At 44.3% G+C, this 71,903-nt stretch overlaps 3 protein-coding genes and 3 pseudogenes across 4 annotated transcripts; 2 read left to right on the forward strand and 4 right to left on the reverse strand.

The window, feature by feature from the left end:
* Positions 1-2,781: 2,781 nt before the first annotated feature.
* LOC114496914 lies at positions 2,782-5,643 on the reverse strand (annotated as a pseudogene).
* Positions 5,644-11,102: 5,459 nt separating this feature from the next.
* On the reverse strand, positions 11,103-17,734 carry LOC114497960 (olfactory receptor 2A12-like). Its single transcript, XM_028513974.2, has 4 exons — positions 17,549-17,734; positions 16,418-16,461; positions 14,134-14,190; positions 11,103-12,328 (listed from the first exon to the last, which is right to left on the reverse strand). Exon 4 carries the CDS (start codon positions 12,314-12,316, stop codon positions 11,378-11,380), a length of 939 nt encoding a protein of 312 aa, XP_028369775.1. The 5' UTR covers positions 12,317-12,328; positions 14,134-14,190; positions 16,418-16,461; positions 17,549-17,734; the 3' UTR covers positions 11,103-11,377.
* Positions 17,735-32,415: 14,681 nt separating this feature from the next.
* LOC114498000 (olfactory receptor 2G3-like) lies at positions 32,416-33,383 on the forward strand. The gene is given in 2 exon segments (XM_028514025.2): positions 32,416-32,848; positions 32,851-33,383. Coding segments are annotated over 2 exon segments (951 nt in total). The 5' UTR covers positions 32,416-32,430.
* Positions 33,384-37,623: 4,240 nt separating this feature from the next.
* LOC114496915 lies at positions 37,624-44,082 on the reverse strand (annotated as a pseudogene).
* Positions 44,083-48,575: 4,493 nt separating this feature from the next.
* Positions 48,576-50,287, forward strand: LOC114496916 (annotated as a pseudogene).
* Positions 50,288-52,628: 2,341 nt separating this feature from the next.
* LOC114497961 (olfactory receptor 2G3-like) lies at positions 52,629-58,869 on the reverse strand. Of its 2 annotated transcripts, XM_036025068.1 has the most exons (4): positions 58,795-58,861; positions 57,679-57,722; positions 55,388-55,444; positions 52,629-53,579 (listed from the first exon to the last, which is right to left on the reverse strand). In XM_036025068.1, the coding sequence occupies exon 4, from the start codon at positions 53,565-53,567 to the stop codon at positions 52,629-52,631; it is 939 nt and encodes a 312-aa protein (XP_035880961.1). In that variant the 5' UTR covers positions 53,568-53,579; positions 55,388-55,444; positions 57,679-57,722; positions 58,795-58,861. The 2 variants fall into 2 exon arrangements, with proteins under 2 accessions (XP_035880961.1, XP_028369776.1); XM_028513975.2 differs by lacking the exon at positions 55,388-55,444 and having other exon boundaries at positions 58,795-58,869.
* Positions 58,870-71,903: the final 13,034 nt, after the last annotated feature.

Raw genomic sequence — 71,903 nt, forward strand, 5'->3', positions numbered from 1 at the left:
TGAATGTAACATATTTTCATGAGATTGTTGATACTATTGTGAATTGAGTGTAGGTGGTTCTGAAGTCAAAAGAACACAGGTTCTGTGTTCTTTTTTTTTCAATTCTTGAATTTATTGGGGGTGACACTGGTTAACAAAATTATACAGGTTTCAGGTGTGTGTACAAGTCTATAATACATCACCTGTACACTGTATTGTGTGTTGGTGAACACACAATAGTCAAGTGTCCATCCACCACTATTTATCATCCTTAGACAGACTTCTGTGTTTTTCCCAGCTCTACCTACCCTTTTCTAGCTCAGTGGTGATGAGCAAGTTACATCACTTCTCAGTGTTTCAGTTTCCTCATCTGGTAATGGAGAGAAAATACTATACACTGCAGAGTTGTTGGATAGATTAAATAAGATAATAATGTAAAGCATTGATCATGGTGAATAACAAATAATGTGCTCAATAATATAAGACATTGTTTGCCTTTTCTTGATTTGTAGTTTGTTATATGTATTTTGGGTATTAATTCTTTGTCTGTTACATGCATTGAATATGTTATATCTTCTTTTAGTTTATTATTTGCTTTCTTTATTGCAAAAGTCAGAGGCAAACAAAAAGAAGAAAATGACAATCATTCATTACCATAGACCTGGAGATAAGTACTGTTAACATTTTAGTGTTTATATTTCAGGCTTCATAATTTTTCATTGCTTTAATTAAAATTTTTGAAGATATACTTCTTAAATAATTTATTGTTTATTTTCATAATTTTTAAAAAGATTTTATTTATTTATCTTTAGAGAGGAAAGAGAGAGGGGGAGAGAGAGAGAAACATCAATGTGCAGTTGCTGGGGGCCATGGCCTGTGACCTAGGCATGTGCCCTGACTGGCAATGGAACCTGCGATGCCTGGTTCACAGCCCCCGCTCAATCCACTGAGCTATGTTAGTCAGGGCAATTTTCATAATTTTTAAAATTGAATTATTCAGTATGTATTCTTCTGTAACTTCATTTAATAACTCAAGAATAGATTTTGACATGTATCTATGTTGATTTGGTTTTACTGCTGAAGAATATTCTTTCCACTTTCTTGTGATGAACAGACTAGAATAACAACTTAATAAATGGAATTCAAATGAATTTATGAATTTTTTCTTTACAATTTTTCCTAAGTGAACATAGGTCAAAATTTCACTGAACTCATTAACTCATGAAGGAACCAGTAAGATATTAGGACTGGTTTAAGAAAGAATTTGACTTACAGAAATTTATGTTTTCTACTGAACATTTGCATTGTAATGAATATGAATCATGCACAGTACTGTGGGCAGGAATCATTTGCATAGCTATCAATTTTCTACACCTTCACAGCTACACCTGCAGAGCTGTAAGACATCCTAGTCCATGAAAGGTCATTTAAAGGAATACACCCCTATAAAGTCAGATAATCCTTGGAGCATCTGCTAGACAATACCAAAAGGACACCAAGAAATCTCTTTTGCCTTTTTGCAAGTCTTAGATGATGTTTTTTGGACAATACCCACCCTTTTGAGCTTCAATAATCTTCAAAGATTATTCCTAATCACAAAACACAACAGCCTGAATAAAAAAGAAATCCACAGATGCATGCCCCATAGAGAATCTTCACAACAGTATAGTTAAAGAGACTATTCTAAATGTAGCAAAGGAGGGGCCAAAGGACAGATTTTCTTTAAAAAGCTAATGACAGTCAGCATTGTTTGAAAAGCAACAATAGAAATGTGCTAAAAGAAAACAGCTAACTCATCCAAATTTTTTTTGCCAAAATAAGATTATTTTGAAAGTCATTTGAAAGTCACTAAGACTCTATGGATGTAGATTTCAAATTCATATTTTGTCCAACCCCCACCAATGGTCTCTGTCATGCCCAAAAGCTGACTTCTTTGGTAATTCCTATTTTTAGCTTCCTGGAGAAAAGATCTTTTTGCATAGCCTCCTTCTTTTCCCCCCCATCCCCTCCCCATCCCTCTCTCCCCTCCTCCTTTTTCCTCCTCCTCCTCTTCCTCCTCCTCCTCCTCTTCCTCCTCCTCCTCCTCTTCCTCCTCCTCCTCCTTCTCCTTCTTCTTCGTCTTCCTCTTTCTATGAGCACAGCTTTATTTTCAGGAAATATGGTGTTTGATGGAGATCAGTATTAAAAAAATCAAGATAGGTCAAAATGTTGAACCAGTGGTGGGGGGGATGCTTGAAGTCTCAACAAAAGGGGAAAGGAGGGAGAGAAATATCAATGTGAAAGAGAAACATCGATCAATTGCCTCTCACACACACCCAAACTGGGACCACACCCACAACCCAGGCATGTGTCCTGATCACAAATCAAACCTTTTGCTTTGAAGGACAAGGACCAACCAAGCCACACTGATCACAACAAGGATTGGATCTTAATGGGCAATTTATTCAGATGCTGGAGATCTGAGAAGACCATAGATTATGTACTCTAAAAACCCACTTAACATTTCATCTCAAGTTGACCTTTTTATAAGGAGAAGAATAGAGGAGGTAAGGGGGCTGGGAAAATGTTAATCAGTTCAGAGTTGCAGTCTGACAGCAATTTTACTAGTATTTCCTTATCTGCTAGTCAACAACTCTTTGTCTGCATCACCAGACTCCCTCCCTGGAACACAATGGCTCAGATACCACCCTGACCCACTTGCAGACACCCTGGAGTACAAAGGCTCAATTGCTTGCTGACCTCCTGGAGTCATGAAGGTCATGTATTCGAGTTCCTGAGACAAATGTTTTCCACATGCATTCATCACTTACACTTATCAACTATAACTGCAGCTAAAATCTTTAACTCCTGACTTCCCTTATCAAAAGTGGCATCCGAGGGTACAGTCTTACATGAGTTTGTTCTGCCTTTGCAGTAAGAATACTAATCACTGGTCCTCCTGTTAACACTTGCACAGGATGCAGCTCTTCTCCTGCACCAGGTTCTTGGAAGGAGGCTCTGTAAACCTGTGCAGTTTTAATGTTGACAGCATGGCCATAAATTATTGAAAGTGGTTTCATCCCTCACAGTCCTTTAATTCTGTCACACAGAATGTCACTAGGTGAATGTCATCATCTTGTCTCTCAAATTCACCAAGAAGTTGATATGTAAGTTTTTGTGACAACTGCCCCTCCTCACTGAAGCCACCACGAGGCACACGTCCATCCTTTCACACCAAGACTGGTTGGAAGAAAGTTTTATGGAGTTCATGATCAAGGGGATCTGAGTTTTGGTGTTGGTTCCATTACCATGTATCAAGCAGCTGGACCCATTCATTACCTGTGTGCCTCAGGAACACAATGTGACAAGGGGTGGCATCACCACACCCCAAAATGGAGATGAAGCCATCCTCTGGGGAAGTCCCTGCAGCTGTCTTTGCTGAACATACAGAAGGTCCTGGGGTCCCACTTGTTGAACAGACTGACCTCTGAGAAGTCTGCACCTTTCTTCCAGAAGCAGGTGCACTCAGATATGGTCCCCTGTGGGCTATGCCCCAGGGAGGGAGTCCTCCATGTAATTCTGTACTCAGAAAAATATCAGTAAAGAATGAAGATAAATCAAGACATTTACAGAATAAGAAAATTATGAAAACTTATCACCAGCAGGACAAGACACTTCTGAAGTGAGGACTTTGGAGGAAGGAAAGTAAATACAGATGGAAGGTCTGAAAGGCAAAGAAAGCCAATATGGACCTGGGCAAGGGCAAAGGAGCACTGCCTCTGAAAATCAATTTGAATAATGTTTTATGGAGTTGAATGATATGTTAAAATATTTAAAATGAGAACATTGATATCAGGTGGGTATCAATGGAAAATTATTCTAAAGTTCTTATATATTATCTTAGAGACCCTTCTCCACTTTCTTCACCTTAAATGAAAACTCATGTTTCAGGAGCCACCTCAAATATTGCCTCCTCTGTGAACTCTTTCCCACATCCCTCAGAGAAAAGAAGGAGTGAGGGGGACCCTCCTCCAGGTGGCTACATAGTTGTGTGTGTACCCTGCCCCATGCACTAGCCACAACTACATCCATCTCCATCCCTCCCAGTCCCCCACCAGCATGGGCATTGGAAGGGGCAGGACCAAGTTTTGTTCATCCTTTTGTCTCCAGTGATTACTGACCTTGATACACCACTGATACGTTTGAAAATATGTAGAATCATACAGTAGGTTAGAGAAACCATGGCCCACACAGAGAGGAACAGAGGAGCAATTCTGGAGGGCTCTCATGAAGGGGGAGATGACTGGCAGGCATGGGTGTGCCAGGGAGGAGTTGCTGAGGGTGGGACAGCAAGAGTCTTCCAGACAGCAGACTGTGACAGGGCATCCTGGCCATGTGGAGTCAGGGCTGTCTAGGGATATACAGGTGTCTGGGCTGCAGGAGAGTGCAGGGGTGAGACAGGAGAGGAAGCTGGAGACATGGGCAGAGTCAGCTCAGGGGGCTTTGATGGCAGGACAGAAAAGCTGCAAGTGAACTGTGCAGACAGGAACCAAAATGAAGGTTGTGGAGCAGGGGAGGAACGAGGTCAGAGCTGCAGGTTAGGGTGATGATTCTACCACCTGTGGGAACCCTTGTTGCCTACAGAGCCTAGTTGTTGGACTTGGGCCCTGGCACTTGAGAAGAGAGGTGGATCTCAGACCAGGAGGCCCTGAGTTCTCAGGCTGGGCAGCCAGGGGGAGTGGGTTCCAGGCCGGGCCAAGGGAAGGCTGGGAAAGGAACAGCCCTCCAGAGCTGTGAGGAGACCCTCAAGGTAGGAGGTTCCCTGTGGGGCAGGGAAAGGCCTCCAGCTCTGAGGGTCTCAGAGGGGACCTCCATCAGATGTAGCTGCACTGGACCCCACCAAGTCCTGAGCACCCACTTAGTGAAGAAAGAGGCCTGTGTAGCCAGCCCAGTGAGTGCTGCAGGGGACTCCCTGCTGGGTCAGGATCAGGAGAGGAGGACAGGGACCCAGAGAGAGACCAGTCATCATGGAGAAAGTACTGAGCCTTCACTGTGGCCACAGGAGCAGCCAGTAAAAAGGAGATAGGAGGGACTTTATCTGGGGAGTGTGGGGTACAGTAAGGCTCCAGAACTCTGGCTGTGACTTCTTGCCATTCTTCTGTACCCAAGAGGAGGGTAGTATGAGCAGGGGCAGCCTCCTGTCTCAGAAGCCAGGCTCTTGGGCTCAGCTCTCAGAGGCCTCTCCCTACTGTGGCTCTCTCCTTCTTGGCCAAGCCCCAGCCTGGGTCCTGCAGGGACACACTGGGACAAGTTCCAAGTGTAACTCCAGTCCCCTGGGCCAGCTGTACCGCCTCCTCACAAAGGATGGAGCCTGAAGTTTCTTCTGCCCTCCAGGCTGGGCTGAAGTCCTCCCTGCCCTTTGGCCAGAAACATCATGAGAGGGGAATGCAAAGTTTCTGCTGCTGCCTCACTGTCTCAGAATGGCAGAATGCAAGTTCTTCCTATTAACTCTCAGGTCCTCAGAGCTACAGTCCTTGGAGAGTGAAGTGACACAGCAGGAGCCTGGCCCCTTCTCTCCTGCTTTAGAAGAGCTTCTCACCAAGTGACCTGAAATGCCAGACAGAACACACCCTCCAGGGCTGACACCAGAGATGCCACTGGGCAGTTAAAGGCCACCATGGGCATCGTGCTTTATAAGATACATATTAAAATATCCCGACATCCCACATCCAACATAATTACTCTATCACTATATGACTGTACAGTAGGTTGTATAATCATATACCTTATATATGAGTTTAATGAGTTGCCATTGACTGATAGAATGTTATATTAATAGTCATTTAAACATTTAATATGGGGGGGTGGTCTGCCCACAGGGCTCCCCCAGCTGCCACAGATGAGAATAAGTCTACCAAGACATGGTCTGCTTGGGGAGGAAAGGTGGTGGATGTCTTAAAGGAGAAGGACCAAGAGCCTTTTCCTCAATGAGCTTTTATTAGGTTCATTTTGCAGAGGAATACAGGTAAAGCTCAGTAATCATTGTCAGGCAGTAAGGATCAAACAATAGATAACATACAAAGAACTCCGAGGGCCTATTTTGAGTCAGGGTCAGATAGCTAAAGAGCCACAAAACTTTGAGGAATAAACTCACTTCTTGCTTGGACCCTTATCATTTAATTGAGAGCATTCTACACAAAGCAGGTTTCACAGGATTTTACATATTCTTTCTTAGGCCTGATTGCCCTAGAGAACCCGTCCTTTCCAGCACAGGGCAGGACCCACCACCAGCATTGTTTCAGGCTTCAGGCATTGTCTCGGGCTTTTGTCTGGCAGGGGTAGTAAGGCAGCCAAGAGATTAGAAGAGATCTTGCAGCCAGGAGGAGGACTCAGGCTATGTCCTAGCCAAAGGGCGAGGGTCCATCACCCCTTTTGCTATAGCCCCCCAAGTCCTTCCCTGGAGCCTCCACATGACTGTGCCTGTCTTAGGTTGTTTCCCCCTTGGGGAATCTTAACCATTATTGGCTAACTGATCAAGCATTGGGGGTCAGGCAGGGTGACAAAAAAGGAGCTGAAGCAGCACCCCTGCCAGAGAGATAAACCTTGTCTCCTTAGTGGCTTACAGTCCAAAGGTCACTCACTCAGCCTTAGCCATGGGGGCTTACAGCTTCTGAAACCAGGCAGGGCGGTTCCCAACAATTTATTAGATTTTAATTTGAAGAATTAATATTTTTGAGCCCACAATCTTTTCTTTATGTCTCCAACATGTCTGTCAACCAAGAAAGCTCAAGACCCAAAATATTTTGCCTAGAATTTCTAACTATTGAAAGAGCCCTGGGCACGCCACCTGGCAAGGGGGGAGGACAATTTCATGGCTTTCAATACCCTACGCCTCCCAGGGTGCTTCATTTTCTTCCTGGAGAATGAACAGCAGATGAGGAAAAAACCTGCCCTCAAGGCCCAGTTATAGCCCCAGCAACACCTTCCCCCCAAGATTGGCACTCCACCCCCAGCTGAATCTTCCAGCCCAACCCTGCCTGGGCTGTCACAAGGGCATGGCCTGAGCATCCTTGGAGAATCAGCTGCCACAGTGGGAGCCTGCTGTTTCCTCCCTGGGCCAGAGGTGACTTGAGGAGCTTTTTCTGGCTAGGGCCTTGGGACCGGCCTCCTGCATCTGTGGGAGCCTGCCCAAAACCCCCTTCCCTGCAGGGTTATAAGTTCAGGACACAAACAGCCCCCATTCTGGGGAGAAAGTGAGGCCACTGGCTGCCTTCCATGTAGGGTCTTGCAGGAGCTCTGGGTGGAGCCCTGCTGGCTTTGCAGTTCCCACTACTGGTCAGCATATGTGTCTCTCTTTCTCTCTGTGTCTCTCTCTTTCTCATCCTCTCTCTCCCGATCTTCTTCCCTCCCTCCCTTCCTCCTCCCCATCTCTCTCTGCCTCTGTCTCTTTCCCCATGTCTATGTGACTGTGTACAGGGCTGCCTGTCTCTGCCTCTCTTTGTCTGTGTCCCTCCATTCCTTTCTCTTCCTCTGGGTTTGTTCCCTCTCTGTCTGTCTCCCCTTTGTCTTGCTTTCTATTCATCTCCATTTGTCTCTTTCTGCTTCTGTTTCTCTGCCTCCAAGTTTGGGTCCCACACCTCCGCTCCTTTTTCAGTCTCTGCTTCCTCTGAGTGAGTCTCAGCTCACTCTTTGCCTTTCTCCCACTTGCCTTCTGTTTATTGCTCCTTTTGCCTCTGGATTCGCCTGTGGCAGGTTCCTGTCTAACCATCCCCACTTCTCTCTCCTCAGCCCATTGCCATTTCTTTGATCCACAAGGCTTTTCCTCTTGCTGTGTTTCTCTGGGGCTCTCCTTGAACCTGGTTCCCTACCTATCCCTCCTCACCTTCCCACTCCCTCTGCCTCCACCAGAGCTCTCTGACTACCTGCCCTTGTCTGCCATCACCTGTCTTCTTGCTCTTGGCCTCTCTTCCAGCTCTTTGCTGGCCCAGGACACTGGACTTCCACCCGACCACCTCCTCACACCACACTCCCAGCCTGATGGCCTCTGTCTCTCTGTCTGGTCTCTGCCAGTTCCTTACTGGTCCATTTGCCCTTCTCAGCCCTCCCATGTCTCCCTCCCACAGCCCTGGCTCAGAACCCACGACTCCATGCCTCCCTCCTATTCTTCCATGAGGAGAGGAATAAACATTATTCCACCTTTTCCCTCTGTCTGAGTTCCCCCCTTCTCCTGTCCATGTCTGTTGAGCTCCCAGCCTCTGTCTTTCCCTCTTTCTTACGTGTGCCCACAGATTCTGCCTCTCTCTGCCTCCTGTGGCTTCTGTTTGTGAGTGTCTCTCTCCCTTATCAGGCCTGCCTTTTGTCGTCATTCTTCCTGCTTTTGTTGCTTTCTAGTTTTACCTGTTTCTCTGAGTCACTCTTAGCCCCTGCAGGTCTGTGCAGGTACTGCCTGGGGAGGGTGGGTGTGTCTAAGGAACAGAGAGGAAAAGGGCTGGAGAAACAGGGAGGAGAAGGCACGATCTTCAGAACCTGATAATCAGATATTATTCCAAGCAGCCTCCCCACTCCTCCACCTGCTTTTTTCACATGCAAAAAAAAAAAACCAACAACAACAAAAAAACACAAAAAACCCAAAACCAAAAACAAACAAACAAACAATTTCCTGCTCAGAGTCATGGCAGTAAATGATAAAAGAAAAATTTAAGAGTGTCTTGAGTCTCTTATCTCCTAGCCTGAAGGAGAGTAGAAATGAGAAGAGAAGATAAACACAAGGATCCAAGTGAAACAGCAGATGATTTTTCTCTGGTTTACATTACATGCTGCCAGGGCACCAGCTGACACCCGCAGTCCCAAGCCTGGCCAGCTTTGGGGCTAGAGGCTCACCCCTACCAGGACCTTGGCTTCACAAAATCCATTTCTGTCCTCTCCTTGGTTACAGGTCATAATCAAACCTGGTTGTGACAGAGTTGAAACCTAAGACTCAGAGAGGACAAGTAACTGACCTAAGACACTCAGCAAGGTGGCCAAGGAAAGCAAGAGTGCCAACCAGTCCCAAGGCTCCTCTCTGGACAAAGCACAGACTCATCAGAGTCCAAGGAGTCCTGGGGCCAGAGACCTGCCACTCACATCTTCCCTGCCTCCTCTGCCTCAGCCTGGGGGCACAAGCTGGAGATGAGGACTGGGCAGCCTCTCACACCAGGTCCTTGTTTAAGGATCTCCACCTCGGGAGCTGAGGAAGGATGTAGTTTGCAGCACAAGGTTCTCTCTGTCCCCAAGTCCCATCTTCTGACTCGTAACTCATCTTTGAGTGCCATGCTAAGTAGTGCCAGAGCCTGGACTAGGAGTTCAAGTCACTTGAAAATTCACCCTACTTCAGACACTCCTGCTGTGTGACCTTAAGCCAGTTGTCTCCCCTCTCTGGGCTTGGATAAAATGAGAGACTTGTACTAGTGGTTACCAAAGTAAGTTTCAAGGAGAATTCTACTAGTTTGAGGAACCACAGGGAGTGATGTGTGTCTGGGTAAGACGGGGTTGAGCAAAATGGTTCTGAGTTCCTTCAGATGTCTGTCTTTGACAGAGAGGTTCCAGGATATTTAAAAATTTGACAATGTATAGCTCCAAATTTTTAAGACTCCAAGTTCTGTTTCCAAAACCCATGCAGTCATCCTGTGTCTACCCATCTCTAAACTGTGCCAGTTAGAGCATCTGTGCTCAAGTGAAATTATCTTAGAAAGGGAAAAATACTATTTTAGTACTACTTGTTTCTGTTTGTTTGCATTTTTATTTCCCTTTCCTTCTTGTTTCTAATAAAATCCACTTTGGAAAACTACAGGCTGTCTTGGGTGATCTCAAGGAAAAGGGACTCTGTCCACTTAAGAGTGAGGGAAATTAGACAGGGGAGTGGCCGTATCATTACCCCCAGAGGCAAAAGTTAGCTTGGTGGGACCTGTCATGAAACTGTGCTTATTTCTCATAGAACATTTACAAGTGTAGAATGTGTTCTTCCAGGCCTTACCAATCTCAGGGTCATGTTACTGGATCACCCATCTTTACTGGCTTTTACCTTTGCTTGTTGTTGCAGGAACTTCAGCATCCAACAAAGCAATCCCCACGATGCTCTGGGACATATCCCATAAGCTAACATGCAGCCCCCTCAGGTTCTTCTTTCCTGGCCCCTTGCTGATGCACAGACCTGTAAAACTCCTTGCACAAAAATAATAAGCTGTGCTGGCCAGAACTATTGAATGTGAAGGCCTGTGCCCTCCATGAGAGCCCATGGCTACAGGTGCACAATGTCCTCAAAGACACTATTCTACTCCACTGCCCAGGAGCTGTTGTGCCGTATGAATAATGGAGCCAAAGTGAAAAGCAGATAATAAAACAGGGTCTATAACTTCAACATGCTTATAAGCATCCAAAAAAATATAATCAACATAGAAAGCTCTCATGAATAGGTAAGGAAAATACAAACACCCCAGAATAATGGGAACAGATATGAACAGTTCACAGAAGAAATGCAAGTTATCAGCAAGCATATGGGAAATCCCACCACAGCAGGCACCAAAGAAATGCAAAGAAGAACACCAGTGAGATACCACATCTCCCCTTTGAAACTGGATAGTTTTCACACAAGGAAATCAGGGTTGACTGGAAGACAATAAAACACAGACTTTCACACATTGCTGGTGGGAGCATAAATTGATCTTTTTTTTCTGCAAAAAAATCTGGCTTTATGTATTAAGAACCTTAAATACTTTGGCCTAATACTTCCAGTTTTAGGGCATTTACCAAATTTACACTCATATTCCAACACCCAGCAGAAATATGGACTCATCTGTGAAGCCTGGCCAACCACCCCATCATTCCTTCAGTGTGCTTCCAGCAGCATGCTTAGTATCTTAGGCATCCCTGTCTTAGAACTTATTTCTCACCCACTACACTGGACTTGGGTTATCCATGCCTGCATCCACCGGAACTAGCATTTGATCTGACATACAGTAAGCATCAATGAACATTTGCCATTGGTGATTCCTAATAGCATGTATACCATTATAAGATGGTAATGAATCTTTCTCAAGATTCAGACACAGAGCATACCCCAAAGCCCATTCCCTGTGCCTCAGCAAATGATTTTAATGGCTCTTCTGTTAACTACTAAGTTGACAAAAATGTCCCTTCTTTCGTTAACTACAAAGATTCTAGAACAAAAGGGTACTGGAAGACTGATGTGCCTAGAAGACATTTCATGGTATTCATCTGTCAGCCAAATCATGGGCTGTCTCCCAAGGACCAGTATCGTGTCAAGATTAGAGCTGAGCAAGGGAGGTATGTACTGGTGCTACTGAGTATGTGAATGAGTGTTGGTGCACTGAGTGTGCATCATGAGTCTTGTTTCTCTGTCCCCCACTATCCTTCCAGGGCCTCATTCTGGGGCTCTGCCCCAGCCTGTCACCTTGAGGAATGCCCCCTTCACATCTTTATTTCGGAGGCTATAGATGATGGGGTTGAGGAAAGCAGAGATGACATTGTAGAACAGGGCCAACTTTTTGTCTTCCTCTGGGCTGGCCTCAGAGCCAGGCCTCATGTACATGAGCAATACGGGCACACAAAACATGGTGACCACAGTGATATGGGAGGCACATGTGGAGAAGGCCTTCAGCCGCCCCTGGGCTGAACGGATCCTCAAGATGGCAACTAAGATGTTGACATAAATGACAAGGATAACGAAAAGTGGAACCAGGGTGGAACTAAAGCCTAGAATGAAGTCTACTCGGTCATTGACTGAGGTGTCTGCACAAGCCAGTTTTAAGATTGCTGGGACTTCACAGAAGAAGTGGTTGATCTTGTTGGGGCCACAGTAGGGCAGACGCATGGCAAACACAGTGTAGAGAAGAGCAGAGATGACACCCCAGAGTCCACAGCAAAAGACCATTAAACCACACAACAGAGGGCTCATGATGACCTTGTACCTAAGTGGGTGGCAAATGGCCACATACCTGTCTATAGACATGATGGCAAAAAGCCAGGACTCAGTGATGCCTAGCAACAAGAATATGTACATTTGGGCTACACAGCGGGCAAAAGAGATGGTCTTCTTCTGGTTGGTCATATGTGCCAACATCTGGGGCACAGTTGTAGTGGTGTAGCACAGATCCAACAGGGAAAGGATGCCAATAAAGAAGTACATGGGTGTGTGGAGGCGCGAATCCAGGCAGATGAGGATACTGATAGTGCTGTTGCCCAGAATAGTCAACAGATAGATCATCAGGAAGGCTGAGAAGAGCAGAGGCATGATCCTGGGACTGAAGGAGAAGCCCAGAAGGATGAATTCAGTCACATGGGACTGGTTAATCTCTTGCATTGTGTTCCACTACTAAATGAAAAAGAAAGACACCAATTCTGACAGAGGACTAGCTAAACTATGCAACAGAGTGAGGGTTACTGATGGGATTGTGGTGATGGTCAGTGTCCAGTTATGATGAAACACCATGCTCCCCCTCAACATGACAGCCCATTTCACCTGCTCTTGTGTACTGCCACCACTCCCAGGGATTTTAGGAGGAGGAAGGAGCTTTCACATGTGGTCCAGGCTCTGCCTCTGACCCACCAGTAATTACCCATCTCGGCCTCAGTTTCCCCAGCTGTGAAATAAAAGCACTGGACTAGCTGATCTCCACTTTGCCTTAGCATCTTCCTCTGAGTCAAACCACCAAGTGTTTAGAGGTAAATATTGGTGTACATACTTCATAAGGTTCAGCATATTTTAGTGAGAGAAGCTCCTTGTTCCTGTTGAAGACATCAGTTTATGTTCCACTCTAATTTTACCCTCAATGTGCCCCAGCTCAGGACAGCTCTCTGACCACCCACCCACCCCATCACACATCATGGTGTGTTAGAAGGAATGCTGAGTTCTGAGTCTTGGCTCTATAATTGACTGAGTAAATGACCTTGAGCAAGCCCTTTACCTGGCTGTCTAACCCTTGGAGACTACTTCCTCAAATACAAAATGAGAATAATTGTCACTTTGTTACAAGTTTGCTGCAAAGATTGGGTGATGTTTTGGCATAAAAAGCATGACACAGAAGGTCTAACATGTGGCAGATGCCTAAAAAATATTCATTGCATTTCTGGGTGGTTCTCTATACACAGGACTGGGATTCGGGTCCAAGGTATGCCAGTTAAGATCCTGGGAAATACCACATTGTATATGATGCTCAAGTTTTCACACTTTCAGATGCCCACGTTCTGTTGCGCATCCCAGCAATTCATTTACACTTTTGACCTCTTACTGACCTTTGGCTCTTTCTCAACTGAAGCTCCCTGAGGCTTCTTTCTTCCTGAAAAATAAGGAGAAGACAGCCTTACTGGAGAGATGCCATGTGCATCATGGGTACTTAGGGAATGGGAGTGATCTTGATGCTGTCCGTATTATTTCTCCTCCTGGCACCAATTTTTCTGACCCAACCTACTTGTTCTGCAGTCTGCATGTTCTCCTTTGGAACAGCACGAATGAATCTTCATAAGAATCCATGCCTATATTTACTTATAATATTTAATACTCACGTGAGGATATATTTATTCATTTCAGAGAGAGAGAGAAACACTGAGGTGAAGAACATTCATTGGTTGCCTCCCATACATGCCCTGAACTGGGGATGAAACCTACAACCTAGGTATGTGCCCTGACTGCGAACAGAACCATGACTTTTTGTGCATGGGACAATGCTCCAACCAAGAGAGTCATTTGGCCAGGCAAACATGTGTTTACATTTAATATATCAGATGATTTCTTGACTTTGGCCAAAGGACTAAACATACTTTCAACCTCCTCTGTGCCAGGTATTTTTCTAAGACCTTCTCAGAGATTACCCCACAACTTTCAGCTAGCTGGCAGATAACTGTTTTTTATTAAATTCCTACCTTTCACCAAAGGGCCTTTGTAGGTTGCATTGTCTCCATAGGCTGGCCTTCATTTCTGCATAAAATACAGTGGTGTTTGGGCCAGGTGGTCTCAAAGGGAAAGGAAGCACACGGCAGCATGGAAGGGCATGGGGTTTGTAGACAGTGGGCTCTGCTGGAGTCCTGCCTCTGGTTTCACCTACTATGTCATCTTGTGTCGTTAGCACCCTTTTTAGACCTCAGTTTTCTCACCCATAAAACAGAAATACAATCACCCACCTTGTAAGCCACATTCTTCTTGAGAAGAGTAATTTCAAAGATGTAAGAATCTCCTACCTGGGGGTCAAGAGTCAGAAAACATGCTGCCACTTGTAACTTTTCATTTTTTTTACATACAGCCAATGAATGGGCTTGCTCTTTAAGAGTCTGGTGTTAATGGATATTTAACCTGACTGAACCACATGTGAAGGCTAAGGGCAAGTGGAACAAACTCTCTATAAAGCAGAAACATGTGCCCAAGGATGCTGTTCTGCAACCAAGACCTCTGGTGAGAAACTTGGGCTTCTTGAACTCCTGGGTCCCCATCATCATTCCTCCAACACTCCTGTGAGTAAAACACTCTTCACTAGGAAAAAATTTCCTGAAACTCAGGGCTAGGAACCAGAGACCACATGTGAGGGAAAACAATGGGCAACCTCATTACCCACCATGGTGAGCCTGGCCTCTGTGCCTCCATTTGGGTTAAAAATATGGAAATCAACTTTTGGCCTGTACCCTACAATGTACCTTGACATTCCTTCTCTCACTGAGTCTCATGAGGGCTCTGTGAGAAGTACGGGGTGTGGATCATTCTCTCCATCTCACAGATGGAGAAGCTGAGGCTCAAGGAATATGTGGGATAAATCGAATCTGACTCATTCTGCAGCTGCAGTAAGGTTTCCCATGAGCAGCAAAACAATATCTAACCAGAACTCCACCAATATGAATCCAAAATTTACTGAAATGGTTTTTGGCCTGGATTCTTAAAAATGAAAGAGAAATCACAAAGGCAAAGAATCTCGGGTTGGCAGAAACTGATGGCATCTCTAAGATCAGGCAGTCATGCCAGTCAGAAAATTGGGAAAATTTCCTCATTTCCTTTCTCATTTCCCTACATCCTATCTGTCCCCAGGTTCCATTGCCACCACCCCCACAGTGCCTCTCATACTCTTCTCCATCCCCTTCCAATTCCACTGCCATTATCTAGTTCAGACACTGGTAGTTTTTCCTCACTTCAATTTCATCTCAGTTCTCCAGCTGGATCTTTGATCACCCCTTGTTATCTGACGGTTTGCAGAGCACCCTTTCTAAAACAAAAATTGGATGGGGCCACTGCTTCAATCCTGCAATGTCTCCCTTGCCTAAAGGGAAAAGGCTAAGAGTGTTAGACCAAATCCCTGGCTTTGCTCCTTAAAGCCAGACCCAGTTTTGGTCATCAGACTCCAGGGCAGGTCAGACACTTTAGAGAAATCTTTGGCTGCTGTAAGGGCTGACACAGAAAGCATTATAGTGACCCAAGGGGCCGTGTACAGAGAAGAGATGTAGGAAGAAGATGGATCCCAGGTCACCATGGGAGTTCATCCCAGTGTTAAGACTGGAACCAAGATTCTACGCTACCAGCTGGTCAGCTCCTTGGACTCTCTCTTAGCTCAAGACAGCAGGTCCATGTTAACTTGGAAATTCCACAGGTCCAACACATCCCCACTGAGCAGCTTGGCTTCAGCATACATAATGTTATTGTTTCCCATTGCTTAATACAGAGCCTGGCACACAGTAAGACCCAATAATGCTTACTGAATGAGCTATAGGCCAGGAGAAAGGAGAAAGAAAAGAGTATAGAGATTGTCTCTATCCCTACACTTTTCCCTCATGTTACTCAAATATCTGGAGAAAATTATGTGTGTCTGGGGGTCTCAAGGCCCCTGGAGAAATCAGGCACAAGCCGGTTGAAGGAGGAGGATTCAGAGAGTTGGCACCAAGTACAGTGAGTCTCTAGCATTTCTTTCCACTCCTATGCAAGCTGATAAGTAATAATATAAAATATTATTTTCAATAATACAGAAATTCATCAATTTCATAATAATATTATATAACTCTACCTAATAATATAATTACTTTAGCAATTTAATATATTATATTGTTGTAACAGCTTACTCTGGCCAAGCACAATGACATGTGCTTTACATGCATTATTTTATTTTATCCCCATAATTGGGGTGATAGTTGAAAGATTGAACAGTAATTGTGGGCACCTTCCAATCAGAACAGACACCTGTCACAGGAGACAGGGGGAGCTGTACCTGAATGCCTGCATGCTGAACATGCGCCCTGCACAGAGCCCCCATAGCTGCTGTACCCATTTTACAGATAAGGAAAGCAGTGACACAACCTGCCCACGGACACACCCACATCCAACTACAGAGCCTGTACTCATAACCACCAGGTGCCACTGAGCATCCATGACAAGAATGTGGTTGGACTGGCCTGCCTGAAAACAGGTCCTCCTTCTTCCCCCACCACTTACTTGATCACTTGCTCTCTCATTTCCTGCCTTCTCCAGGGTAGAATCTGAAATGAAAAAGCAGGAAAAGGAGAAGCAGAAATCATGGCCAAAATCCAATGTGAATGGAGCTGAGGCAGGCAACTTGACCAAGCAGGTGCAAGGGGGCAGTGATGCCAGTCTGCTGGTGCACATTCTATGCAGAGAGACACTGTCATATGCCTACCCTCTCTGAGGCCTCATGTTCCCACTTGCCCTCTGCACTATGGCCTCCTTGTTCCCAGGAAGCTGCATGAAGGGAGGGTCAGAGGCCAGGCAGGTGCTGCCAGAGCTGCCTCTTCTCCATGTCCCCCTATGCCTTGTCCCACAACCCCTAGAACCCTCAGTGCTGCCAAAGAAGAGGAGAGAGCTCTGGCTCTGGGCATGAGGATACCCAGGAGTACCCTCCTCTGAGGCCCTTTGGTGATGGGCTGGGGAGCTGAGGGAGTGAGCCACAAAAATCCAGAGGATCTGGAGATCCTGAGAGAGGAAGACAGAGCAGGTGTAACCAGGGTCTGAGGTGGCAGAACCCATCTATGAGCAGCAAAGATGCACTAGAGTTCAGACCAGAGAAACAGACTGGGCAGAATAGAGACAGAGTCACAGCAGGAAGAATCAACATACACAGATGGGCAGACAAGGAGACACAGAGGACCAGAGAGGCAGGAAACAGTGCCACTAGCCTGGAAAGGGCTGGAAACTGAAGACAGAATCCTCAGGTCAGAGAGGAGCCTGGACCCTGGCCAGAGGGAGCAGGTGTTGGTCCTCAGGGGTCCCTGGTGGGTGGGCTGCAGCAGCTGCCACCTTCACTCACCCACTACTTCCACAGCACACTTTACATGGATGCTTGAAAGTGCAAGCTCCCTAGCGCCACAGACAGAGGCTGCTTCAGAGTAGGAGCCTGCCCCAGCCCTGTACCCACAACTCTGGTCTTCCCCTTCCACCCTTTCTTGTACTAAACTAAAAAAAGCAAATATTTGTCCCTTCTGACACCAGTGGTGTGCCCTCTAAAGCAATCTTCTGCCCCATATCTGCCTCTTTACCCTTCCATCTCTAACCACACTCTCTTCTCTCCCCCAGAACCCACAGGCTGTATTACAAGGCAGTAGCCCTCACCTGCCCTACTTTTCCTCATGAGGGTATGTGGGGTTATCTGAGTCACCAAGTCTCCTCCTGATAAGCCCTCATGCCCTGCTCCCATCCATCTTGCCCAGGCTGAACCTCCCTCATCCAGTATCTTTAATGCCAGGCTGCAGCCCCAGCAGGCACCTTCCCCTGGCAGCACAGGGACAGCCCCGCCCTTTGCTCAGCAAGAGCAACCTCTGGGGAAGCAACTGTGCACAGGGGACCCAGAGATGTTTCATCAGACAGACACAGAGTCACTGAAACCTGGTGAAGTCACAGCTTCCCAGAGCCTCAGCTTCCTCACTGTAAAAGGGGGCTGGTTTTCCCATGTCATAACAATACTTACCATTGGGCTTGTTTGTTTTATTCTGAGTAGTCATTATAGATCAGATATTTATACTAAATCCTTATATTATTATTTTCCCTGTTTTATTTTATTTTTATAATTGTTTTTATTGTTCAATTACAGTTGTCTATATTTACTCCCTCCCCACCACTCCACCTGCCATCCCAGCTAAACCCACCTCCTTCTTTTGCTTCCATCCCTCTTGGTTTGGACTAGGTGTCCTTTATAGATGTTCCTGAAAACCCTTCCTCTCTTCCCACCATTATCCCCTCCCACCTCCTCTCTGGTTACTGTCAGATTGTCCTTAATTTCAATGTCTCTGGTTATATTCTGCTTGCTTTTTCTTTTCTTGATTAGGTTCCAGTTAAAGGTGAGATCATATGGTATTTGTTCTTCACCGCCTGGCTTATTTCACTTAGCATCATGCTCTCAAGTTCCATCCATGCTGTCACAAAGGGTAGGAGCTCCTTCTTTCTCTCTGCTGCAGAGAATTCCATTGTATAAAATTCCCTGTAGTTTTTTGATGCATTACATTACTGATGGGCACTTTGGTTGCTTCCAGCACTTGGCTATCATGGATTGTGCTGCTATGAACATTGGGGTGCATAGGTTCTTTTGGATTGGTGTTTCAGTGCCCTTAGGATATAATCCCAGCAGTGCAATTGCTGGGTCAAAAGGCAGTTCCATTTTTAGTTTTCTGAGGAAATTCCATACTGTTTCCACAGTGGCTACACCAGTCTGCATTCCCACCAACTGTGCACTAGGGTTCTATTTTCTCCACATCTTCTCTAACTCTTGTGTGTTGATTTGTTTATGATGGCCATTTTCACTGATATGAAGTGGTGTCTTTTTTGTGGTTTTAAACTGCATCTTTCAGATGGCTAGTGATGCTGAACACCTTTTCATATATCTCTGGGCCCTCTGTATGTCCTCCTTGGAGAAGTGTCTGTTCAAGTCTTTTGGCCATTTTTTAATTGGGTTGTTTGTCTTGCTGGAGTGGAGTCATGTGAATTCTTTATATATTATGGAGATCAAACCCTTGTACAAGGTATCACTGGCAAATAAGTTTTCCCATATAGTTAGTCCTCTTTTCATTTTAATGCTGTTTTCTGTAGCCAGGAAGAAATCTTTCAATTTGATGAGGTCCCATGTGTTGATTATTCCCTCTATGTCCCTTGCTTTAGGGGACATATCAGTGAAGATGTTGCTGGGTGGAATATCTGAGATTTTCCTGCTGATGTTTTCCTCTAGGACTTTTATGGTATCACAACTTATATTTAAGTCTTTTATCTACCTTGAGTTGGTTTTTGTGTATGGTATAAGTTGGTGGTCGAGTTTCATTATTTTATTTTTTTTGCATGTAGCTATCCAGATCTCCCAACACCATTTGTTGAAGAGGCTATTTTTAATCCATTTTATGCTTTTTCCCCCTTTGTCAAATATTAATTGACCATAGAGACTTGGGTTCTTTATCCCTATTTTATAGATATAGAAATGGAAGCTTGGAGTCTTAAGCAGGCTGCACAGAGCTAGGATCCTGAACACGGTTTTGCCTGGCCACACAGGCTATGCTTCTGACCAGTGCTGAACCCAGTACACAATCCAGCACAGGCCAGAACAGAGGCAGGCAGCCTCTCAGGCAGGAAGAATAGAGCCACTGTGGAGGAGGAGGTGGTGGCTTACACATTTAGACCCAAGAGCATAACTGTTGAGGGCAGTGGGCTCTTCTGGGGATTTGGTTATATACACATTCTTCCAGGGATAAGAAAGGAAAAGGGGAAAGGGACCAACATTTATTGTGCACCTTCTATGTGCCCAGCAGAGGCATCAAGTCATTTAATTCTCCAACTACTCTGTGAAAGAAGCACATTATTTCCACTTTATAGATGAGGACATTGTTGTTCAGATGTAAAAAGACTTGTCCAAGGTCACACAGCTGCTTGAGGCAGCTGAGATCCCAGTCTAGGTCTTTCTGGCTGTAAAGTGCCTCCAACACACTCTGTTTGTGTTGAGGGTCGTGACAAGATGGCACCACCTAAATGTCTAGCCTGGAGAAGGGCTCCCCTCAACTTTTCTGACCCCCTCAAGTTGGACTCCAGCTTTTCTGGGAGTTGAGTTGTTCATGAGGCCTCTGCCTCAACTTTGGGGTGGTAGAGCCTGAGAGACACAGAGCACCCTGACTCTCAGTCTGGAGACCATTCTACTGTGGGTTCTTTGATACACAGGGCAATTCCTGATAGAACCTGCCACGTTTTCTAAGTGAAGTAATCTATGTTCATCATAGAAAATTCGTAAAGATAGGAAGGAAGGAAGAAGAATGTAGTTACTCTGTAGTTCCTTCCATACAACAAAGCAAACTTTGTTCCATTTCTCTCTAATCCTTTCTATACCTAAATGAAAGTGACACCTTCCCTCACTGATGTTATACTTTACATACAATTTTAATGTGACACATACTAGTTGAGTGACTATTCACTGCCCCTTTCTTTGCTAATAAGACCATGTTCCTGCCAACAACGTTTGTTTGGGGGCCAGTGATACTGAACTGTCTGAGTCCAAATGACATTTCCATGTCTCTCTTACCCAGAATCCCTTCCAGCTAAGCCAGTTGTGGAACCTAATCTTCTTCCATGAGACAAAATGAAACCTCAACTAAAGAGTCTTTATGGAAATATTTATTTTCTTTAAAAAAAATGAAAAAAAATAACCCTTGACCAATAAAAAAAAAGAAAATATTTATTTTCTTAACAAAGGGAGAGAGTGACTGTGATACAACCTCTTCTCCCAAGTCCCCTTTCTCTTAGCATGAATACAGATGTCATGGCTGGAAATGAGCAAGCCATCCTGAGACCACAAGGAGAACAGTGCAAAGAAGCAGAGGGGGGTTCTCTCACACACATAATCCAGCTGTGAGATAACCCAAGTAGCTGCTTGTCTCAAGACTGCTTGTGATGTGAAAAATATTAATATCTACATATCTAAACCACTGTTAGTTAGGTTTTCTGTTTTAGCCAGGAAAATCCTAATGTATTAAGTCTTCTGTCTTTTCAAAAACTTGATATTCTATGATAAGCTTTTTATGCTCATCTCAGACTTCCAACCTCCAAAACTGTGTGAAATAAAAGTTTGTTGTTTAAACCATCCAGTCTATGGTATTCTGTTTCAGCAGCCCATGTTGACGGAGGCCAAGGGGGCTGATGTGCACAGAGCAAAGCACTGGAGAGAAGCACTGTACATAACGGGAGACCCCTTGAGGTCTGAGAAAGTCCACTCCGGTCCACACTGAGTACAGATTTGTGGTGGATGTGTGTGTGAAAACCACCAGAGGATGGAGGGGTGGAGGGGCTATCAGAAGGATAACAGAGGAATTTTATAAATAACTTTATTCCGAAAAATCAGATAACTTAGATAAAACATTCAAATTCATTAAAAGACATTGCTTTAAAAGAAAGAGGTTATTTGATTAGTCATATATTTATTTTTCAAACTGAATGTGAAATTAGAACCTTTTCACAAAGCAAACTGCAGGGGGTGATGTGCTGGGTAGAGGAGAGCAAAGGAGAAAAGTTGGAACAACTGTAATAGAATGACAATAAAATATTTGAAAAGAGAAACCTCCAGATCTATATGGATTCACCTGTAAATTCCAGCAATCCTATGAGGAAGAAATGCTTGCAAGTCTGTACTAATTCTCCTAAACAATTTAGGCAGAGGGAGAAGCTCCCAGCTCATTCTGGGATGTTGGCACCCCTCTGAAAATGAAATGAAATGAAAGGAAAGGAAATGAAAACCAAAGATATTACAAGCAAAGGAAACTGCAGACCCATGTCCCTCATGAACGCAAATGCAAAAATTCTCAAAACATTTTAAACATTGAATCCAACTCTATATATGAAAGGTTGCTATAGCATGTGCAACTGTTAGGTGAACATAAACTGAGCTGAGAAGCAGAGAAGCCTGCTGGGATGAAAACAGGCTTCAGAAGGACACAGTCTGGGCTCCAGCACCCCCTGGACTACTTCCGAGCTGTGTTACCTCAGAGGGTGGTAATGATATCAAGAGTTTATCAAGAGTATATCAAGAGTTTATCAAGGTGATGATTTCTTCTATTTCTTGAACACATGCTATGTTCATGGTGTCATGTGCTTAAATACTTCACCTCACTTAATCCTCAGAGCAATCATGTGAAGTTCCCATTATTGTCCAAATTTTACAGTTTAAGAAACTAAGGGAAAAGGGTTGGCCATCTGAGCAAGGTTGCAGTACTCCCAGAGCCCTACACTGTGCCCTGAAATGGACACTGGGACATCTTGCCCTCTTGTGGCACCTGTTGCAGGTGACAGATGGCAGTGAGATAGATGGGAGTGAAGTCCACTTCCACCTGTACACAGGGGAAACACCTAGCTGATTTTCTGAGGAACAGAGTGAACAGAGAGCAGTACTCCAGGATATATGAAGATTGGAGACCAAAATCTGTAGAGGATATTAAAAATCAGATGAGTAGGTGGAAGCTGTGAACACCAGGATACCTGCTGGAAGAGGAAACCCACCAACAAAGGAACCACCAACAGATAACAACAAAAGAAGGTGAAGAAGGGAGTGGAAGCCACACTAACTCAATCTAGAACCTATCTGGAAATACAACTAAATGATGGAGAAATTACTCAGAACAAACAACTGAACAAGAGCAAGAGAGAACCCTCAAAACCTTGTACACAGGGTACAACCAGCCTCAACACAACCTGCCCACACCTGCACAACAGAATACAAGAGGTGAGGGTGGAGTGACCATCACTAAACCATCTGGAGGGAGGGACCCACCAAAGAAAGACCCAACAACAATCAAAACCCAAAGATATACAGAGAACCAACATAAATGACAGCTCAAGACCCGTGAGCTCAGGAGATGGGGAAGCCTGCACCACTGAATCTCACAGGTCTTCTACCATAGAAGTTCATACCATAAACTCAGGGAGTCAGAACAGATCAATTTCAGAAGCAGAGGCTAACAAGTAGAGTGTCACAAACAATGGAACACAAAGAAACAGTCCCCACATGAAAGGAAAGGAGGAAGCTTCAGAAAGAATGCTAAATGAAATAGAGGCAAGTCAACTATAAGATATTGAGTTCAAAGCAATGGTTATAAGGAAGCTCAATAAGCTCACAGAGAATTACCAAAAACTACAGGGAAACTACAATGAATTCACTGCAGACTACATCAATATGAAAAAGAAAATAGAAATGATCAAAAAGGGCCAAGAGAAAATGAAGAATACAATTTCTGAAGTGAAGAACACAGTAGAAGGAATTAAAAACAGGCTAGGTGAAACAGAGGATTGGATCAGTGAGCTGGAGAACAAGGTAGAGAAAAACACCCAGAATGAGCAAGAAAAGGAAAAGAGCCTCAGAAAGAATGAAGAGGGGTTAAGGGAAATGCAGGACAACATAAAATGTAATAATATCCATTTAATAGGGATACTAGAAGGAGAAGAAGAAGAGCAAGGGATGGAAAACCTGTTTGAAAAAGTAATGATGGAAAACTCCCCTAATCTGATGAGAGAAAAGGTCATACAAATCCAGGAAACACAGAGAGTAGCAATTAACAGAAACCCAAGGAGGCCCACTGCAAGACAAATCATAAATTAAAATGGCAAAAGTCCAAGACAAGGAGAGAGTCTTATAGGCAGCAAGGGAGAAACAGGACGTAACATACAAGGGAGCCCTGATAAGACCAGCAGCTGACTTGTCAATGGAAACGCTCCAAGCCAGAAGGGAATGGCAAGAAATATTCCAAGTAATGGGAACCAGAGGCCTGCAACCAAGACCACTTTATCCAGCAAGGCTCTCAATTAAAGTGAAAAACCAAATAAGAAGCTTTAAGACAAAAGAAGCCTCAAAGAATATATCTCCTCCAAATCAGCTCTGCAAGAGATGATAAAGGGTTTGCTTTAACAACAGGAAGAAAACCAGTGAAAGAGAGAGAAACAGAGGTGACAAATGTCAATGAGTAAGTACCTATCAATAATAACCTTAAACATAAATGGATAAATGCCCCAATCAAAAGACACAGAATAGCCAAGTGGATAACAAAACATGATCCACACATATGCTGCCTATGAGAGACTCACATCAAAACAAAAGACCTACAGATACTGAAAATGAAGGGCTGGAAACAAATATTCCAAGCTAATGGACAGGGAAAGAAATCCAGTGTAGCAACACTCATATCACACAAAATAGACTTGAAAAATAGAGCCATAAAAAGAGACCCAGAAGGTCACTTCATAATACTCAAGGGAAGAATCCATCAAGAAGACATAAACATTGTAAATAGATATGCACCTAACAAAGGAGCACCCACACACATGAAGAAAATCTTAGAGGACTTCAAGAAACATATTGACAGCAACACAATTATAGTAGGGGATTTTAACACCCCACTGTCAAAAATGGACAGATCTTCCAAACAAAATAACAACTAAGATGTTGTGGCATTGGACAATGCCCTAGATGAAATGGACTTAACTTACACATGTGGAGCCTTTCATCCCAAAGAAGCTAAATACCCACTCTTTTCAAATGCACATGGAACAATTTCAAAGATACGCCACATGACAGGACACAAAACAAGCCTCAACAGATTCAAGAAAATTGAAATCATATCAAGAATTTTCTCTGACCACAAGGGACTGACACTAGAAACCAACCTCAAGGAAAAAACCCCAAAACACTCAAACTCATGGGGATTGAATAGATTGCTATTAACCAATAAATGGCTCAAGAATGAGATTAGGGAAGAAATCAAAAAGTTTCTGGAAGCAAATGAAAATGAACTCACAACAACCCTAAATGTATGGGACACAGTGAAGGCAGTTCTGAGAGAGAAATTCATAGTGATACAGGTCTACCTAAGAAAGACAGAAACATTTCAAATAAACAACCTAACTCTATGCCTACAAGAATTCAAGGAACAACAACAAAGACAGAGCAGAGCAAGTAGAAGGAAGGAAATAACCAAGATCTGAGCAGAGTTAAGTGACATAGAGACTAAACGCACAATTGTAAGGATCAATGAATCCAGGAGCTGGTTCTTTGAAAAGATAAACAAAATCAACAAGCCTTTAAGTAGGTTCATCAAGAAAAAAAGAGAGAGGACCCAGATGAACACAATCAGAAATAAAAGAGGAGAAATTACAACTGGTATCACATAAATGCAAAGGATTGTAAGAAATTACTACAAAGAATTATATGCCAAGAAACTTGAAACCCTAGGTGGATTGGAAAAATTTCTAGAAAAATATAATCTTCCAAAACTCAATAAAGAAGACCAGAAAGCCTGAACAGACCAATAACAGCTGATGAAATTGAAGCAGTAATCAAAAAGCTTTTAAAAATACAGAAAAGCCCTGGACCAGATGGTTTCAGAGGAGAATTCTACAAGCATTGAAGGGAGAGGTAACCCCCATCCTTCACAGATTATTCCAAAAAATTCAAGAAGATGGAAGACTCCCAAACTCTTTTTATGAAGTCAGCATCATCCTAATCCCAAACCCACAGAAAGACAAAACGAAGAAAGAAAACTTCAGGTCAATATTGCGGGTGAACATAGATGCTAAAATCCTCAACAAAATATTGGCAAACAGCATCCAGCAATATGTTAAAAACATCATATGCCATGATCAAGTGGGATTCTTCCCAGGGATGCACGGATGGAACAATATTCACAAATCAATAAACATAATACACCATATAAACAAAATGAAAGACAAAAATCACATGATCATATCAATAGATGTGGGAAATCATTTGATAAGGTACAGCACCCATCTATGATAAAAACACTCAGCAAAGTGGGAATAGAGGGAGCATTCCTCAACATAATAAAGGCCATATATGAGAGACCTACAGCTAACATCATACTCAATGGGAAAAAACTTAAAGCTTTCCCACTAAGATCAGGAACAAGACAAGGATGCCCATTTTCATCCTTGTGACATGATAGTGTACATAGAAAATCCTATAGACTCCATCCAAAAACTACTCAATCTAATAAGTGAATTTGGCAAAACAGCTGGATACCTAGTCAATTCTCAGAAATCAAAAGCATTTTTGTACAACAACAATGAAATATCAGAAACAGAAATCAGGAAAAAAATCCATTTGATACAGCAACAAGAAAAATAAAGTAGCTAGGAATAAACGTAGCCAAAGAGGTAAAAGACCCATACTCAGAAAACTATACAACACTGAAGAAAGAAACTTAAAAAGCCATAAGCAAATAGAAGCATGTATCATGCTCATGGACTGTAATAATCAACATCATCAAAATGGCCATACTCCCCAAAGTGATTTATAGATTTAATGCAATCCCTATTAAAGTACCAATGACATATTTCACAGATATATAACAAACATTTTGGAAATTTATATGGAACCGTAAAGAACCCTGAATAGCTGCAGCAATTTTGAGAAAGAAGAACAAAGCAGGAGGGATCACAATAAGTGATATCAAACTGTATTACAAGGCTACTGTAATCAAAACAGCCTGGTACTGGCATAGAAACAGGCACATAGACCAATGGAACAGAACTGAGAGCCCAGAAAAAAAACCCAAGTCTTTATAGTCAATTAATACTTGACAAAGGGAGAAGAAGCATAAAATGGCATAAAAATTGCCTCTTCAACAAATGGTGTTGGGAGATATGGACAGCTACATGCAAAAAAAAAAAAAAAAAGAACCTCGAACACCAACTTACACCATACACAAAAACCAACTCAAGGTAGATAAAAGACTTAAATATAAGTCATGATACCATAGAAGTCCTAGAGGAAAACATCAGCAGGAAAATCTCAGACATTCCACCCAGCAACAACTTTACTGATGTGTCCCCTAAAGAAAGGGACATAATGGAAGTAATCAACACATGGGACCTCATCAAATTAAAAGGATTTTCTTGGATAAAGAAAACAGTTTTAAAATGAAAAGAGAACCAACTATATGGGAAAAGATATTTGCCAATGATACCTCGCACAAGGGTTTGATCTCCATAATATATAAAGAACTCATGTGACTCCACTCCAGCAAGACAAACAACCCAATTAAAAAATGGGCAAAAGACTTGACAGACACTTCTCCAAGGAGGACATACAGAGGACCCAGAGATATATGAAAAGATGCTCAGCATCACTAGTCATCAGAGAGATGCAGTTTAAAACCACAATTAGATATCACCTCACATGGCTCAGAATGGCCATCATAAACAAATCAACACACAAGTGTTGGAGAGGATGTATAGAAAAGGGAACCTTATACACTTCCTTGCCCTCTTTATTTATTTATAGATGTGCAGTTTCCTCCTGAACATGAAATTTCTGCTTCAGATCCCAAGGAGGCCACATTCAGAGGGCCTTTTTTAGAATGTTCCCTCTCACTTGCCTGAGACATGTGTGGCTGGGAAGGAGCCCTCCACTGTGGACCCAGGCATTGGGACTCCAGTCTCTGCTATACAGTGTTCTCTCTCCCTCCCCATCCCAGAGGAGAACTAGACTCACCCTAAACACTGCTCACTTATTCCTGTCAGTATAGGGCCTAACATTGACTGAGCCCCCTTCCACCACAGATAGCAGGACGTGTGCTAAGCACCTCACATGCACCTTCTTCACCTTCAAAGCATTGTTTTCTGTTCTAAGTATGAAAATTAGGCTCAGAGAGGGAAAGTCATTTGCTAAGGTCACAGAGCGAGGAGGTAGTTAGAATGCGCATTCAACCACCAGTCTGTCTGGCCTCTTCTTTTCTTTTCTGCATTACCCAACCAACACTGGCTCCGTCTCTTGAGGGTTTCAGACCTAAACCTGGGGAGGGGAAAGATGCAGAGAACCAACAAAGAGTCACGACAGAAAACACATCAAAATCCATGATTAGACTGCGCAACATCTACTTCCTGTGCCCTGGGTAGGGCTGCCCTGGTCAGGTAGTTACTCAGCTCACAGCCCCCATTACTAGAAGACCATATAATGTCCAAACTCAGACACATTTTGAGACTGAAGGGGAGTGTTTAAAATAATTAGAGCAATTAATTAATCTGCAACAGGAACAAAGCAGAACAGTTCCAAGAGAAGTAGGATATGAGATCACCCTACCCAATTCCATCCTTGGCTGTCCTACTGTCTCCCCACAGGTGGGCCAATCACTGTGGCTGATACTTGTCACACCTGAAAATCTGAGTTTCCTGAGTGAATGTGCTACATCTCCAGGGACCTGGGCAGTCACAGTCCCATGCTCTGGAACAGCATCCAGTCCTGCTCAGGTGCTGGCTCGTTCAACTTCATGCTCCTGCTACACCAACAGGACTTCTTTGGACTTTGCCTTGAGTACCTGTCCTTTAAGATGACTTCCTGTTTCCAGGACCTATCTCAGTTACTAAGACTAATCCAGTTCTGCCTCTGAGGGCCCATCTGGTGGTCCAAGCTCTCTTCCTGCACACAGACACCCTTTGACCCATAAGTATCACTTGACTTAGATTTCTCATCACTGACCTCTACCAAGGTAAACACTTTCCCCATGGGTCTTAAGTCTCCCAGGGAACTTCACCTTACCCTGAATTTGGCCTTTGTCACCACACCTTCAGAAATTAAATGCTTCTTTACTGGACTGGACTGTCTCTCTTAGTGGGCCAGTGCCTCCCACCCATGAGGCAGGCTCTACCCAGTGAGCTCTGCCCAGCTGCACTTAATGAGGCTGAGCCAGTCTCCTGCCTTTCTCTCTTTGAATTCCAGAAGAACTCAAGGGAGTACTTAGTTGAGGAGAATGTCCTCCAAATGGGTCTGAGGACAACTGTACATCTGCCCACCTGTACATGTGTCCAAGTGGCTCCTACACCCAGCCTTATAGACATTCCTCATACTGATTGTCCCCACCCTATAAACCAGTACTACACCCTGGACACAGAGATGCTACAGTAGAATGATTTGTAACCTGACAGATCTAGGTTCAAATTCAGATGACACAATCCACTGGTAAGTGGTGTGAAAGAGCCACTGAATTCTCTGAAGCACTCTCTTCCTCCTGATCCATCAGATTCTTTACTGACATTGTTGTGAAGTTAATTCCATTCTGAGTAGTGTCTGGCATAGCATCTGATATGAGTAATTGTTCAATAGTAGGTAGTTACTGCTGTAGTGATAGTTTGGTAGCATTTATACCACAGTGAGGTGTGTGACCTTGGATAATAGGTTTCCATAAATGGTAGTTTTGAGGACACTGGTAAGTATGGGCAGCATTTATATCATCTATAGTCAGACCTTAGTTTTACCGACTCAGTGTACAGACTTGGATAAAATGCTTAAGGAAACAAATGAGACACAGAAGTGCTTTGACAGGAAACAAAGCACATCTTAGTGTTATCACTATGTCACACAGAGATGGCAGATCAGACGTAGGACTTCTCCTTCATATGTGTCACAGTATGAAGAAACTTCAGTCCCCAAATGGAAACTTCACAAGGATGCCGAGCTCATTTGCTCCAGGGGCCACACCTGAAATATTTTGGGGGGCATTAATTTCCTGGCTGTGCCTTTCCTCCTTCCAGAGGCCCTGTGCTGCATTTAGCAGCATGGACAGGGAATCCTCAGGGTTTTTCAGGCATTAGAAATCCACTCTCCAACACCATTCTGACAGAAGAGGATCCATGGTCTGCCAGCTGGAAAACCCTCTTTCAGGGCCACTCTTAGGAGAGGAGCACATCTCCCCTGCAGGGCCACTGTGCTAAGGAGCAGGGGCGTGCTGCTTTCCACTGCATTGCCCAAGACCACCAGAAACCAGGCTGATGCTGCTGCAGGAGTAAAGAAGGTGAGTCAAGGAGAACAGGGTGCTGGTCATTTGTAGGTGGAACTGAGGGAAGGGCTGGGGGAGTTTTCTTTCCTGGCCTCTCCAAGAATGGACAAATAACCCCAACCCTAGTCTCTCGAACTCACTGGGAAAGGGGAGAAGGGTGCATCTTCCCTCACTGAACAAGACTGGGATCTCCAGCACCCTTTCCAGACTTGCACACACCCTTCTCAGGAGGGCCCACCCACCCCTGCAGGGCCCCTTTTGAGGCATCTGCTCCCTTCTTCTCTACTAGAATTACAGAGAGTGGGAAGGGGCAGGGAGGCTAGGGCAGATGGAGAGAGACTGTGGACGTATGAATATAGAATTTTCCTGGTGTGAGGTTTTGACTTAAATGTTTTTTCAAGGGTGCCTAAATCAGAGAAAACTAGCACTGGACCACAGCTTCACAAGCAGCCTGGAAATCCCTACAAGATCCTATGGAAAGATCTCAATGAGACAGCCTTGGCATACCATGTGGCTGGGATAGTAACACACGACATCTACAAGACTGTGCGGGTGGGTAAGGAGGAAACCCCAAGCTGCATGCCTGGAAGATACTGGGATGAGCAGAAGCAGAGGGATTATGGAAGGTGTTTGAGCAGATAAATCCTTAAGGGAAGGGAGGTGGAGATACTGAGTGGCAGGTACTGAGAGAGTCAGGCATCTTGGAAGGTCTTTTACTCAGAGAGGAGGCCAGCCCCGATACCCAGACGGGGATCTTTCTGTGATTGTGCTGTTAGCATCATGGCTCTGCAGTCTCAGAGGTCCTGGGAGTCCGACAGACTTGAAAAGTTCTTAGAAATGCCTTCAATTCCAGTCTAAGGAGGCATGGGAAGGGCAAGAGAGATGAAACAGTACCTGCTGATGGGTGCACCAGGGAGGGAGGCCACTGAAAAAGTGCAGGGTGGGGTTGTGGACTGGTGGATGGGAGGCTGTGAGCAGCCCTTATCATCCTGGTCAGGGTTTGCCATTTGCACTGCTGACCAGGACTTATTGTTTCAGAGTCTCTCCTCTCAATGTCTAAGAATCTGAGCATCCCTAGTTCCCCCCTCCCTTCACAAGCATTTCTGATCTGGGACATTTTTCTCCTTCATTCAATTCTTGATGTTCTCTAAAGCTCATCACAAAAAGATCTCACTGCCCTCTTTTGCCCATGCAGCCTCAGGCAACTTTTCCATGTTCTAGACCTTTGCCATCATCCTGAAGCAACCAGTCCCCAAAGTCATGTTTTTAACCCTGTCCTCTGGAACCTCAGAAAATGCCACAATAGCCCCTCTCCCTTTCTTCCACTCTTTCTTCTACTCATCCTCCCATTACCTAAATTGCTACCACTTACTGAGGAATCTTGGTAAACCACATGATTTTCATGCACTCTCCACTATGGAGGAGTTATTACAGATGGCAAACACCAGACTCTGAGAGGCTAAGTGCCTGGGGAGTAGGTAAAAGGCTGGAAGACTCAGGTGTGTTGACCTGAATCAGCACTCTCTGTATTGTCCTATGTTCTGGTCTCACGTCTCCAGCTCCAAAACAAGTCTCCCACCAACACAATCCTGTTCAGCAGACAGCTCAGCTCCCCATGGTGCTCATGGCAACTGGTGTGATCATAGGAGTCCAGCTTGGCATCAAAAAATAGCAGACCCAGAAGGGTCCTTTGGAGTGGTCAAGTCCAACAGCTTCACTTCAAAATGGGGCTGTCAAGTTCACAGAGGGTTACCCACAGAGTTACCCAAGATGAACAGCAAAGTCAGGGCAGGGTCAGAACCAGAGCCCTGCTCTGATTTCCAGACTTATTCCACTTATACTAACCCCCTTTATACACACACACACACACACACACACACACACACACATATATATCAAAATGTCTTGACATACAGTATCTCATATGCTCCTCACCATTACTCTGTGCCACAGATGTTTCACCTCAGTGTAATCGATGGGGAGACTGAAACCAATGGTGGTGAAGGGACTTGCCCAAGGTCACATAGCCGGGTAAGTGACAACTGTGGGACATTCAGGAAGAGCTGAGGTAGCGTGTTGGGGAGCAGTCACCCTCTCTGCTGCTCAGAGTTGTGAGGTCTCTTCTCTGCTTCCCAGTATGACTGCACTTCTGTCATTGATGTAATGCCTCCCCTTTTTTTTTCTCTACAGCTTCATCTTCCCTGGGATTTTGAGTTACCACTGTACCAGTTCTGGCTTGAGATATCTCAGGAACCCACAGGCCACTCACACAGGCTTTTCGTGTCACCATTTTAAATCCTCAGCAGGAGGGTCTTTCACTTTAGGATAAGTGTCCAACCTTTGTGCAATTTGACAGGAGCCAGGGGTTGGCTGGGTTCCCTGTTACAAACATGGCTACCAGATGCCTTGCCTTCTCCGGGTGAGAGTAGCATCCAGAGAAGGGCCTGTGGGCCATCAGATAGCCTATATTCTATTACAGGTGTCACTCCAGATCTCCTGACTTACTCCCCAGCACCAGAGCTGCCCTAGCTTCCTTTCCATTTTCATCCAACTCAACAAAGGTTTGTTCACATCTGTGCAACTTTCTATCAAGGTGCTGTGTGTATGACTCAGCTTCTGTCAATTGTGTCCTCCCTCCCACAAGGCCATGGACAGATCAAGGAAGTCCTGTTTGTCTTTAATAAGCGGATCACCATGCAGAGCCTTGGCAAGAAGAATCACAGCTCTGTGTCTGAGTTCCTTCTCCTTGGCTTCTCCAGTGAGTCTCAGGTCAGAACCTCCCTGTTCACTTTCTTCCTCCTCCTCTAAATCAATGCCCTCACCCTTCTGGACAATGGACTCATCATCACCCTGATCTACCTGGATCCACAACTCCACACACCCATGTCCTTCTTCCTCAGCATCCTCTCCTTGGTGGACATGAACTATGTCACCACCACTGTGTCCCAGATGTTGGTTAATATGGTGTGTCCAAGGAGGATGATCTCCTGGGGAGCTTGTGTAGCCCAGATGTTCATTTTCTTGGTCCTGGGCATTGCTGAGTGTGTACTCTATGCTGTTATGGCCTACGACAGGTATGTGGCCATTTGCTTCCCCCTCCACTATACCCTGCTCATAGCCGTGCCATTTGTGTCAAGATGGTCACAGTCTGTTGGCTCATTAGCATAGCTGGGGCTCTTATCGACACTGTCTTCACCATGCGCCTGCCTTATTGTGGTCCCTACAAGATAAACCACTTCTTCTGTGAGGTCCCTGCTGTCCTGAAGCTGGCCTGTGCAGACGCCTCCTTCAATGACCAGTTGGATTTCATCTTGGGTTTCATCCTTCTTTTGGTGCCACTGTCCCTCATCCTGGCCTCTTATGTCCGCATCTTTGCCTCCATCTTGAGGATCTGTTCATCCCAGGGGAGGTTCAAGTCCTTCTCCACCTGTATTTCCCATGTCACTGTGGTCACTATGTTCTATGGACCATGCATGATCGTGTACATGAGGCCTGACTTCTGGTTTGACCCAGAGTGGGACAAGAAGTTAGCCCTGTTCTACAATGTTGTCTCTGCCTTCCTCAACCCCATCATCTACAGCCTCTGGAACAAGGATGTAAAGGGGGCCTTTCTGAAGGTATTTGGTGGCAGAGGGAAAGCTCAGTGACTCAGGATGTTTCAGAGTTGTCCTGAGTCCTGAGCAGACTTAATGGATCTCATGTGGTTTATAAAAACACATCAGTTCGCATCAACTTGAGGCTTCCTGGGGTTGTGAGCCAGTGAGAGAGGATGTGGCCACCCCTAAACTGAAGGTCTCCCCATTGGTTGGAGAATTTTCAGCTGCTACCACCCAATGGGTATTGAAAGTGAAGGAATTTTACTGTAAAAACTATATCCTTTCTTTTGGCTCAAGTTCATTGCTTTATTGCTTTTCCTGGGTTCTTCCTTCTCCTTTGTAAGTTCATGTCAATGCAATGTCATCACAGCCAAATGTTTAACATGTACACTTTCTTTTCCACAGTGTAAAGCATTTATGGGATTTAGGAATGCAAATGACATAAAGAGTATGAAGGTTATGGAGAAAGACAACCATGCACTTACAAATAGTATTTAGCATTGCCCTTTGCATTAGATGTAGCTAAATAATTGCAATAATTGTAGCTAAAGTCTAAGCTACAATTATTCTAGAAATAGCTATATAACAGTATAGCTAATAATTAATCTGGTCTGGACTCAGCTTGTGAAACTGGCTATGTCCTGGTTTTACATTTTAAACTTCACTTTGATTTTGAGAAAATAAATATATATTTCATAAAATAAAAATATATATGTTTATATATATACCCATATATCACTATATATGTAATATATATATAATATATATATCTGTATGTATCTATCTTTCTCTCCACAGAAGAGACAGACACATGGAGATTATAGAAAATAGTATAACAAAGACTCCATTTTTCCATCCAAAATGAACACTTAGTACTATTTTCCTATATTTAATCTTTTTAAAAAGATTAAACCCTGAATCAATCACTGATTAAACTGAAGTTTATTCAGTGTATTTTTCAGTTTTTGCTACACACAATCATATGGATAAATGATATAATGAATGGTTCTTGTATAAATTTAATTTTTTTAATGTTAGCATGATATCAGCATCACGTTTCTGACATCTAACTACTTGAGAATTATAGGCCTAGCGTGTTCCCTTTGACAAACATTTGAATACACCACATTTCACTTATCTGCTATTGAACATTTGTTTATTCCCAATTCTTCACTATTTAAATAATTCTGCAATGACGTCTTTGGACATTTCTCTGTATAGAAGTATTTTTCCAGGATTTATGGATATGTGGACTTTGCATATTATAAAACCAAAGTATTTAAATCTACCAGATAGTCCTAAGTTGTTCCTCCAAGTAGTTCTACCCTCTACACTTTTCATTCCCATCAACACTTGATGTTGTTCATGTATCTCAAACATCTTAATGTTCTTATCTATTGCATAGATGGAAAGTGACAACATTGCTTTTTGTTTCATTAGAAATTTTCTTCTTGGTAGTGAATTTAATATCTTTTCATGAGATTGCTGATAGTATTACCAAGTGAGTGTAGTCGGTTCTGAAGTCAGACTTCTGTATTCTTTTTTTTTCAATTCTTCAATTTATTTGGGATGACATCGGTTAACAAAATTATACAGGTTTCAGGTGAGTGTACAAATCTATAACACATCACCTGCACACTGTATTGTGTGTTCACCACCCCAAGTCACGTGTCCATCCACCACTATTTATCATCCTTAGACAGAATTCTGTGTTGAGATACCAGCTCTACCTACCCTTTACTAGCTCAGTGGTGATGAGCAAGTTACATCACTTCTCAGTGTTTCAGTTTCCTCATCTGGTAATGGAGAGAAAACAGTATGCACTGCCGAGAGTTGTTGGAAGGATTAAATAAGATAATAATGTAAAGCATTTATCATTGTAAGAAATCATGTGCTCAAAAATATAAGATATTGTTTGCCTTTTCTTGATTTGTAGCTTGTTATATATCGTTTGAGTGTCAATTCTTTGTCTATTACATGCATTGAACATGTTATATCGTCTTTTAGTTTATTATGTGCTTTCTTTATTACAAAAGTCAGAGGCAAACAAAAAGAAGAAAATGAAAATTATTCATTACTTCCTACCTGGAATAAATACTGTTAACATTTTAGTGTCTATATTTCAGGTTCCACAATTTTTCATTGCTTTAATTAAAATTTTTGAAGATACAATAGTTAAATAATTTATTATTTATTTTCATAATTTTTAAAATTGAATTATTCAGTATGTATTCTTCTGTAACTCAATTTAATAAGTCAACAATAGGTTTTGACATGTATCTATGTTGATTTGATTTTACTGCTGAAGAATATTCTTTCCACTTTCTTGTGATGAACAGACTAGAATAACAATGTAATAAATGGAATTCAAATGAATTTATGAATTTTTTCTTTACAACTTTTCCTAAGTGAACAGATGTCAAAAATTTCACTGAACTCATTAACTCATGAAGGAACCAGTAAGATATTAGGACTGGTTTAAGAAAGAATTTGACTTACAGAAATTTATGTTTTCTACTGAACATTTGCATTGTAATGAATATGAATCATGCACAGTACTGTGGGCAGGAATCATTTGCACAGCTATCAATTTTCTACACCTTCACAGCTACACCTGCAGAGCTGTAAAACATCCTACTCCATGAAAGGTCATTTAAAGGAGTACACCCCTATAAAGTCAGATAAGCCCTGGAGTATCTGCTAGACAATACCAAGAGGACACCAAGAAATCTCTTTTGCCTTTTTGCAAGTCTTAGATGATCTTTTTTGGACAACACCCACCCTTTCAATCTTCAATAATCTTCAAAGATTATTCCTAATCACAAAACACAACAGGATGAATAAAAGAGAAATCCACAGATGGATACCCCATAGAGAATCTTCACAATAGTATAAAGAGACTATTCTAAATGTAGCAAAGGAGGGGCTAAAGGACAGATTTTCTTTAAAGAGCTAATGACAGTCAGCATTGTTTTGAAAAGTAACAGTGGGGTGGGAGAAAACTGTACTTGAACAATGATTAAAATAAAATTTAAAAAAAATTAAAAAAATAAAAATCACGACACTCTAAAAAAAAAGAAAAGTAACAATGGAAAGGTTCTAAAAGAGAACAGCTGACTCATGTAAATTTTTTTGCCAAAATAAGATTATTTTAGAAGTCATTTGAAAGTCACTAAGACTCTATGGATGTAGATTTCAAATTCATATTCTGTCCAACCCCCACCAATGGTCTCTGTCATGCCCAAAAGTTGATTTCTTTTCTTTTTTTTCCCAAAAGTTGATTTTTTGGTAATTCCTATTTTTAGCTTCCTGGAGAAAAGATCTTTTTGCATAGCCTCCTTCTCCTCCTCCCCATCCCCATTCCTCTCCCACTCTGCTTTTCCTCCTCCTTATTCCTTCTTCTTTCCTTGTCCTCCTTCTTCTCCTTCTCCTCTTCTCCTCCTCCTCTTCTCCCTTCTCCCCCTCCTCCTCCCCCTCCTCCCCCCTCCTCCTCCTCCCCCGCTCCTCCTCCTCCCCCCCTCCTCCTCCTCTTCCTCCTCCTTCTTCTTCGTCTTCCTCTTATTCTTATTCTTCCTCTTTCTATGAGCAGAGCTTTATTTCCAGGAAATACGGTGTCTGATGGAGATCAGTATAAAAAAATCAAGACAGATCTAATATGTTGAACAAGTGGTGGGGGGACTTGGAATATCAACCAAAGGGGAAAGGAAAGAGAGGAACATCAATATGAAAGAGAAACATTGATCAGTTGCTTCTCAAACACACGCCAAATGGGGACCAAATCCACAACCCAGGATGTACCGTGATCAGAAATCAAACCTTTTGCTTTGAAGGACAAGGACCAACCAACTGAGCCACACTGATCAAGGCAAGGATTGGATCTTTATGGACACATTATTCAGATGCCAGAGATCTGAGAAGACTGTACGACATGTACCCTAAAAACCCTCTTAACATTTCATCTCAAGCTGACCTTTTTATAAGGAGAAGAAAAGGGGAGGTAAGGGGGCTGGGAAAATGTTAGTCAGTTCAGAGTTGCAGTCTGACAGCAATTTTCCTAGTATTTCCTTATCTGCTGGTCAATAATTCTTTGTCTGCATCACCACATTCCCTCCCTGGAACACAGTGGCTCAGATACCATCCTGAAGCACGTGCAGGCCCCCTGGGGTACAAAGGCTGAATTGCTTGCTGACCTCTTGGAGTCATGGAAGTCATGTATTCGAGTTCCTGAGACAAAAGCTTTCCACATGCATTCATCACTTACACTTATCAACTATAACTGCAGCTAAAATCTTTAACTCCTAACTTCCCTTGTCAGAAGTGGCATCCACGGGTACAGTCTAACACAAATTTGTTCTGCTTTTGCAGCATGAATACTAATCAAAGGTCCTCCTGTTGATACTCACACAGGGTGCAGCTCTTCTTTTGGACCAAGTTCTTGGAAGGAGGTTCTGTAACCCTGTGTAGTTTTAATGTTGACAGCATGGCCATAAATTACTGAAAGTGGTTCCTGAAAGGTTTTCTTAGGCTCTGCCGAGGAATAAATGCTAATCAGCCACAAAGTTAGGCAGTATAGAGCTTTATTAGGGTTTTCGCACCAGGGCGAGATTCCCCGGTCCCCACTGTGGGGGTGAGGAAGTCACTGCCAAGCAGGGAATATACCACAGTTTTATTTTCATTGGTTCACTTCGTGGGAGCTGGGGATTGGTCCCTTTTGAAAAAAAGTGGCAATATATCATTGGTGGTTCTCCTAGGGCTCAGGTTGCTATGCGGATACCCATTTTGGCAAAGCCCACCACTTTTGCTCCCTGGTTTGAAGTCAGCCATCTTTTCTGGGTTGTAGGTCAGCTGCCATGGTTGTAGTCCAACTGCCATTTTGTCCCACCCCACCCATCCTGACAGTTTCATCCCTCACAGTCCTTTACTTCTGTCACACAGAATGTCGCTAGGTGAATGTCATCATCTTGTCTCTCAAATTCACTAAGAATTTGATGTGTAAGTTTTTGTGACAACTGCCCCTCCTCACTGAAGCCACCATAAGGTGCAGGTCCAGCCTTCCACACTGTGTGTGCTTGGAAGAGGGTTTTATGGAGTTCATGATCAAGGGGATCTCAGTTTTGATGTTGGTTCCATTACCATGGGTCAACCAGCTAGACCCATTACCTGTGTGCCTCAGGAACACAATGTGACAAGGGGTGGCATCACCACACCCCAAAATGGAGATGAAGGCATCCTCTGGGGAAGTCCCTGCAGCTGTCTTTGCTGAACATACAGAAAGTCCTGGGGTCCCACTTGTTGAACAGACTGACCTCTGAGATATCTGGCTGTTTCTTCCAGAAGCAGGTGCACTCAGATGAGGTCCCCTGTGGACTATGCCCCAGGGAGGCAATCCTCCATGTAATTCTGTACTCAGCAATATATCAATAAAGAATGAAGATAAATCAAGACATTTATAGAATAACAAAATTATGAAAACTTATCACCAGCAGGACAAGACACTTCTGAAGTGAGGACTTTGGAGGAAGGAAAGTAAATACAGATGGAAGGTCTGAAAGGCAAGGAAAGACATATAGACCTGGGCAACTGCAAAGGAGCACTGCCTCTGCAAATGAATACAGACAATGTCTCAGGGGTTGAATGATATGTTAAAATATTAAAAATGATAACATTGATATCAGGAGAGGAATAAATGGAAAAATGTTCTACAGTTCTTATATAAAAAGAAGAAGTCAGGGGGACCCTCCTCCAGGTGGCTACATAGTTGTGTGTGAACCCTGCTCCATGCACTAGCCACAACTACATCCATCTCCATCCCTCCCAGCCTTCTGCCAGCATGGCCATGGGTAGGGGCAGGACCAAGTTTTGTTCATCCTATTGTCTCCAGTCATTAGTGACATTGATACACCATTGACACCTTTGAGCATTTGTAGAATCAAGCAGTAGGTTAGAGAAACCATGGCACAGAGAGGAACAGAGGAGCAATCCTGGAGGGCTCTCATGAAGGGGGAGCTAACTGGCAGGCATGGGTGTGCCAGGGAGGAGCTGCTCAGTGTGGGACAGCAAGAGTCTTCAAGACAGCAGGCTGTGGCAGGGCATCCTGGCCATGTGGAGTCAGGGCTCTCTGGGGATATACAGGTGGCTGAGCTACAGGAGTCAGCTCAGGGGGCGTTGATGGCAGGACAGAAAAGCTGCAACTGAACTGTGCAGACAGGAACCAATGAAGGTTGTGGAGCAGGAGAGGAATGAGGTCAGAACTGCAGATCAAGAAGATGATTGTACAACCAATGGGAACCCTTCTTGCCTACAGAGCCTAGTTGTCGAACTTGGGCCATGGCACTTGAGAAGGGAGGTGGATCTCAGACCAGGAGTCCCTGAGTTCTCAGGCTGGGCAGCCAGGGAGAGTGGGTTCCAGGCTGGGCCAAGGGAAGGCTGAGAAAGGAACAGCCCTCCAGAGCTGTGAGGAGACCCTCAAGGTAGGAGGTTCCTTGTGGGGCAGGGAAAGGCCTCCAGCTCTGAGGGCCTCAGAGGGGACCTCCATCACATTTAGCTGCACTGGACCCCATCAAGTCCTGAGTTCCCACTGAGTGAAGAAAGAGGCCTGTGTAGCCAGCCCAGTGAGTGCTGCAGGGGACTCCCTGCTGGGTCAGGATCAGGAGAGGAGGACAGGGACCCAGAGAGAGACCAGTCATCATGGAGAAAGTACTGAGCCCTCACTGTGGTCACAGGAGCAGCCAGTAAAAAGGAGATGGGAGGGGACTTTTCTGGGGAGTGTGAGGTACAGTGAGTCTCCAGAACCCTGGCTGTGACTTCCCGCCATCCTTCTGTACCTAAGAGGAGGGTAGTATGAGCAGGGGTGGCCTCCTGTCTCAGAAGCCAGGCTCTTGGGCTCAGCTCTCAGAGGCCTCTCCCTACTGTGACTCTCTCCTTCTTGGCCAAGCCCCAGCCTGGTCCTGCAGGGACACACTGGGACAAGTTCCAATATAACTCCAGTCCCCCTGGGCCAGCTGTACCACCTTCTCACAAAGGATGGAGCCTGAAGTTTCTTCTGCCCTCCAGGCTGGGCTAAAGTCCTCCCTGCCCTTTGTCCAGAAACATCAAAAGAGGGGAATGCAAAGTTTCTGCTGCTGCCTCACTGTCTCAGAATGGCAGAATTCAAGTTCTTCCTGTTAACTCTCAGGTCCTCAAAGCTACAGTCCTATTGTTACAGGGTGCAGCCAAGAGGGGGGCCCCAAATAGGCATTTGAAATGGGGTCCAGAACTTAAGGTGTCCAGGAGATTTTGGGATGTCTCCATCCCCCCCGCCCAGGGTGTGGGTTGGGGGAAGGGACAAATGGAGCAGGGCCATTGAGAGCTGTTTAGCATAGCAACAACCTTGCAGCTAAACTCTGGCGTGGTCATTTGGCATATCTATAACCTTTGACTGGTTGCATAGATATGTTAAGTAGCTGTGATCAGCTCTAAGCCAGGGGAATGGAAGTAACTTCCCTACCCAGATGTAACTGAGGGGGCAGGTCCCCTGAGTTACAGCGCCTGCATGGGAGCTCAGAGAGGATTGGCTCCAGGACATGGGGCCACGCCTGCCCAGACTCATGATGGCAGCCCAGTAAAGCTGGAAGGATTCGAGTTCTGGCATGTGAAGCCGAGTGTGGGAGGAGTCGGAAATGAGGCTGCAGAGGAAGATTGGCTGCGGGGATTTAAAACCCAGATTTGGCAGCCATTGAGGGGGAGAACCATGCTGCTTTAGGAAGGAGAACCACGCGGATTTGACGGAGTGGAGACTCCTGCAGCCCTGAGAGAAGGAGAACCACGCGGCAGCCCTGAGGGAGAGAACCACGCGTCTTTAGCAGAGTGGAGACTCTCGCATCCCAGAGAGAGGGAACCATGCGGCCTGGCAGAGTGGGGACCCCCACAGCTTTAGAAGGGGGAACCACCACCTGGTTTTAGCAGAGATCCCGGCGACTCAGCTGAGGGTGCCGGGAACCCAGGGAGGTCTCCCAGTCAAGATGGAGTAGTAACTGGGAAGAACCAGAGGACTGCCTAAGCCATGGACTTCTATTTCCTTTCCTGAGATACGGTACTCTGGACTGGGCAAAGGGGGAAGGAAGGAAGGACTGTGTCTGTTTGTGGGTGTTTTAAGGGACTTTGGGATTTTGGTGAAGACATTAGGTCACTACTTTAAGTTAGTATAGCATTAAATAAATATTTCCTTTCCTTTTCATGAATCTCTGGCATTGAGAGGCATCTTTCCTCTGGCAGCGGACATAATGGACCCAGGGCCTTCTTTCAATAATAGTATATCATCCCAGGCCCTCCTTGTTGTGTTCTGTAACACTTGGGGAGTGAGGTGACACAGCAGGAGCCTGGCCCCTTCTCTCCTGGAGGAGAGCTCACCAAGTGATCTGAAGTGCCAGACAGAACACACCCTCCAGGGCTGACACCAGAGATGCCACTGGGCAGTTAAGGGCCACTATGGGCATCGTACTTTATAAGATACCTATTAAAATGTCCTGATACCCCACATTCAATATAATTACTCTATCAGTATATGACAATACAGCAAGTTGTATAATCATATACCTTATATATGAGTTTTATGAGTTGCCATTGACTGATAAAATGTTATATACTAATAGTCATTTAAACATTTACTATGGGGTGGGGAGGTCTGCCCACAGGGCTCCCCCAGCTGCCACAGATGAGAATAAGTCTACTAAGACATGGTCTGCTTGGTGAGGAAAGGTGGTGGATGTCTCAAAGGAGAAGGGGCGAGAGCCTTTTCCTCAACGGGCTTTTATTAGGTTCATTTTGCAGAGGAATACAGGTAAAGCTCAGTAATCATTGTCAGGCAGTAAGGATCAAACAATAGGTAACATACAAAGAACTCTGAGGGCCTATTTTGAGTCAGGGTTAGATAGCTAAAGAGCCACAAAACTTTGAGGAATAAACTCACTTCTTGCTTGGACCCTTATCATTTAATTGAGAGCATTCTAAACAAAGCAGGTTTCACAGGATTTTACATATTCTTTCTTAGGCCTGATTGCCCTTTCCAGCACAGGGCGGTGCCCACCACTGACATTGTTTCAGGCTTAAGTTCTTGTCTCAGGCTTAAGTAGGGGTAGTCTTGAGCAGGGGTAGTAAGGCAGCCAAGAGATTAGAAGACATCTTGCAGCCAGAAATTGGACTCAGGCTGTGTCATAGCTGAGGGGCCAGGGTCCATCACCCCTTTTGCTATAGCCCCCCAAGTCCTTCCCTGGAGCCTCCACATGATTGTGCCTGTCTTAGGTTGTTTTCCCCTTGGGGAATCTTACCTGTCTTTGGCTAACTGACCAGGCATTGGGAGCCAGGCAGGGTGGAGAAAAAGGAGCAGAAGCGGCACCCCTGCCAGAGAGATAAGCCTTGTCTCCTTAGTAGCTTACAGTCCAAAGGTCGCTCACTCAGCCTTAGCCATTGGGGGTGGGGGGGATTACAGCTTCTGAAACCAGGCAGGATGCTCCCAATAATTTATTAGTTTTTAATTTGTGGAATCAATATTTTTGAGCCTACAATCTTTTCTTTAAGGTCTCCAACATGTCTGTAGAGCAGGAAAGTTCAAGGACCATAAATATTTTGCCAAGAATTTCTAACTATTGAAAGGGCCCTGGGCACGCTGCCTGGCAACGGTGGAGGACAATATCATGACCTTCAGCACCTTTCACCTCCCTCCCAGGGTGTTTCATTGTCTTCCTGGAAAACGAAGAGCAGATAAGAAAAAAAAGGGCCCTCAGGGCCCAGTTGTAGCCCCAACAACCATCCCCCAACCAAGATTGGCACTCCCCCCACAGCTGAGTCTTCCACCCCAGCCCAGCCTGGGCCTTCACAAGGGTATGACTTGAACATCCTCGGGGAGTGAGTTGCCACAGTGGGAGTCAGCTGTTTCCTCCCTGGGCCAGAGGTGACTTGAGGAGCTTCTTCTGGCTAGGGTCCTGGGAGCGGCCCCCTGAGTCTGAGGCAGGGTTACAAGCTCAGAACACCAACAGTCCCCATTCTGGGGAGAAAGTGAGGCTACTGGCTGCCTTCCATATAGGGTCTTGCAGGAGCTCCAGGTGGCTTTGCAGTTCCCACTGCTGGTCTCCTGCATGTTTGTCTATCTGTTTGTCTGTCCCTCCCTCCCTCCCTCTCTCCTTCCTCCCCATCTCTCTCTGCCTCTGTCTCTTTCCCCATGTCTATGTGACTGTGTACAGGGCTGCCTGTCTCTGCCTCTCTTTGTCTGTGTCCCTCCATTCCTTTCTCTTCCTCTGGGTTTGTTCCCTCTCTGTCTGCCTCCCCTTTGTCTTGCTTTCCATTCATCTCCATTTGTCTCTTTGTGCTTCTGTTTCTCTGCCTCCAAGTTTGGGTCCCACACCTCCTCTGCTTTTTCAGTCTCTGCCTCCTCTGAGTGGGTCTCAGCTCACTCTTTGCCTTTCTCCCACTTGCCTTCTGTTTATTGCTCCTTTTGCCTCTGGATTCGCCTGTGGCAGGTTCCTGTCTAACCATCCCCGCTTCTCTCTCCTCAGCCCATTGCCATTTCTTTGATCCACAAGACTTTCCCTCTTGCTGTGTTTCTCAGGGGCTCTCCTTGAAACAGGTTCCCTGCCCATTCCTCCTCACCTTCCCACTCCCTCTGCCTCCACCAGAGCTGTCTGACTACCTTCCCTTGTCTGCCACCACCTGTCTTCTTGCTCTTGGCTTCTCTTCCAGCTCTTTGCTGGCCCAGGACACTGGACTTGACACCCATCCCTCCCCTGCCCCCCTCAAGACACACACACACACATTCCCAGCCTGATGGCCTCTGCCTCTCTTTCTCTGTCTGGTCTCTGCCAGTTCCTTGCTGGTCCAGTCGCCCTTCAGCCCTCCCGTGTCTCCCTCCCACAGCTCTGGCTCATCACCCACGACTCCATGCCTCCTTCCTATTCTTCCATGAGGAGATGAATAAACATTATTCCACCTTCTCCCTCTGTCTTAGTCCCTTGCATCACCTGTCCATGTCTGTTGAGCTCCCAGCCTCTGTCTTTCCCTCTTTCTTATGTGTGCCCACAGATTCTGCCTCTCTCTGCCTCCTGTGGCTTGTGTTTGTGTGTGTCTCTCTCTCCTATCAGGCCTGCCTTTTGTCTTCATTCTTCCTGCTTTTGTTGCTTTCTAGTTTTACCTGTTTCTCTGGGTCACTCTTAGCCCCTGCAGGTCTGTGCAGGTACTGGCTGGGGAGGGTGTGTGTGTTTGAGAAACAGAGGAAAAGGGCTGAAGAAACAGGGAGGAGAAGGCATAATCTTCAGAACCTGACAATCATATATTATTCCAAGCAGCCTCCCAACCCCTCCACCTGCTTTTTCACACAAAAAAGAACAAAACAAAACACAAAAAACAAACAAACAAAAAACAATTTCCTGCTCAGAGTCATGACAGTAAATGGTAAAAGAAAAATTAAAGAGTATCTTGAGCCTCTCATCTCCTAGCCTGAAGGAGAGTAGAAATGAGAAGAGAAGATGAACACAAGGATCCAAGTGAAAAAGCAGATAGTTTTTCTCTGGTTTACATTACATGCCTGCAGGGCACCAATGCTGACACCTGCAGTCCCAAGCCTGGCCAGCTTTGGGGCTACAGGCTCACCCCTACCAGGACCTTGGCTTCACACAATCCATTTCTGTCTTCTCCTTGGTTACAGGTCATCATCAAACCTGGCTGTGACAGAGTTGAAACCTAAGGCTCAGAGCAGCCAAGTAACTGACCCAAGACACTCAGCAAGGTGGCCAAGGAAAGTGAGAGTGCCAACCAGTCCCCATGCTGTTCTCTGGACAAAGCACAGACTCATCAGACTCCAAGGAGTCCTGGAGCCAGAGACCTGCCACTCACATCTTCCCTGCCTCCTCTGCCTCAGCCTGAGGGCACAAGCTGGAGATGAGGACTGGGCAGCCTTTCACACAAGGTCCTTGTTTAAGGATCTCCACCTTGAGAGCTGGGGAAGGATATAGTTTGCAGCACAAGGTTCTCTCTGTCCCTAGGTCCCATCTTCTGGGTCATAACTCATGTTTGAGTGCTGTGCTAAGTAGTGCCAGAGCCTGGACTAGGAGTTCAAGTCATTTGGGAGTTCACCCTACTTCAGACACTCTTGCTGTGTGACCTTAAGCCAGTTGCCTCCCTTTTCTGGGCTTTGACAAAATGAGAGACTTGTACTAGTGGTTACCAAAGTAAGTTTCAAGGACAATTCCACTGGTTTCAGGAACCACAGGGAGCCACGTGTGTCTGGGTGAGGTGGGGGTGAGCAAAATGGTTCTGACTTCCTTCAGGTGTCTGTCTTTGACAGAGAGGTTCAAGGATTTTTCAAAACCTGACAATGTATAACTCCAAAATTTTAAGACTCCAAGTTCAGTTTCCAAAACCCGTGCAGTCCAACACTTCCAGTTGTGTTCTCAGGGCAGCCTGGAGGATGGTGTGCCATAGGTCATATATACCCCCACCCCCATTTCAGTCTTGGAGATCCTCCTTGGAGGACCTTTAACCACAGCCTGCCCTAGGTACCTGGAGAAGAGTGGGACTGTGGGGCCCTTTACCTGTCTCTGCAGCCCTACTCCTGGCCCTGTTGCCTCCAAATCTGGGTGTAAATAAACAGGGGTGGATGTGTATCCTGGAGGAGCAGTTCCAGGTCATTCACCACCCTCCTCTTACAGGTGAGATCCCAGTGGCCAAGGAGGGTAGTGACTTTCCCAAGGTCATGCAGCAAGCCAGTTCTCCAGGTAGCACAAGAGCTGGGTTCTTACAGGACGCATGGGGGACAGCCAGGAAAATAAAGGCCTTGTATGCACAATAGGGATTCTGATCTTTTCCTGTTAATAACTGACATTTCTTCCCTAGCTGGATGGCAGGCAGGGATACAACTGGGAGTTGTGGGCAACCTCATCTTGGCCTCGTGTCCATCTGGGCAGGGTGCCTTGTGAAGGAACCTGGGTGCCCATCATGGGGCCAGAGCCAGCAGGGAGCAGCCAGTGCTCTCAGAGTAGCCAGCACTCTCAGAGCAGGCTGGGTCCTTCTCTGCCAGGGATCACCTCCCTTCTCTCACCAGCTCCAGTATTCTTGGGCTCTTGTGGGGTTTAGGAGGCAGAGAAATGTCTACATTTTACTTGCTGCCCACTTTGTTGTGTGGCATAAACTCAAGACTTCCCAAGGGCCCTGAACCAACAACCTTCCCAACCCCCCTGAAGGGTCCCATGTCCAGGTGAAGCACTAAACTTCAGAGAGGTGAAGTAATTTCTGGAGGTTACACAGCAAGAGGGGCAGTGCTGCTCCTGGAGCTCAGGTGGACTTGACTCCTCTGCGTCCCACACCACCTCAGGCCACCATGGCCTTGGTTTGCCAGCCCAGAGACTTACTGGCCTCTGGAACCTAGAATAAAAGTTTACTTCTCCTTTCTCTCTCTTTTGTTCCTCTCTTTGGTCTTTGCAGCCACACTTCCCCTCTGGGAGCTGCCCTGGCCCTACCCTGAAGTGAGTGAGTCATTCTAGTCTGGATTACTGTTTGGCCTCCACCCAGCTTCTCACACACACTAGGGAGAAGTTAGGCATTCACCTCTCAGGTACTCTCCTATAGAAAACACTCTACCTTAACCAGTAAACCCGTTAGCATTAGGCCAAGGACGCTGATGACGCCCAGGTGCAGCTCTGTGGAGGAGATGAACCCAGAACAACAGAAGCTTCCCTTCAGGTGGCCCCCAGCCTCCCCAGGCCCACTGCATCTACCTCGGATTTTCCTCTCTCAGCCCCACCCTGAGAACCCAAAGCCCTGTGTATTACATCTTCAGAGTATCATTTGGATCTTTATTCCTTATTATAAATGTAATTCATGCTTATTGTGGAAAATTTGGTAAATTCAGAGACTACAAGCAAACAAATATCACCATAAATCTAATCACCAGAAATGACCACTGTTAACATTTTGGTATATTTCTTTCCAATTTTTTGTCTATGCATATACATTTTTATACTGTTAGCATAGCTGCATATCCTGCTTTTTCACTCAGCAATCCATTGGCACGCTTCTCCACAATGTGAAATCGTGTCCAAAATGTGATTGTAGAGGCTACAAGGTATTCAATCACATCAATATATCATAATTTATTTAACTAGTCTCCCACGATAGGACATTTAGGGTGTTTACAATTTCCTTATTAGAAATAATACAGCAACGAACATCCTTTATGAAATCTCGTTCCATGTCTCTGATTTTTTTCCTACACAAAATTCTTAAAAGTGAAATTCCATGATATCAAATTTTTCTAAAGAAAGATTATAGCAATTTATTTCTCATAGCAATATATGAGAATTCCCCATTTACTATGAACTAGTCAATGGCAGGCATTATCATTTTAAAAGAACTTTTTCCAGTTGTACAGGTATAAAAGCTGTTATTTTATTGATGTTTTAACTTGCCATCTTTAATTACTATAAAGATAAATCCTTTGGGAGTTCATTGGCCCTTTGAATCCCCTCTTTTGTGACTGTATTATTCGTATCTCACCCTCTGTTATCAGAGTTTTCTTTAGGTTTTAGAAGAGATTTTGTGTCCTAATGTCATTAATCACTTGTCTTCCACATAAATCACAAACGTTAGTTTTATTAACTTAGAAAAAAGTTTCTGTTCTTTATATGGCCAAAAAATTCACCTTTTTCTCTACTGTTCCTTCCTTTGTTTTTCCACTTATGTGAAAGGAAAAGGTATTGGCATTTACATGGGGGGCGTGTGGGCCGCTTGGGCACAACATGCACACCAGAAAGCCAAGAGAAAGGGAACTGACTTTCTCTGCACAGTAGAATAGATCAGCTGCTGGGAACTACAGAGAAAATGCTAGTGGGGGGACAGAAACTGTTGCAGAGATGACATAGGGACTTTACAAAATTAAATATTCAATTATAAATGGTTTCTCTTCTGTGCTGCATTGTGAGTCACCCTACCTTCAGGATAAGTCCTACAACTGAGAACCTTGTGTGGGTGAGGTTGGAGCATCAAGGAGGAAGAGAAGAGAGCGGAACCATCCAAGAGGCCAGTACCCACACGAGGCAAGGCAGCTGGAGGACAGTAGTCAAGGACTCAACAAGAGCAGGGGTTTCACAGCAAAGTGACCTGGCAGGGACGCACAAAGAACCTTCCAAAATATGGGAGAAAGTATTGGACTTCTTATAGCAGATCAAGGAGGAGCTGTGTTGCTTTATTTGCATATTAAAGGGAAAGGGTTTCATCACCATGAGGCTGAAGTTCTTACTTGGAAACATTCAGGTGATGCTTAAAAGGCCGTTCTCTGTTCCACCATAAAGTAAACATTGACCCATATATTTTCTTGTAGGATGTTTTACAGTTTTATTTTTTGCATTTAACTCTAACATGTTTAGAATTTATCTTATTAGTAGATAGTGTAAAATCACTTTTTTTCACCCAGATTATTTATAACTCTTCCTTTTTTCCTGATTTATAATAAAAAAACTAGTAAGTATTTTAGTAAAAATGTGTGGCATGAATGACATAATTAATGAATATCATGAAGCTTCATACCAGAAAAACTTTAATCACAAATATTAACCCTAACCCAAATGATAACCCTGGTCTTAATCTTATACCAAGGCTTAGCAACCTCTGTAGTCCCAAGAGAGAAATAGAAATGGGGTGAATAAGAGAGAGAAAATCAAGGCTCAGCCAGTAAAAGGAGGCAGAGACAGCCACAGGCCAGAATGACACAGCATACAGCACTGCCCTGACTTGGTCTTCACCATTGGTCTTCACCACTGTGACCCTCAATGAACCCTAGTACCAAACCCTAGCACCAAACCCTAGTACCACTCAAACTACTATGGGGTCATAACTCATGTGGCCATCTGCTGATCCAAACTTCCTGTTAGGAAATGTAAATGAGACAATGAGCGAGGAAATTCCTTACACACCCTTGGCACAGACACTCAATGAATTCCATATCCCCCAAACTCTCTAAAGAGGCAGATCATGATGCAGGAAGTTAACAGTCCCCTGTGACAGAATTCATTCTGTTGAGCTTTCCCCCTGACCCCAGGATCAGTCCCCTGCTCTTCACCTTCTTTCTAGTCTTCTACCTGTTAATCCTCATGAGCAACAGCCTCCTCATCATCCTCATCCACCAGGACTCGAGCCTCCACACTCCCACCTACTTTGTCATCTGCATTCTCTCCCTGCTGAATGTGTGCTACACGCCCACCATGGTGCCCAGATGCTCGTGCATATTCTCAGCAAGAGGAGGGCCATCTCTTTTGCTAGATGTGTGGCCCAGGTGCACATCTTCCTCCTCTTTGGGATCACCGAATCCTGGCCTTTTCCCCTCATGTCCATGGACAGGTACATGGCCACCTGCCACCCTCTCAGGTACAAGGTCATAATGAGCCACTGAGTGTGTCTCCTCATGGTGGGCATCTGTGCAGCCTGTGGTGTGGTGGGTGGTCTGTGTTATACCTTCTTTGTCATGCACCTGCCCTAATGAAATTGACCATTACTTTTGTGAGTTTCTTGCCATTCTGAAGCTGGCCAGTGCAGACACATCCCTCAATGATGTGGTGGACTTCAGCATGGGCTTCAATGTCATGGTGGTCCCACTCTCCCTATTTGTTATTGTCTATGCCAACACCTTGGCCACCATCATGAAGATCCACTCAGCTCAGGGGAAGAGCAAGACCTTCTCTACCTGTGCCTCTCACATCACTGTGGTCACCCTGTTCACCATCCCCTGCATCATTATGTACATGAGCCCTGGCTCTGATTCCTTGTCAAACAGTGGCAAGAAAATGGCCCTTTTCTATAACATTGCCACAGCCTTTCTCAACCCTGTCATCTATAGTCTGAGGAACAAGGACGTGAAAAGGGTTTTGCTCAAGTTGATGGGTTAAGGCAGGGCCCATTTATGCTGAAGTCCTCAGTGCAAAGCAGAACACACACTCACCATGCACACACTTCCATGAGACCTGGAAGAGCTGGGCTCGCTCCATCAGGCTAACATCACTCTGAAGCAGTGGGAGGGCACAGGGTGCTCAGACATTGGTGGCATCTATGGTGATGTAGTGTGAGATGGAGGTGCCTGTGTAGCTGGGGCACAATGGTCAAGAGCCTGGACTTTAGTGCCACACAGACCAGGATGAGACACCTGCTTTGGCCAATGACTAGATATGTGCATTTTTGCAACTTTTAATTACTCTAAAGTTTGTACCTCTTCTTTACAGGGAAACTGTAATGATTAAATGAGATAATAGGTGAAAAGTGCTTAGTACAGAACCTGGCACGAAGTGATCTTTGAAGAAATGTTTGTTTTCATTTTTGAAATTTATTACTCAGGGATGAACTGTGAACCAATGGTCAGCTATGATTCTCCTGATCCGTGGAAGTGACTAGAGTCCAGAGAGTACATTCTAAAAGGGGGGAAAATAAATAAATAAATAAATAATGAAAGGGGGAGTAAGGAAAGAGTAAAAACTCAAAGACTGAAAGGTAGAGAGACTTAGCATGGGAAAGAGACTTGAGAAGGAGTGAATGAGCCTGTGTCTACCCATCCCCAAACTGTGCCACTTAGAGCATCTGAGGAAAACTGAAATTATCTTAGAAAAGGAAAAAATGCTATTTTACTACTACTTATTTCTGTTTGTTTGCATTTTTATTTCCCTTTCCCTCTTGTTTCTAATAAAATCCACTTTGGAAAACTACAGGCTTTCTTGGGTGATCTCAAGGAAAAGGGACTCTGTCCACTTAAGAGTGAGGGAAATTAGACAGGGGGTTGGGCATATTGTTACCCCCAGAGGCAAAATTTAGCTTGTGGGACTTGTCATGAAACTGTGCTTGTTCCTCATAGAACATTTACAAATATAGAATTTGTTCTTCCAGGCCTTACCAATCTCAGGGCTGTGTTACTGGATCGCCCATCTTTACTGGCTTTTGCCTTTGCTTGCTGTTGCAGGAACTCCAGCATCCAAGAAAGCAATCACCACAATGCTCTGGGACATTTCCCATAAGCTAACATGCAGCCCCCACGGGTTCTTCTTTCCCGGCCCCTTGCTGATGCACACACATGTGAAACTCCTTGCACAAAAATAATAAGCTGTGCTGGCCAGAACTATTGAATGTGAAGGCCTGTGCCCTCCATGAGAGCCCATGGCTACAGGTGCACAATGTCCTCAAAGACACTATTCTACCCCACTGCCCAGGAGCTGTTGTGCTGTATGAATAATGGAGCCAAAGTGAAAAGCAGATAATAAAACAGGGTCTATAACTTCAACATGCTTATAAGCACCCAAATAATATAATCAACATAGAAAGAGTTCTCACAAATCGGTAAAAAAAAACCACCCCAAATTAATGGGAACAGATAGGAACAGTTCACAAAACTAATCCAAATGATAAGCAAGCATATGGGAAATTTGCCCCCAGTAGGCACCAAAGAAATGCAAAGTAGAACACCAATGAGACTCCTTTTCACCTTTGAAACTGGCTAGTTTTTAAACAATGAAATCAGGGTGACCACAAGACAATAAAACATGGACTTGCACACTTTGTTGGTGGGAGTATCATCTTTTTCTTTTTTTGCAACAGAATCTGGCTTTATGTATCAAGAACCTTAAATACTTTGGCCTAATACTTCCAGTTTTAGGACATTTCTCAAATTTGTACTCATTATTCCAACACCCAGCAGAAATATGGACTCATCTGTGAGCCAGGCCAACACCCCATCACTCCTTCAGTGTGCTTCCAGCAGCATGCTTAGTATCTTAGGCATCCTTGTCTTAGTTCTCATCTCTCACCCACTACACTGGGACTTGGGTTATCCATGCCTGCATCCACTGGAGCTAGCATTCAGCCTGCCATACAGAAAGCATCATGAATATTTGCCATTGTTGATCGCTAATACCATATATGCCATTATAGATGGTAATGAACCTTTCTCAAGATTCAGACACAGAATGCACCCCAAAACCCATTCTCTGTGTCTCAATAAAATATTTTAATGGCTTTTCTTTTGTTAACTACTAAGTTGACAAAAATGTCCCTTCTTTTGTTAACTACAAAAATTCTAGAACAAAAGCATACTGGAAGACTGATGTGCCTAGAAGACATTTCATGGTATTCATCTGTCAGCCAAATCAATGGCTGTCTCCCAAGGACTAGTGTAGTGTCGAGACTGGAGCTGAGCAGGGGAGGTGTGTACTAGTGCTACTGAGTATGTGAATGAGTGTTAGTGCATTGAGTGTGCATCATGAGTGTTGTTTCTCTGTACCCCACTATCCTCCCAGAGCCTCATTCTGGGGCTCTGCCCCAGCCTATAACCTTCAGGAATGCACCCTTCACATCTTTATTTCGAAGGCTATAGATGATGGGGTTGAGGAAAGCAGAGATGACATTGTAGAACAGGGCCAACTTTTTGTCTTCCTCTGGGGTGGCCTCAGAGCCAGGCTTCATGTACATGACCAAGACTGGCACAAAAAACATGGTGACCACAGTGATATGGGAGGCACATGTGGAGAAGGCCTTCAGCCGCCCCTGGGCTGAACGGATCCTCAAGATAGCAACTAAGATGTTCACATAAATGATGAAGATAAGGAAAAGTGGAACCAGGGCAGAAATAAAGCCAAGAATGAAGTCTACTCGGTCATTGACTGAGGTGTCTGCACAAGCCAGTTTTAAGATTGCTGGGACTTCACAGAAGAAGTGGTTGATCTTGTTGGGGCCACAGTAGGGCAGACGCATGGCAAACACAGTGTAGAGAAGAGCAGAGATGACACCCCAGAGTCCACAGAAAAAGACCATTACCCCACACAACAGAGGGCTCATGATGACCTTGTACCTAAGTGGGTGGCAAATGGCCACATACCTATCTATAGACATGATGGCAAAAAGCCAGGACTCAGTGACACCTAGCACCAAGAAAATGTACATTTGGGCCACACAGCTGGCAAAAGAGATGGTCTTCTTCTGGCTGGCCATATGTGCCAACATCTGGGGCACAGTTGTAGTGGTGTAGCACAGATCCAACAGGGAAAGGATGCCAATAAAGAAGTACATGGGTGTGTGCAGGTGGGAGTCCAGGCAGACAAGGATACTGATCGTGCTGTTGCCCAGAATAGTCAACAGATAGATCATCAGGAAGGCTGAGAAGAGCAGAGGCATGGTCCTGGGACTGAAGGAGAAGCCCAGAAGGATGAATTCAGTCACATGGGACTGGTTAGGCTCTTGCATTGTGTTCCACTACTAAATGAAAAAGAAAGACACCAGTTCTGACAGAGGACTAGCTAAACTATGCAACAGAGTGAGGGTTACTGATGGGGTTGTGGTGGTGGTCAGTGTCCAGTTTTGATGAAACACCATGCTCCCCCTCAACATGACAGCCCATTTCACCTGCTCTTGTGTACTGCCACCACTCCCAGGGATTTTAGGAGGAGGAAGGGGCTTTCACATGTGGTCCAGGCTCTGCCTCTGACCCACCAGTAATTACCCATCCCAGCCTCATTTTCCCCAGCTGTGAAATAAAAGCACTGGACTAGCTGATCTCCACTTTGCCTTAGCATCTTCCTCTGAGTCAAACCACCAAGTGTTTAGAGGTAAATATTGGTGTACATACTCTATGTAATTTGGCAAATTTTAGTGAGAGAAGCTTATTCTTCCTGTTGAAGACATCAATTTATGTTTCCACTCTAATTTTACCCTCAATGTGCCCCAGCTCAGGACAGCTCTCTGACCACCCACCCACCCCATCATACATCATGGAGTGTTAGAAGAAATACTGAATTCTGAGTCTTGGCTCTGTAATTGACTGAGTAAATGACCTTGAGCAAGCCCTTTACCTGGCTGTCTAACCCTTGGAGACTACTTCCTCAAATACAAAATGAGAATAATTGTCACTTTGTTACAAGTTTGCTGCAAAGACTGGGTGATGTTTTGGCATGAAAAGCATCACACAGAAGTTCTAGCATGTGGCAGATATCTAATAAATGTCAATTGGATTTCTGAGTGGTTCTCCATACACAGGACTGAGATTTGGGTCCAAAGTATGCCAGTTAAGATCCTGGGAAATACCACATCATATATGAAGCTCAAGTTTTCACTCTTCCAGATGCCCACATTCTGTTGCTCATCCCAGCAATTCATTTACACTTTTAACCTCTTACTGACCTTTAGCTCTTTCTCAACTGAAGCTCCCTGAGGCTTCCTTCTTTCTGAAAAATAACGAGAAGACAGCCTTACTCGAGAGATGTCATGTGCATCATGGGTACTTAGGGAATGGGAGTGATCTTGATGCTATCAGTATTGTTTCTCCTCCTGACACCAATTTTTCTGACCCATCCTACTTGTTTTGCAGTCTGCTTGTTCTCCTTTGCAACAGCATGAATGAATCTTCACAAAATCCATGCCTATATTTACTTATTATTTTTAATCCTCACAGGAGGATGTATTTACTGATTTGAGAGAGAGAGAGAGAAACATTGAGGTGAAGAACATGATTTTTTGCCTCCCATAAATGCCCTGAAGTGGGGATCAAACCTGCAGCCTAGGTATGTGCCCTGACTGGGAACAGAACCCATGACCTTTTGGTGCATGGGACAATGCTCCAACCAAGTGAGCCATTTGGCCAGGGCAAACATGTGTTTACATTTAATATATCAGATGATTTCTTGATTTTTGCCAAAGGACTAAACACACTTTAAACCTCCTCTATGCCAGGTATTTTTCTAGGACCTTCTCAGAGATTACCCCACAACTTTCAGCTAGCTGGCAGATAACTGTTTTTAGCAAATTCCTACTTTTCACAAAGGGGAATTTGTAGGTTGCATTGTCTCCCTAGGCTGGCCTTCATTTCTGCATAAAGTACAGTGGTGTTTGGGCCAGGTGGTCTCAAAGGGAAAGGAAGCACACAGCAGCATAGAATGGCATGGGGTTTGGAGAAAGTAGGTTCTGCTGGAGTCCTGGCTCTGGTTTCACCTGCTATGTTACCTTGTGCTATTAGCACATGTTTTAGACCTCAGATACCTCACCCTTAGAAGAGAAATACAATCACCTACCTTGCAAGCCACAATCTTTTTGAGAAGAATAATTTCAAAGATGTAAGAATCTCCTACCTGGGGGCCAAGGGTCAGAAAACATGCTGCCACATGTAACATTTCATTTTTTTACTTAGAGCCATTGAATGGGCTTGCTCGTAGAAGAGTCTGGTGTTAATGGGTATTTAACCTGACTGAACCACATGCGAAGGCTGAGGGCAAGTGCAACAAACTTTCTATAAAGCAGCAACATGTGTCCAAGGATGCTGTTCTGCAACCAGGACCTCTGGTGAGAAACTTGGGCTCCCTGAACTCCTGGGTTCCCATCATCCTTCCCCCAACACTCCTGTGAGTAAAACACTCTTCTGTAGAAAAAAAAAATTACCTGACTCTCAGGGCTAGGAACCAGAGAGACCACATGTGAGGGAAAACAATGGACAACCTCATTACCCACCATGGTGAGCCTGGCCTCTGTACCTCCCTTTGGGCTAAAAATATGGAAATCAACTTTTGGCCTGTACCCTAAAATACACCCTGACATTCATTCTCTCACTGAGTCTTGTGAGGGCTCTGTGATAACTACAGGGTGGGGATCGTTGTCTCCATCTCTCAGATGGAGAAGCTGAGGCTCAGGAAATGTGTGGGAAAAATCGAATCTCACTCATTCTGCAGCTGCAGTAAGGTTTCTGTGAGCATCAAAACAATATCTAACCAGAACTCCACCAATCTGAATCGACAATATATTGAAAGGTTTTCTGACCTGGATTCTCAAAAATGAAAGGGAAATCAAGAGGGCAAAGATTCTTAGGTTGGCAGAAATTGATGGCATCTCTAAGATCAGGCAGTCATGCCATCAGAAACTTGGGAAAATTTCCTCATCTCCTTTCTCATTCCCCTACATCCTGTCTGTCTCCAGGTCCATCACCACCACCCCCACAGTGCCTCTCACACCCTTCTCCATCCCCCTCCAATTCCACTGCCACTGTCTCATTCAGACACTGGTATGTTTCCCTCACTTGGATTTCATGTCAGTCCTCCAACTGGATCTTTTCTCAGCCCATTTTATGCACTGGTTTGCAGAGCACCCTTTCTAAAACAAAAATTGGATGGGGCCACTGCTTCAATCCTGCAATGTCTCCCTTACCTAAAGAGAAAAGTCTAAGAGAGTTAGACCAGTACCTTGACTTTGCTCTTTAAAGCTAGACCCAGTTTTGGTCATCAGACTCCAGGGCAGGTCAGACAGTTTAATGAAATCTTTGTCTGCTGCAGGAGCTGACAAAGAAAGCATTATAGTGACCCAAGGGGCCATGTACAGAGAGGTAGGAAGAAGATGGATCCCAGGTCACCATGGGAGTTCATCCCAGAGTTCAGACTGGGACCTAGACTCTAGGCTCCCAGCTGGTCAGCTCCTTGGACTCTGTCTTAGCTCAAGGCAGCAGGCCCATGTTAACTTAAAAATTCCACAGGTCCAACACATCCCCACTGAGCAGTTCAGCTTCAGCATATATAATGTTATTGTTTCCCATTGCTTAATACAGAGCCTGGCACACAGTAAGACCCAATAAATGCATCCTGAATGAGCTACAGGCCAGGAGAAAGGAGAAAGGAAAAAGAAAAGAGTATAGACATTGTCTGTCCCCCTACACTTTTGCTTCCTGTTCCTCCAATATCTGGAGAAAATTACGTGTGTCTAGAGATCTGGAGGCCCCTGGAGAAATCAGGGCACAAGCTGATTAGTGAGGAGAATTCAGAGAGTTGGCACCAAGTACAGTGAATCTCTCTAGCATTTCTTTCCACTCCTATCCAAGCTGATAAGTAAAAATATTATTTTCAATAATACAGAAATTCATTAATTCCACAATAATATTATATAATTCTATCTAATAATATAATTACTTTAATAATTTAATATATTATGTTGTTTAACAGCTTACTCTGGCCAAGCACAATGACATGTGGTTTACATGCATTATTTTATTTTATCCCCATAACTGGGGTGACAGTTGAAAGATTGAACAATAATTGTGGGCACCTTCCAATCAGAACAGACACCTGTCAGAGACAGAGAAAGCTGTACCAGAACACCTGCAGGCTGAACATGCGTCCTGCACAGAGCCACCATGATGTGGGCATTACTGCTGTGCCCATTTTACAGATAAGGGAAGCAGTGACACAACCTGCCCAGGGACACACCCACAGCCAACTGCAGAGCCTGTGCTCATAACCACCAGGTGCTACTGAGCATCCATGACAAGAATGTGGTTGGACTGGCCTGCCTGAAAACAGGTCCTCCTTCTTCCCCCACCACTTACTTGCTCACTTGCTCTCTCATTTTCTGCCTCCTCCAGGGTAGAATCTGAAATGAAGAGCAGGAGAAGGAGAAGCAGAGATCATGGCCAAAATCTAATGTGAATGGAGCTGAGGCAGGCAACTTGACCAAGCAGGTGCAAGGGGGCAGTGATGCCAGTCTGCTGGTGCCCATTCTGTACAGAGAGACACTATCATATGCTGACCCTCCCTGAGGCCTCATGTTCCCCCTTACCCTCTGCACTATGGCCTCCTTCTTCCCAGCAAGCAGCATGAGGGGAGGGTCAGAGGCCAGGAGGATGCTGCTAGAGCTGGCTCTTCCTGATGTCCTCTTCCTACTTGTCCCACAGCCCCTGGAACCCTCAATTATGCCAATGAAGAAGAGAGAGCTCTGGCTCTGAGCATGAGGGTACCCACAGGTACCCTCCTCTGAGGCCCAGGGGTCTGCCAGGCTAGGGGGCCCATGAGGTGAGTCACAAAACCCTGGGGGATCTGGAGATCCTGAGAGAGGAAGACAGAGCAGGTGTGACCAGGGTCTGAGGTGGTGGATCCCCATCTATTAGCAGCAAAGATGCACTAGAATATAGACCAGAGACACAGACTGGGCAGAATAGAGACACAGTCACAGCAGGAAGAATCAACATACACAGATGGGCAGACAAGGAGACACAGAGAACCAGAGAGGCAGGAAAAAGTGCCACTAGCCGGGAAAGGGATAGAAACTGAAGACAGAATCCTCAGGTCAGAGAGGAGCCTAGAGCCTGGCCCCAGGGAGCACGTATTGGCCTTCAGGGGTCCCTGTTGGCCACCTTCACTCACCCTCTCCTGCCACAGCACACTTTACATGGATGCTTGAAAGTGCAAGCCCCCTAGGCCCCACAGGCAGAGCCTGCTTCAGAGTAGGAGCCTGCCACAGCCCTGCACCCCCAACTTTTGTCTTCCCCTTCCACCCTTTCTTGTACTGAACTAAAAAAAGCAAATATTGCCCCTTCTGACACCAATGGTGTGCCCTCTAAAGCAATCTTCTGCTCCATATCTGCCTCTTTACCCTTCCATCTCTAACCACACTCTCTTCTCTCCCCCAGAACCCACAGGCTGTATTACAAGGCAGTAGCCCTCACCTGCCCTACTTTTCCTCATGAGGGTATGTGGGGTTATCTGAGTCACCGTGTCTTCTCCTGATAAGCCCTAGTACCCTGCTCCCGTCCATCTTGTCCAGGCTAGACCCCCCTCATCCAGTATCTTTAATGCCAGGCTGCAGCCCCAGCAGGCACCTCTCCCTGACAGCACAGTGACAGCCCCGCCCTTTGCTCAGCAAGAGCAACCTCTGGGGAAGCAACTGTGCACAGGGGACCCAGCCATGTGTCATAAGACAGACACACAGTCACTGCAACCTGGTGAAGTCACAGCTTCCCAGAGCCTCAGCTTCCTCACTGTAAAAGGAGGCTGTGTTCCCCATGCCATAACAATACTTACCATTGGGCTTGTTTGTTTTATTCTGAGTAGTCATTATAGACCAGATATTTATACTAAATCCTTACAGCATTATTATCCCTGTTTTATTTTATTGTTTAAAAGTTATTTTACTGTTCAATTACAGTTGTCTACATTTACTCCATCCCCACCACTCCCCCTACCATTCCAGCCAAACCCACCTCCGTCTTTTTCTTCCATCCCTCTTGGTTTTGACCATGTATCCTTTATAGATGTTCCTGAAAACCCTTCCTCTCTTCCCACCATTATCCCCTCCCACCTCCTCTCTGGTTACTGTCAGATTGTCCTTAATTTCAATGTCTCTGGTTATATTCTGCTGGCTTTTTTCTTTTCTTGATTAGGTTCCAGTTAAAGGTGAGATCATATGGTATTTGTCCTTCACCGCCTGGCTTATTTCACTCAGCATCATGCTCTCCAGTTCCATCCATGCTGTCACAAAGGGTAGGAGCTCCTTCTTTCTCTCTGCTGCAGAGAATTCCATTGCATAAAATGCCCTGCAGTTTCTTGATCCATTGATTTACTGTTGGGCACTTTGGTTGCTTCCAGCACTTGGATATCATAGATTGTGCTGCTATGAACATTGGGATGAATAGGTTCTTTTGGATTGGTGTTTCAGGGTCCTTAGGATATAAACCCAGCAGTGAAATTGCCGGGTCAAATGGCACTTCCATTTTTAGTTTTCTGAGGAAATTCCATACTGTTTCCACAGTGACTACACCAGTCTGCATTCCCACCAACAGTGCACTAGGGTTCCCTTTTCTCGACATCTTCTCTAACTCTTGTGTGTTTTGTTTATGATGGCCATTCTCACTGGTATGAAGTGGTGTCTCCTTGCGGTTTTCAATTGCATTTCTCTGATGGCTAGTAATGCTGAGCATCTTTTCATATATCTCTGGGCCCTCTGTAGAAGTGTCTGTCCAAGTCTTTTGGTCATTTTTTTAACTGGTTTTTTTATCTTCTTGGTGGAGTCATGTGAGTTCTTTATATATTATGGAGATCAAACCCTTGTGTGAGGTATCACTGGCAAATATGTTTTCCCATATAACTGGTTCTCTTTTCAGTTTAATACTGTTTTCTGTAGCCAGAAAGAAACCTTTTAATTTGATGAAGTCCCATGTGTTCATTAATTCCTTTATGTCCCTTGCTTTAGGGGACATATCACTGAAGATGTTGCTGTGTAGAATGTCTGAGATTTTCCCGCTGATGTTTTTCTCTAGGACTTTTATGGTATAATGACTTATATTTAAGTCTTTTATCCACCTTGAGTTGGTTTTTGTATATGGTATAGGTTGGTGGTCGAGTTTCATTTAGTTTTTTTTGCATGTAGCTATCCAGATCTCCCAACACCATGTGTTGAAGAGGCTATTTTTAATCCAGTTTATGCCTTTTCCCACTTTGTCAAATATTAATTGACCATAGAGACTTGGGTTCTTTATCCCTATTTTGTAGATATGGAAATGAAAGCTTGGAGCCTTAAGCAGGCTGTGCAGAGCTAGGATCCTGAGCACGGTTTTGCCTGACCACACAAGCTATGCTTCTGATCAGTGCTGAACCCAGTACACAATCCAGCACAGGACAGAACAGAGGTGGGCAGCCTCTTAGGCAGGAAGAATAGAGCCACTGTGGAGGGGGAGGTGGTGGCTTACACATTTAGACCTGAGAGCATAACTTTTGAGGGAAGTGGGCTCTTCTGGGGCCTGGGCTACATATACATTCTTCCAGGGATAAGAAAGGAAAAGGGGAAAGGGACCAACATTCATTGTGCACCTTCCACGCCCAGCACAGGCATCGAGTCATTTAATTCTTCCACTAATCTGTGAAAGAAGCACATTATTTCTACTTTATAGGTGAGGACACTGACGTGCAGAGGTTAAAAAGACTTGTCCAAGGTCACACAGCTGGTTCAGGCAGCTGTGATCTCAGTCTAGGTCTGCCTGGCTGTAAAGTGCCTCCAACACACTCCATTTGTGGTGGGGGTGGTGACAAGCTAGCACCACCCAAGTCTCTAGCTTGGGGATGGGGCCCCCCCTCAACTTTTCTGACCCCCTCAAGTTGGACTGCAGCCTTTCTGGGAGTTGAGTTGTTCATGAGGCCTCTACCTCAACTATGGGGTCGTAGAGTCTGAGAGACACAGAGCACCCTGACTCTCAGTCTGGAGGCCATTCCACTGTGGTTTCTTTGATACACAGGGCAATTCCTGATAGAAACTGCCATGTTCTCTAAGTGAAGTAATCCATGTCCATCAGAGAAACTTCGTAAAGATAGGAAGGAAGGAAGGAAGGAAGGAAGGAAGGAATGAAGGAAGGAAGGAAGGAAGGAAGGAAGGAGAATGTAGTTACTCTGTAGTTCCTTCCATACAACAAAGCAAACTTCATTCCATTTCTCTCTATTTTTTTTATACCTAAATGAAAGTGACACCTTCCCTCACCTCACTGGTGTTATATTTTACATATAATTTTAATGTGACACATACTATTTGGGTGATTATTCATTTCCCCGTTTTTTGCTGATAAGACTACGTTCTTACTTACTACGTATATGTTTAGGGGCCACTGATACTAAACCACCCAAGTCCAAATGACACTTCCATGTCTCTCTTACACAGAATCCCTTCCAGCTAAGCCAGCTGTGGAACCTGGTCCTGTTCCATGAGACAAAATGAAACCTCACTGAAGAGTTTTTATGAGAACATTTATTTTCTTCACAGAGGGAGAGAGTGACTATGACACAACCTCTTCTCTCCAGTACGCTTTCTCTTAGGACGAATACAGATGTCATGGCTGGAACTGAGCAAGCCATCTTGAGACCACAATGAGAACCATGCAAAGAAGCACAGGGGTTCTCTCACCCACATAATCCAGCTGTGAGCTAACCCAAGTAGCTGCTTGTCTCAAGACTGCTTGGGATGCAAAAAATATTAATGTCTGCATATCTAAACCACTGTTAGTTGGGTTTTCTGTTTTGGACAGGACAATCCTAATGAATTAAGTCTTCTGTCTTTTCAAAAACTTGATATTCTATGATAATCTTTTTATGCTCATCTCAGACTTCCAACTTCCAAAACTGTGTGAAATAAATGTTTGTTGTTTAAACCGCCCAGTCTATTGTATTCTATTTCAGCAATCCATGTTGATGGAGGCCAAGGAGGCTAATGTGCAGAGAGCAAAGCAGTGGAGAGAAGCACTGCACAGTGTGGGAGAGCCCTGGAGGTATGAGAAGGTCCACTCATGTCCACACTGAGTACTGATTGGTGGTGCATGTGTATAAGGAAACCCCCAGAGGACTGGGGGTGGAGGCACTCTCAAAAGGATAATAGAGGAATTTTATAAATAACTTTATTCCAAAAAATCAGATAACTTAGATAAAACATTCAAATTCATTAAAAGACATCAGTTTAAAAGAAAGGTTATTTGACTAGCTATATATTTATTTTTCAAACTGAATGTGGAATTAGAAACTTTTCACAAAGAAAACTCCAGGGGGTGGGCTGGGTACAGGAGAGCAAAGGGGGAAAAATTGGAACAACTGTAATAGAATAACAATAAAATATTTGAAAAGAGAAACCTCCAGATTTAGATGGATTCGCTTGTGAATGCTAGCAATCCCATTGCGAAGAACTGCTTGCAAGTGTGTACTAACTCTACTAAAAAATGTAGGCAGAGGTAGTAGCTCCCAGCTCATTCAGGGAGGCCTGCAACCCTCTGACATATAAAATGAAGATATTATGAGCAAAAGAAACTGCAGACCCATGTCTCTCAGGAATGCAAATGCAAAAATTCTCAAAGGAATTGTAAAAATAAAATCCAGCTCTATATATGAAAGGTTAATATAGCAGGTGCAACTGTTACATGAACATAAACTGAGCTGAGAAGCAGAGAAGCCTGCTGGAATGAAAACAGGCTTCAGAGGGACACAGTCTGGGCTCCAGCTCCACCTGGACCACTTCCCAGCTGTGTGACCTCAGAGAGTGGTGATGATAATGATCAAGGTGATGACTTCTCCTATTTCTTGAACACATGCTATGTTCATGGTGTAATGTACTTATATACTTCACCTCACTTAATCCTCAGAACAATCATGTGAAGTTCCCATTATTGTCCAAATTTTACAGTTTAAGAAATTGAGGGAGAATGGCTGGCCATCTGAGCCAGATCAGTGCTCCCAGATCCCTACACCATGCCCTGAAATGGACACTGGGACATCTTACCCTCTCATGGCACCTGTTGCAGTTGACAGATGGCAGTGAGGTAGGTGGGAGTGAAGTCCACTTCCACCTGCACACAAGTGAAACACCTAGCTGATCTTCTGAGGAACAGAGTGAACAGAGAGCAGTACCCCAGCATATGAAGATTGGAGACCAAAATTTGTAGAGGATATTAAATATCAGATGAGTAGGTGGAAGATGTGAACACCAGGATACCTGCTGGAAGAGGAAACCCACCAACAAAGAAACCACCAACAGATAATAACAAAAGAAGGGGAAGAAGGAAGTGGAAGCCACACTCACTCAACCTAGAACCTATCTGGAAATACAACTAAATGATGGAGAAATTACTCAGAACAAACAAAGGAACAAGAGCAAGAGAGAATCCTTAAAACCTTGTACACAGGGAACAACCAGCTTCAACACAACCTGCCCACACCTGCACAACAGAATACAAGAGGTGGGGGTGGAGTGACCATCACTAACCCAGCTGGAGGGAGGGACCCACCAAAGAAAGACCCAACAACAATCAAAACCCAAAGATATACAGAGAACCAACATAAATGACAGCTCAAGACCCGTGAGCTCAGGAGATGGGGAAGCCTGCACCACTGAATCTCACAGGTCTTCTACCATAGAAGTTCATACCATAAACTCAGGGAGTCAGAACAGATCAATTTCAGAAGCAGAGGCTAACAAGAAGAGTCTCTCAAACAATGGAAGACAAAGAAACAGTCCCCACATGAAAGGAAAGGAGGAAGCCTCAGAAAGAATGCTAAATGAAATAGAGGCAAGTCAACTATAAGATATTGAGTTCAAAGCAATGGTTATAAGGAAGTTCAATAAGCTCACAGAGAATTACCAAAAACTACAGGGAAACTACAATGAGTTCACTGCAAACTACATCAATATGAAAAAGAAAATATAAATGATCAACAAGGGCCAAGAGGAAATGAAGAATACAATTTCTGAAGTGAAGAACACAGTAGAAGGAATCAAAAACAGGCTAGATGAAACAGAGGATTGGATCAGTGAGCTGGAGAACAAGGTAGAGAAAAACGTCCAGAATGAGCAAGAAAAGGAATAGAGGCTCAGAAAGAATGGAGAGGGGTTAGGGGAAATACAGGACAACATAAAATGTAATAATATCCATTTAATAGGGATACTAGAAGGAGAAGAAGAAGAGCAAAGGATGGGAAACCTGTTTGAAAAAGTAATGATGGAAAACTCCCCTAATCTGATGAGAGAAAAAGTCACACAAATCCAGGAAACAGAGAGGGTCCCAATCAAGAGAAACCCAAAGAGGCCCACTGCAAGACACATCATAAATTAAAATGGCAAAAGTCCAAGACAAGGAGAGAATCTTAAAGGCAGCAAGGGAGAAACAGGATGTAACATACAAGGGAGCCCTGATAAGATCAGGAGCTGACTTCTCAATGAAAACACTCCAAGCCAGAAGGGAATGGCAAGAAATATTCCAATTAATGAGAACCAGAGGCCTGCAACCAAGACGACTTTATCCAGCAAGGCTCTCAATTAACGTGAAAGGCCAAATAAGGAGCTTCCAAGACAAAAGAAGCCTCAAAGAATATATCTCCTCCAAATCAGCTCTGCAAGAGATGATAAAGGGTTTGCTTTAAGAACAGGAAAAAAAAAAAAACAGTGAAAGAGAGAGGAACAGAGATACAAAAAATGTCAATGAGTAAGTACCTATCAATAATAACCTTAAACATAAATGGATTAAATGCCCCAATCAAAAGACACAGAATAGCCAAGTGGATAACAAAACATGACCCACGCATATGCTGTCTGTGAGAGACTCACCTTAAAACAAAGGACCTATACAGACTGAAAGTGAAGGGGTGAAAACAAATATTCCAAGCTAATGGACAGGGAAAAAATCTGGGGTAGCAATATTCATATCACACAAAATAGACTTCAAAAATAGAGCCATAAAAAGAGACCCAGAAGGTCACTTCATAATACTCAAGGGAAGAATCCATCAAGAAGACATAAACATTGTAAATAGATTGCACATAACATAGGAGCAACCAAACACATGAAGAAAATCTTAGAGGACTTCAAGAAACATATTGACAGCAACACAATTATAGTAGAGCATTTTAACACCCCACTGTCAAAAATGGACAGATCTTCCAAACAAAATATCAACTAAGATATTGTGGCATTGGGCAATGCCCTAGATAAAATAGACTTAACTGACATATATAGAGCCTTTCATCCCAAAAAAGCTAAATACACATTCTTTTCAAATGCACATGGAACATTTTCAAAGATAGACCATATGATAGGACACAAAACAAGCCTCAACAAATTCAAGAAAATTGAAATCATATCAAGCATTTTCTCTGACCACAAGGGACTGACACTAGAAATGAACCTCAAGGAAAAAAACCCAAAACACTCAAACTCATGGGGATTGAATAGTATGCTATTAACCAATAAATGGGCCAAAAATGAGATTAGGGAAGAAATCAAAAAGTTTCTGGAAGCAAATGAAAATGAATTCACAACAACCCTAAATGTATGGGACACAGTGAAGGCAGTTCTGAGAGAGAAATTCATAGTGATACAGGCCTACCTAAGAAAGACAGAAACATTTCAAATAAACAACCTAACTCTATGCCTGCAAGAACTCAAGGAAGAACAACAAAGACAGAGCAGAGCAAGTAGAAGGAAGGAAATAACCAAGATCAGAGCGGAGTTAAGTGACATAGAGACTAAATGCACAATTGTAAGGATCAATGAATCCAGGAGCTGGTTCTTTGAAAAGATAAACAAAATCAACAAGCCTTTAAGTAGGTTCATCAAGAAAAAAAGAGAGAGGACCCAGATGAATGCAATCAGAAATGAAAGAGGAGAAATTACAACTGGTATCACATAAATGCAAAGGATTGTAAGAAATTACTACAAAGAATTATGCCAAGAAACTTGAAACCCTAGGTGAAATGGAAAAATTTCTAGATAAATATAATCTTCGAAAATTCAATAAAGAAGAAGCACAAAGCCTAAACAGACTAATAACAGCTGATGAAATTGAAGCAGTAATCAAAAAGCTTTTGACACACAAAAGCCCTGGACCAGATGGTTTCAGAGGAGAATTCTACAAAGCATTGAAGGGATAGCTAACCCCCATCCTTCACAGATTATTCCAAAATGTTCAAGAAGATGGAAGACTCCCAAACTCTTTTTATGAAGTCAGCATCATCCTAATCCCCAAACCAGATAAAGACAAAACGAAGAAAGAAAACTTCAGGCCAATATTGCTGGTGAACATAGATGCTAAAATCCTCAACAAAATATTGGCAAACAGCATCCAGAAATATGTTAAAAACATCATATACCATGATCAAGTGGGATTCTTCCCAGGGATGCATGGATGGAACAATATTCACAACTCAATAAACATAATACACCATATAAACAAAATGAAAGACAAAAGTCACATGATCATATCAACAGATGTGGGAAATCATTTGATAAGGTACAGCACCCATCTATGATAAAAACACTCAGCAAAGTGGGAATAGAGGGAGCATTCCTCAACATAATAAAGGCCATATATGAGAGACCTACAGCCAACATCATACTCAATGGGAAAAAACTTAAAGCTTTCCCACTAAGATCAGGAACAAGACAAGGATGCCTGTTTTCATCACTGCTATTCCACATAGTACTGGAAGTCCTAGCCACAGCCATCAGACAAGAAAAAGAAATAAAAGGCATCCAAATTGCAAAGAAGGAAGTAAAATTGTCATTGTTTGAAGATGACGTGAAGGTGTACATAGAAAATCCTGTAGGCTCCACCAAAAAACTACTCGTCCTAATAAGTGAATTTGGCAAAACAGCTGGATACAAAGTCAATACTCAGAAATCAAAAGCATTTTTGTACACCAACAATGAAATATTAGAAACAGAAATCAGGGAAAAAATACCATTTTATATAGCAACAAGAAAAATAAAGTAGCTAGGAATAAACCTAGCCAAGGAGGTAAAAGACCTATACTCAGAAAACTATACAACACTGAAGAAAGAAATCTAAAAAGCCACAAACAAATAGAAGCATGTATCATGCCCATGGATTGCAAGAAGTAACATCATCAAAATGGCCATACTACCCAAAGCGATTCATAGATTTAATGCAATTCCTGTTAAAGTACCAAAGACATATTTCACAGATATAGAACAAACATTTTAGAAATTTATATGGAACCATAAACAACCCTGGATAGCTGTGGCAATTTTAAGAAAGAACAAACCAGGAGGGATCACAATAAGTGATATCAAACTGTATTACAAGGCTACTGTAATCAAAACAGCCTGGTACTGTCATAAAAACAGACACATAGACCAGTGGAACAGAATGGAGAGCCCAAAATAAAAACCCAAGTCTCTATAGTCAATTAATATTTGACAAAGGGAGAAGAGGCATAAAATGGAGTAAAAGTAGCCTCTTCAACAAATGGTGTTGGGAGATATGCACAGCTACATGCAAAAAAAAAATGAACCTCAATCACCAACTTACACCATACACAAAAACCAACTCAAGGTAGATAAAAGACTTAAATATAAGTCATGATACCATAGAAGTCCTAGAGGAAAACATCAGCAGGAAAATCTCAGACATTCCACCCAGCAACATCTTCACTGATATGTCCCATAAAGCAAGGGACATAAAGGGAATAATCAACAAATGGGACTCCATAAAATTAAAAGGCTTCTGCATAGCTAAAGAAAACAGCATTAAAATGAAAAGAGAAACAACTATATTGGAAAACATATTTGCCAATGATACCTTGCACAAGGGTTTGATCTCCATAATATATAAAGAACTCACATGACTACACTCCAGCAAGAAAAACAACCCAATTAAAAAATAGGCAAAAGACTTGAACAGACATTTCTCCAAGCAGGACATACAGAGGGGCCAGAGATATATGAAAAGATGCTCAGCATCACTAGCCATCAGAGAGATGCAAATTAAAACCACAATGAGGTACCACCTCACATGGGTCAGAATGGCCATCATAAACAAATCAACACACAAGTGTTGGAGAGGATGTATAGAAAAGAGAACCCTAGTACATTCCCTTATCCTCTTTATTTATTTATTTGTAGATGTGCAGTCCCCTTTGAACATGAAATTTCTGCTTCAGATCCCAAGGATGCCACATTCAGAGGGCCACCCTTTTTTAGAATGTTCCCTCTCACTTGCCTGAGACATGTGTGGCTGGGAAGGAGCCCTCCACTGTGGACCCAGGTATCGGGGCTCCAGTCCCTGCTATACAGTGTTCTCTCTCCCTCCCCATCCCAGAGGAAAACTAGACTCACCCTAAACACTGCTCACTTATTCCTGTCAGTATAGGGCCTAACATTGACTGAGCCCCCTTCCACCATAGATAGCAGGATGTGTGCTAAGCACCTCACATGCACCTTCTTCACCTTCAAAGCATTGTTTTCTGTTCTAAGTATGAAAATTAGGCTCAGAAAGGGAAAGTCATTTGCTAAGGTCATAGAGCGAGGAGGTAGTTAGAATGAGCATTCAACCACCAGTCTTTCTGGCCTCTTCTTTTTCTTTTCTGCATTGCCCAAACAATAGTGGCTCTGTGTCTTGAGGGTTTCAGAACCTAAACCTGGGGAAGGGAAAGATGCAGAGAACCAACAAAGGGTCAAAAGAGAAGATACATCAAAATCAATGAATAGACTGTGCAACATCTACTTCCTGTGCCCTGGGTAGGGCTGCCCTGCTCAGGCAGTTACCCAGCTCACAGCCGCCATTACCAGAAGACCATATAATGTCCAAACTCAGAAACATTTTGAAAGTGAAGGGGAGTGTTTAAAATAACTAGAGCAATTAATTAATCTGCAACAGGAACAAAGCAGAAGAGTTCCATGAGAAGTAGGATATGAGATTACCCTAGATGATTCCATTCTTGGCCATCCTACTGTCTCTCCACAGGTGGACCAACATTGTGGCTGATACTTGTCACACCTGAAAATCTGAGTTGCCTGAGTGAATGTGCTACATCTCCAGGGACCTGAGAAGTCACAGTCTCATGCTCTGGAACAGCATCCAGCCCTGCTCAGGTGCTGGCTCATTCAACTTCATGCTCCAGCTACACCAACAGGACTTCTTTGGACTTTGCCTTGAGTACCTGTCCTTTAAGATGACTTGCTGTTTCCAGGACCTGTCTCAGTTACCAGCACTCATCCAGTTCTTCCCCCCAGGGCCCATCTAGTGGTCCAAGCTCTATTCCTGCACACAGATACCCTTTGACCCATGGTATCCCTTGACCTGGATTTCTCATCACTGACCTCTACCAAAGTAAAAGCATTCCCCCATAGGCCCTAAGTTCCTCAGTGCCCAAACTGAACTTCTCTTTGCCTTCAACTTGACCTTTGTGACCACATCTTCAGAAATTAAATTCTTCCTTACTGGATTGTACTGTCCCTTAGTGGGCCAGTGCCTCCCACCATGAGGCAGGCTCTACCCAGTGAGCTCTGCCCAGCAGCAGTTAGTGAGGCTCAGCCAGTCTCCTGCCTTTCTCTCTTCGAATTCCAGAAGGACTCAAGGGAGTACTTAGTTCAGGAAAATGTCCTCCAAATGGGTCTGAGGACAACTGTACATCTGCCCTCCTGTACATTTGACCACCTGGCTCCTACACCCAGCCTTATAGACATTCCTCATACTGATTGTCCCCACCCTATAAACCAGTGCTACACCTTGGCCACAGAGATGCTGCAGTAGAATGATTTGTAACCTGACAGATCTAGGTTGAAAGTCAGATGACACAATGTGTCTGTTATGTGGTGAGAACAAGCCACTTAATTGTCTGAAACACTCTGTGCCTCCTGACTTATCAGATTCCTTACTGACCTTGTTGTGAGGTTAATCACATTCTGAGTAGTGTCTGGCATAGCATCTGATACAAATAATTGTTCAATAGTAGGTAGTTACTGCTGTAGTAATAGGCTTGGTAGCATTTATACCATAATGAGGTGTATGACCTAGGATAGTAGTTTTCCATAAATCATAGTTCTGAGGACACTGGTAAGTACTGGCACCATTTATATCATCTCTCGTCAGACCTTAGTTTTACGAACTCAGCGTACAGCCTTGGATAAAATGCTTAAGGACATAAACAACACACACAAGTGCTTTGAAAGGAAACAAAGCACATCTTAGTATTATCACTATGTCACACAGAGATGGCAGCTCAGACATAGGACTCCTCCTTCCTCTAGTCACAGTGTGAAGAAACTTCAGTCCCCAAATGGAAACTTCACAAGGATGCCCAGCTCATTTGCTCCAGGGGTGATGCCTGAAATATCTTGAGAGCATTAATTTCCTGGCTGTGCCTTTCATTTTCCCAGAGGCCCTTTGCTGCATTTAGCAGCATGGACAGGGAATCCTCAGGGCTTTTCAGGCATTAGAAATCCACTCTACTACTCCAGACAGAAGAGTTTCCCTGGTCTACCAGCTGGAAATCCCTCTTTCAGGGCCACTCTCAGGAGAGGAGCACATCTCCCCTTACAACCACCGTGCTAAGGAGCAGGGGTGCACTGCTTTCTACCAAATCACCCAAGACCAACAGAAACCAGGCTGATGCTGCCACAGGAGTAAAAGAGGTGAGTCAAGGAGAACAGGGTGCTGGTCATTTGTAGGTGGAACTGAGGGAAGGGCTAGGGGAGTTTTCTTCCCAGGCTTCCCCAAGAACGGGCTGAGGACCCCCACTCTAGTCTCTCCCACTCACTGGGAGAGGGGAGACGAGTGCATCTGCCTGCACTGAACAGGAGTGGGATCTTCAGCACCCTTTCCAGACTTGCACACACCCTCCTCAGGAGCACCCTCTCACCCTTCCACCCCAGGTGGGCCCCTGATGAGGCATCTTCTCCCTTCTTCTCTACCAGAATTAGAGAGGCTGGGAAGGGACAGGGAGGCTAGGGCAGGTAGAGAGAGGAGGGTGGATGTATGAATATGGCATTTTCCTGGTGGGAGGTTTTGACTAAATCATTTTTTTCATGGGTGCCTTTGAGAGAGGCAGTAGACATGGTTGGTAAGATCCCAGCAGGTCTATGCAGCCAGAAACCCAAGAGTTCGGCCTGGTCCTGCAACATAAAGCTTACTGGAAAGCAGAACAGAATTTGGTGGTAAAGCAGAGAAAACTAGCACTGGACCATGGACCATAGCTCCACAAGCAGTCTTTTGATCCCTACTAGATCCTGTGGAGAGATCTAAATAGGACAGATTTTGCCTACCACATGGCTGGGAGGGAAGGTAACACATGACATCTACAAGACTAGGCTGGTGGGTAAGGAGGAAAACCCAATGTGGGTGCCTGGAAGATACTGGGATGAGCAGAAGCAGAGGGATTATGGAAGGTGTTTGAGCAGATAAATCCTTAAGGGAAGGGAGGTGGAGATACTGAGTAGCAGATACTGAGAGAGTCAGGCAGCTTGGAAGGTCTTCCACTCAGAGAGGAGGCCAGCCCCGATAACCAGACTGGGACC

The sequence above is a fragment of the Phyllostomus discolor genome, chromosome 5, assembly GCF_004126475.2.
Source record: "Phyllostomus discolor isolate MPI-MPIP mPhyDis1 chromosome 5, mPhyDis1.pri.v3, whole genome shotgun sequence".
Taxonomy (NCBI): domain Eukaryota; kingdom Metazoa; phylum Chordata; class Mammalia; order Chiroptera; family Phyllostomidae; genus Phyllostomus; species Phyllostomus discolor.

Excerpts from the sequence above, each read along its gene's own strand:
- LOC114497960 (XM_028513974.2), bottom strand. The coding sequence starts at position 12,316 with ATGCAAGAGATTAACCAGTCCCATGTGACTGAATTCATCCTTCTGGGC.
- LOC114497961 (XM_028513975.2), bottom strand. The coding sequence starts at position 53,567 with ATGCAAGAGCCTAACCAGTCCCATGTGACTGAATTCATCCTTCTGGGC.